General features: G+C 43.7%; 1 long non-coding RNA gene and 1 pseudogene across 2 annotated transcripts; both read right to left on the bottom strand.

Annotated features, from left to right (window-relative positions):
* Window positions 1-16,824: 16,824 nt before the first annotated feature.
* LOC140470087 (uncharacterized) lies at window positions 16,825-51,398 on the bottom strand. 2 transcript variants are annotated; one of them, XR_011956360.1, is made up of 6 exons: window positions 50,666-51,398; window positions 47,880-47,962; window positions 40,895-40,999; window positions 26,729-26,855; window positions 19,777-19,904; window positions 16,825-19,246 (listed from the first exon to the last, which is right to left on the bottom strand). It is a non-coding gene; the product is annotated as an uncharacterized lncRNA (long non-coding RNA). The 2 variants fall into 2 exon arrangements; XR_011956361.1 differs by lacking the exon at window positions 40,895-40,999.
* Window positions 51,399-60,604: 9,206 nt separating this feature from the next.
* On the bottom strand, window positions 60,605-63,806 carry LOC140470028 (cyclic AMP-responsive element-binding protein 1 pseudogene; annotated as a pseudogene).
* Between the last annotated feature and the right edge of the window lie 8,283 nt (window positions 63,807-72,089).

Here is a 72,089-nt window from a genome sequence, read left to right as displayed (position 1 = left end):
ATTTCCAATGAGCATTGGATGGAAAATCGATGCTTTTTGGTGTAGACCTGATTTTTTTTATTGTAGTATTGGCAGTAATAATCAATGGATTAAATTATGGTGTGCATCACACCTGACTGAATATTTTCAAGTTTTCTAACAGGTTTCTAGTCCAATCTTCAGTTTAAAAAGGGTAATTTTGGCTCAGCACATCAGTAACTGCAAACATTTTCAACACATCTCCAAAGTTATTAATATTATAATTTTAAAAAATCAAAAAATTACCTCTGTAAATGTCATTAACTCTATCTTTAGATTATACTCAAGTTCGTTCTCTACTTATTTTCTTCCTATTTCTGACACCAGTGGCTAAATATTGATTAGATTAAATGTCATATGAGTGAGATATTAGTTTTCTCTCAAAAATCTGTGCAGCACAGGAATGCTGAACATAATGCAAAAGAAACTCATCCCTTCTGCCGACCCTTGATCCATATCCATCCAAATTATCTAAATGAACATTAAATAGCCTTAATGTATCTGCCTCCACCACCAACCCTTGAAGTTCATTCCAGACACCTGCCACTCCCTGTGTAAAAAATAATTGCCCCTCACATGCCCCTTGAACTCCCCCCACCCCCCAAGCCTGAAATGCTTGCCTCATAGTTTTGACGGTTCAACTCTGGGAAGAAACTTCCTGACTGACAACTCTACCTATGTATCTCATGATTGTACAGACTTCAATCAATTCTTCCCCACAGCCACCGCCACTCCACAAAAAAGCAGCGTCTCCAAATCCAGGCAGCATCCTGGTAAATGCCCTCTGTACCCTCTCCAAATCCTCCATATTCTTCCTGTAATGTGGCGAACAGAAGTAAATACAATACTTTAAGTATGCTTTAACCAAAATCTTATGAAGTTGCAACATGATATCCTGACTCTTGTAACCAGTTCCCTGATGAATAAAGGCCAGCATGCCATTTGCCTTCCTTACCACCCGATCTACTTGCATGGACACTTTCAGGGAGCCATGGTCTTGAATGCCAAGATACCTTTGAACAACAAAGCTGTTCAGGGTCCTGCCATTGACTATCTACTTTTCCTTAACATTTGAGCTCCCAAAGTGAGACACCTCACACTTGTATGGATTAAGCTTTACCTTTAATTTCTCTGCCCATAGCTGCAGTTTATCTTTTTCTCCTGCTGCATTCTTCGACAACCTTCTGCATTTTAATGCAGGTGCGAATACTTTGTATCATCTGCAAGCTTATTAACTCACCCAATTAGATTTTAATTCATGTGTCTTCTATATATTTGTATCATAACCAGAAGGGTTCCAGTACAGATCCCTGTGGAAAAAAGACAGAAAATGAGGGAAATGCAGAATTCTTGAATAAATGAGGTTTTTTCAATTACAAAACAATTCTGATGAATATCTCTGAAGGTGTGATTTTTGTTTTAAATTAACCCAATATTTTAATTCTCAGTTTACTGATCTTAATGAATATCCCGTACAAACTGCTTTGAATATATTGAATCATTTTACGTGTTGAGTTCTGATATTAATTATTATTTAATTGTCATTTCAACTCTCACACCATCATGAGATTCACATTTTAGTTGAATCCATTATTTCTTAGTGCCAGTATCATAATGAAATATTAACATTCTTTTCAGGTCAACACACCTGTAATCAACCAAAGTTTTCTCACTCCACACTCATAGTAACGATCTCATTCTCTTATATTTGAATTCTCATATTAATGGAACAATTATTAATTAGCCTTATCAATTAAGAGATGGCTAATTATTTTTCACTTCAATATTTCAGTTTTTTCCGATAAACTGCCCAATTACATTGCAATAAGGATTTTCTTATCAACCTTAAATTTGGTTTCAGCCATTTTAAAACTAATTATTGCTAATGTCTAACTGGTAATCATTGTTTGAATGCAATATATCCAGCTGTCGATGTGGAACAATGGCTCAATACATCAACTGACAAACAATATTGCACTCTCCAATCTCTTAATCTGAGCAAAATAATTTTCAGTGTGGAAGCTTAGTTAGAGTGAATTGGCTGTGAGCAAAAATACATTCTGAAGAAGGGTCACTGGACCCAAAGTATTAACACTGAATGCTTCCCACAGATGCTGCCAGACCTGCTGAGTTGTTTTCCAGCAATTACTGATTTTGTTTCTGAGTTCCAGCATCCACAGTTTTTTGCGTTCTTGTACTGATTGTATTTCACTTCAATGCTAACATTTCTATATTTCTGATTATTACAAAAGAGCTAACTATTTTTCACATTAAACATTATTTAAATTTCACGTGTTTCTTGTGTACACAAACCTGAATTAACAAATGTTTGCTCTATTCTTTTACAATAAATCTTGAATTCTTAGAAATCACAATTTTGTGAAACTAAAGAAAGTTGTCTTTCGCTGAGTAGTCACATTGAATGGCCAATGCTTTATTTCCAATTCATGTGCGTTACAAAGGAGGTCAATGTTAATTTATGTATATGAATAACTGCTTCAAACATATTGACTTATTTGATTATCATGAGACTTATATTTATTTAAGATCATTGTCGCTTCGTTCCATCATTCTTTTTATCCATTACACAATGGAACTGTCTAATACAATCCCAGTCCAATTATCATGATAAATATCTGAGCAGTTTTCCCTGTGAGTAACCACAGTAAGTATGTGATTATAGTCCTGCCCTTCCTGCATGGGAACATTATGGAGGGCTCTGGTAATGTCTGTACTAATAGACCAGGAGGCAGGCGTTCAATTCCTACCTTAAACCGAGATGTGTCAAAGCACCTCAGAGTTGATTAGAAAATATCTAAGTGTCAATTGAATTACTTTTCAATCCAACATTTTCTCAACTTGTATCTGTTGTTGATTATAATGGTCACAATATCTTGAATTTATTTGCTTCAGGTCACTGATTAAAGTATGAATGTTATTAAGGTGAGGGGGAAAGTTTTAAAAGGGATCTGAGGGGGAACTCTTTTCACAACGTGTGTTTGGCATATTGAGATGAGATGTGAGAGGAAAGTCAGCAGCTGGTACAATTACAACATCTAAAAGACTTTCGGACAGTTACATGGATAGAAAACATCCAGAGGGATATGGGACAAACACAGGAAAATGGGACTAGTTTAGTTTCGGAAACCTGGCCAGAATGCCAAGTTGGGCTGAATGGCCTGATTTCATGCTGTATCAGTCTAACTTTCTACAATTCAAACTTGACTGTGATGGGTAAAGGAAAGCAAAAATGGGTGTTAATTCTACTTTGTGTCCATGAAAAAGTGACATGAATTTTAAATAATTTTGTCACATGAAATAGTTCACTCTTATTGTGACTAGAAATACAATGAATGCGAACATTAAAGTGAAATATAATTGAATTAATTCAACTGTGTTTCCATGGTTAAAATAAAAATTGATTTTCACAATGATTGTGAGTTTGTACACGGCAATATATTCACATCAGTTCACGTACTGAGCTATTATTGCACATTTATACCCCTTACTGAACTGAACAATAGTTACATATTAGCAACACATAGATTTTTGAAAATATATCAGTGCACTTCAAGGAAGGAGATATTTAATGTTGCTATATGACTGTGCAATGTGTAGACATGAACAGCAATCATTGCAGTGAAAAGTAATTACAGTTCTCTGAACTTATAAGGCTGAGATTACTGTGATTATTCAAATGAGCAAAAGTCAGTTTTCAAAGCATGCTGGATGCAAAATCATTGGTTCCACTGTGGGATACTTGACCTGAAATCAATAGTATTGTTACAATGGATTAAATGAAACAATTGATTAAATTAAAATATGGATCTGACTAGACATGTTAGAAAGACAAACAAATTATTCTGTAATTATTATAAGGATAATGAATTCATAATATATGTTGTAATCAGAACAAATAAGTTGACTCAACATTTTAAAAGCCCTTTGCTCTGATTCGACATCATTAAGATCGGTAAACTGAAGACTAAAATATAACAGCTGGATTGATGGATTGAGGACAATAAATGAGCCATTCAGTAATTATTGAAAAGAAATGACTTTTGCTCAAAATGCAGACAATACAGAAGGAATGGATTTCATTCAATTAGTTTACATGTAGAAACGTATGTTTTTAAATTATTTAATTTAATCCTGATCGATGTTCAAACATTTGTGTCTGAATTAGGAAGAAAATAAGGAGATAACGAAAGTTAATATCAGAGTGACCACAAGATACAGTCCATGACATTTGATAGAAAAAGGAATTTGCATAATTTTGTAATTATTGAACGTTGATAAACAATTAACTCCTCAGGTACTGAAGCAGTCCAACCCCAAGAACAACTATATCTGGACAATATCCAGGTTTGGGCTGACAAGGGGCAAGTAACATACATGCCACACAAATGCAGGCTGCGACCATCACGTATAAGAAATGACCTAACCACCATCACTTGACATTCAATGCTGTTACCATTACTGAACACCCACTATCAACATTATCCTGGGGATAATCATTGATCAGAAACTGAATTGGTCTCACCACACAAATACAGAGGCTACAGGAGTAATTCAACTCCTGGCTCCTGAAAGCCTGCCTTACAGCTACCAGGCACAAGTAGGAGTGTGATGGAATACTCCCCACTTGCCTGGATTAGTGCAGCCCTAACAACACTCAAGGAACCCATGGCCACTTCCATCTCGAAGGACAAAGGCAGCAGCTAGATGGAAATACAACGACCTTCAAGTTCCCCTCCAAGTTACTAACCCAACCTGACTTGGGAATACATTGCCATTCCTTCACTGTCGGTGGGTGAATGTCCTGGAAATCCCCACCCCAATGGCATCGTGGGTCAACCCACAGCAGGTAGACTGCAGCAGTTCAAGAAGACAGCTCTGCACCAATTTCTCAAGGGTAACTCGGGACGGGTAATAAATGCTGGGCCCAGCCAGTGACACCCACATCACATCAAATAAATATTAAAATAACGTCTGCAAGATCAAAACAGCTCCAACGCTGTCCTAGCTGCAATCTCTGCCTCTTCTTATTGACAAAGATAAAAGGTTACCTTGCTCAACTTTCTCATCAGTACAGTATTCCCCCCAGCCCTCTCTTATACCAACCAGCAGCATTTCCATCACCAGCAGCAACTCCACTTCAAATATTTTGTCAGTAACTTTTCATTAACTGGTTACTTCAATTACAATGCAATCTCTACAAACAGACCAAGTACCTTTTTGGCAACAACACATTTTCTAACAACTTTTCTTGATCTCTCTCTGCCATTCTTTTTGGTTATATGAGGTAGGGAGGGATAGGATCACCACAGTGATGTAAGATATATGTAACACAGTGAGACAGGAAAGCTAGTATGGCTCACGTTGACTCTTAGAGCCCACACAGTGGAACAACGCATTCACTGCATAATAAACACAACACAACATTTCAACCCGGTGTGACAGTAATAAAATGTGGATCGGTTAGACAGGCTGGATTTGTTACAGCCGGAGTTTGGGAGAGTGAGGGGTGACATGACTGAAGTGTCTAAGATCCTGAATGGTTTGTTAAGGAGGATGTGGAAAGGATGTTTCCTCTTGTGGGTCATACGTGAACTCAAGAGAACTGCTTTAAAATTAGATTCACCCTTTCAGGACAGAGATGAGGAGATTTATTTCCTCTCAGAGGGCTGTGCAACTTTGGAACTCTCTGCCCCAGAAGGTGAGCTCAATGAATATTTTTAAGACACAGGTTGATAGGTTCTTGTTAAGGGACGTTGGGGGAAGATGGAACACAAATCACTAACAGATCAGGCCTGGCCTTATTGAATGATGGAGTGGACTTGAGGGGCTGAAACTTCACCTTCTGCTTCTTTCTCACATGACACAGGACTAAGAGCTTTGTTGAAAATTCCTTCACTGGATGTAGGTGCCACTGGCTATGGGCAGCATTTATTACCCAGAGGGCAGGTAAGAGTCAACCACATTGCTGTGGGTCAGGGGTCACATGTAGACGAGATCAGGTAAGGATGTCAGCTTCCTTCCCTAAAGGACATCAGTGACCGAGATGGGTTTTTCCTGACAATCGAGAATAATTTCATCAATAGACTCATAATTCTAGATGATTACTGATTTCAAACTGCTGAAACTGACTGACCATGTGGCTGTCAGTGACTCCAACACAAGTGAATGGAAACATTGCTCAGAGTCTGGATCTGGAACATTCAATACAACCAGGAAATGGAAAGTGAATAATTAGCTGAAAACAAGGCCACTGTTCTGTTAGAGACAAAATCATTCAATGTTCAGTTACTGAACATTACTGACTCACAGAATATGCGAACCTGCAGAATCACAGTAATAGGGAAAAGTAAACAACATTCTTGGCAAAGACATAATGAACCAACTGCTTGTATAAAAACAGCTCAGAACAAAGGGGCTGAATCCTCCACAAAATGACAAATCAGATTTGTAGATAGAGATTGGAAATCTTTAGAAAAAACCCTTCCCTGCTGATGGTGTGTGCTAGAAACCATTCTCAGTGTGATCTGCCACTTATTTCCCCCCACAAAAGGAGGTGTGTTGCTCACTTACAGACTGACTTACAGACAAAGGAAACCTGATCAGGGACTCGCAGGTTAATTAAGCTATTAGTGACAGTCCACTGCACAGAACAAGAGCTCAGACCACAACAGATTCTAGTAAAACCAACAGTGCAATGAAAATGGTGAATTGGTCTTTATAATCATGCAGCCACTCTCAAACAAATAATCCCAGTCAACTTCTCAACATTAATAACTATTAATATCAATGAATATATATTTACTGCCATTCCTAATTTCCTCCAAAAAAGTATCTGATTATTCTCTTCAAAATATATTTTAAATGGTGTATTCCAAATCACAATTCATTTTCAATTATTCTTAGTATAAAACAACTTGCAAACTAAAATTCTTTTCATGTCAATAATGACACTGGAAACTTTGTTATGTAGTTTAACCATATTTCTAAATATTGTTTTGGTTCATTATTGCAGTGAAGCTAAAATTAAAGTCTATTTATTTTCTCTGATATCCTTCCATTAATTTGTTCCCTAATAACAATGCCCATGTTGTAATGGGTGACAAACATTAAATAAAATTGAATTTTCATTGCAAGAACTTGTACAAATAATCACATATTATTCAGTTCATTCATTGTCGTTGACTATCAGTTATTTTCATTGTATGATCACGTTAAATTCACTTAAATAATCATAGTAGAATTTTCACCTCTATAGATATGTAAAGTAAATGTCAAATTATTAATATTTCAAGTAAAACCAAATTTACATTTTGCTCTGTTTTATTCCAGGAATGACAGGATGTGTTACATTATTATGGGAAACAGGAACAAGTGAAGGTGGTGGCTCTCAGACGTGAGGCCTTAAAGCCAAAGGGCCAGGTGGTAGTTACAGTGGGGGGAGGTACCTAGTGCCCCGCTCTCCTCAGAAGGCAGTGAGGATGGTGACACTGACTGGAACGGGTTAGATGACAAAGCGCCCACGTATGGACAGAGGGACGGCAATGGGTGGGATGACCCACTGCCCTATAAGGCCCAGAAGGCCCTCTCTATGGCACCACTGGGCATCAAAGCTCAACTTAAACAGTAGGGAGCAACAAAGGGAACTGACAGAAACCAAACCTGAACCGTTCACCCACTGAATAACAGATGTTGGTGAATGAACACCCAGCCTGATAGAGAAATAGTAATAATGGGCCTTATTGGGACAATATGGATGAATTAGTAGAGGTACACAGTCTCACCGAAGATGATGTATGGACCCTCCCTCGGCCCAAGATGCCCTGAAGTGTACAGCAGAAACTGTACCTGCAATGAGAGGATGGGGTGCGAGACGGTTCCCCCCAGTGCACAGCTGATGAGTGCCTCCAGGCATTTACAGATATTACAGGGACACACTGGGGAGGGGACAGGCTGAATGGGCTAAAATAACCCTGGTGTCTCAGGGAACCAAGGGTAATATCGAGGATCATACAGAGAGGAAGCCTGAGGTGTGTAAGGACTATGGGGGATTACCACACCCCAAACTGTGATGATGATATCGGTTTGATGCATTTAAAAGATGACATGGGACCCTATTTAACTGTAATTATAAACATGGGACTCTCAGTGGGAGATAATTCTAACCACATTCTGAATTGGACCATGAGAGCTGAGGCAAACACAGAAACACAGGGGAATAGCTGCAGTACAGGGAGGGTAATCAGACCCACAATGTTACAAGGGAAGCAGGAAAGAGCACATCGACAAGGAATGTAGGCAGAGAGAGGGAGATAGGTGTTCACATTGTGAGTGGCCTGTGTTCATGTAGGTATATGCATAGTTCATGAATATTCATTGACGTGCTGTTAAGGGGCCAACACTTGCATGATTCTAACACCGGAGCATCTTTGTCAGTTACCGATAAGGATTTACCCCTCACCCCCTCAATTACTAAAATGAGAGCAGTCGGAGAGGGAACCTAGGAAGGTGGATGAAGCAAACCTGTCCCGATGTAGACCAGGAGTATGACAAAACGTATTCAGATATGGAGGTGTGACACTCAAGAAGGGACCATTCTGGGAGTTGTTCCTATTTTTTCTAAAATGGCAACTATTGACATCAACACCCGAATTTAAACATGAGGATGCTCCGGCCAGGACTGGGACAGAAAGAAAAGGAGAGGCAAATTCTCTGGAGTAGCTACATTGCAGGGAGACTGGGACAGTCAGAGAATCTGGTGGGTTATAGCTCGGACCCACTCAGCGGTCTGTGTAAATCAAACAAGATAGTGGGTTGTTATCTATCGACTCTGTAGAGATCGAGGGCCCTCTCATTCCCCACACAAATGGGATCTCATCAAAGCTGGGGCTGAAGAGGCAGTAATTGTGACAGTGATAGATTGACAGAAGCTGGAAATAGTCTGGGTCAATACCTGTGGACATTGAATGGCAGAAGAGAATGGTGTTTACTGACTGAGGAGAACAGTCCACCAGGATACTATTACCTCAGGGATCCCGCAATATTCCAGTATATCCCACCGATGTGTGTTTGATGGATTTCGTCACACTGATCTTACCAACACCTCATCACCTCAAGCGGTGAGAAAGAACATATCCAGATATTAGACAGAGTATTGGATCAGGTTAGCCAGGCCAGGCTTAAAATTAACACACAGAGAGTGAAACTGGGAAGGTAGGGAGAGACGGAACGGGGATATCACATTGGGGAGATCAAATCAGGAAGGGAGAGGGAACAGACCCAGCGGGAACAAAAACTATGATTATAAAACTATCCACCCGCACACCGTACAGGGATCAGGCAAACTTTAGGATTGTTTAATTATTGTGGGAATTTTGTGAGGAATTATCCAGAAATAGAGAACCATCATGAGCCCTGGCAGAAGCGCGGACATTAACCAGGGGTGAGGGAGGCAAAATGCACACAGTCAGCATGCCTTTGGTATAGTTCATGACTGGGCTCGGTGAAGGTATATCACCCTGTCTGTGGACCACATTGAGCATGAAGAACAGGTCAGAGAGTTATTGGAAGCAGCTAACTTTCCCAGTGAAGCAGCAATAATGAAGATTAGAGCTGACAGGAAAGTAGAAACCCCACACCAACAGGATAGTTGGTGAGCATGGGTGAGCATACTTACTGAAACAGTGCAGACATTTGAGGAGGATGCAGTGGCAGTAGCTACAGAAGCGAGAAAGGAAAGTTTAAAGACATTTCCAGAAACAGTCCCATAGCAGGAGAAACAGGAATGGGAAAAGGGTGGGGCAGTAATAGGACATAGGATGATCCAGCAGTGCCACTGTATAAGACAAACATTATTAAAAACATATCATGGGCTGGCCCATATTGAGCAGGATAAAATGCAATATCGAATGATCAACTACAGGGGTGTTCTGGAACAAGAAGGTTTTGTCGAAGGGGTGTAGTCTGTACACAGTGTGAGCCAGGGAAAACAATCAGGATAAAATGGAGGCAGCCGAAGGGACCCAGGGACTCAGGGAAACAATTACAGATGGATTTTACATACACCCCCATCCCAATCCCAGGGAAGGAAATCCTGCTGGGTCTTAATAAACAGGTTTACTCAGAGGGTGGAAGCATTCCCCTGCAGATTCTGACCAAGGGACACATGTTCCAGGAAACGAAGTTAAGCAGCTCTGTGGCCTGTTTGGTACTGAGCAGAAATCCCATCTCACATCCCACCCCCAGAGCTCAGGGACAGTAGAAGGAATGAAGCAGACACTGAAAGCTAGTCTGACTAAGGCCCTGACAGAGACAGGCAGGGATGGGTTAGTGTACTCCCCACAATCCTAATGAAACTGACGTCAACCCCAGCAAAGGGAACTGAGCAATCCCCCTTTGAAATAGTGACCGGATGGACTATGCAGCTGCCAGAGGGTATGGTAGTGGGAGGGCAGGAGATGTACAATGGCAAGGATAGGGTGAAACAATTTGTGAAAGAACTGACAAAGCGACTGCAAGAGCTGAGAGGGGAAGTTGCAGACGGACAGATAATCAGAGACTGAGAGTCCTGGGCACAACCCTGTTAAACTGCCTCCTGCTCCCATTGTCTCACTACTTCCCCTCCATATGAGCATAGGTAAGTGAATCCCCCATTCACTGAAAGAAGAACCCTTCTGCCTTAATCTCTTCCCATCAACACATAATCGTGGACAATACGATAATCCGTTTCTGTAATCCATCACACATTATCACAGGACATTGGCATTCATCAAGCTTTTTAAATTCATAATTACCTGCTTTAAACTATGTAATGACAATCACCCATGTGACTGATATGCCTTTGTCTAATTCTTATTAAATATACTGTCTCTGTGGGTAAGGCAGAGATTCATGAAGAAGAGTCTGTACAAGTAGACACTCGGCTACTTTAGAGATGCTTTGAAATTCTTGCCAGCTGTCCAATAATAAAGCCACTGCTGTTGTGCAGAAAACTTGTGTCGTCTGGATTTGTGGAACAAAACAGACATTAACAAGGAAGGATATGAGTGATCTTCAGGGTGTGGAGTACAGACTTACTGGAGTGGTTCACTGATGATGAAAATGCAGTCACTGGATTGATTTGAAGAGATTGCTATTTTCATGGAAGTAAATAAGTTAAATACATTTTTGATAAAGCTGTATAAGATTATAACACACCGAGATATAACAGACAAAAATATCTGTATTCGACAGATGATGGCACAAGAATTAAGATCAGATATGAGATTTTGAGACAGCAGGAGATGAGCAAGTGTTTCTGCTGACTGTATTGGCTGGAAATATGCAGAACATGCTGCCTATTATGGTGGTGCAGGGAGAGAAGATGAATGATTGATAAAAACAATTAGATCAGTTCTGAGGGAAATAAACTTGCAGAGTTTGGGGGATGGATGGAGAATGAGAATATTGGATTCTGCTACAGAGAGCCAGCTTGGATTTGATGGGCCTCTTTCTGTGCTACAATGCATTTTATTTGGACTTGCTTAACTTGCTCTGGTCACCGATTAAATTGTCATTGAGGTAAATCGGCTCAGTGTTCCTACTCAGACCAATACAGGATGTCCCTCCGCAGCAGGAGATAATGTTTACTGTTTTATACTTGGTTCTGGGGTGGGGGAGGGGAGGGGAGGGGGGGGTGTAACGGTGTGTATAACAGTCTGCCAGCATTTATCTGAAATGGCAAAACACCAGTGCAGGCACACTAGGGACCGACTCTGGAAACGTGGGGAATGCCAGAAGGGAATTCTTTACCCATCCCACCTAGAAATTGGCCAAACCCGTCAGACTGGGGAGAAGCTGTTCACCTGCTCTGTGTGAAGGGATTCACTCAGGCATCCATCCTGCTGAGACACCAATGAATTTACTCATAACCACAAGTTGAAGGATCTTTTTCTCTTGTTCACGCCAAGTAATGAACAATGGTTTTGGCAGCTCATAACGTTTTGCACATAGAGATCTTAGCTTTGGAAATGTTCACAACATTGTTGAACATGTACAGATTCACACTGGGTAGAGATTTTTATTTTCCTTTATTCATTCACAGGATGAGGGTGTCGCTGGCCCGGCAGCATTTACTGCCCATCACTAATTGCCCAGAGGGCAGGTAAGAGTCGACCACATTGCTGTGGGTCTGAGGTCACAATGTTGGCCAGACCAGGTAAGGATGGCAGCTTACTTCCTGAAAGGGCATTACTGAACCAGATGGGTTTTTCTGGCAATCGATTAATGGTCATTATTAAACTCTTAAATTCCAGAAATTTTATTAATTGAATTCAAATCCCCCGCATCTGCTGCAGCAGGCTTTGAACCCAGGTCTCCAGAACGTTATCTGGGGCTTTGGATTAACTGTCTCGTGACAATACCACTCGGCCAATCCTTCCCCACATCGCTGTCCACCTGCACAGAGTGAACAGTGATTTTCTGGTTCATCAGGACAGGGTAATCACACATACGTTTGCTGAATAATTGCAGGAGTTGGATGTTGATGGTCTATTGACATCCATCTCTGAACCATGTATTCTGGGGTTTGTTTCTATTGTCTTGTTATCTTTTGGGGATAAAAACAGTTTCAATTAACTTTCTATTAAATGCATGGCAATCAAGTCGATCCCATAACTCTCAGACAAATTAGTTTCTGTAGAAGGGCTCTCCATCTCCCCGATCTCCTCCATCCTCAACTCCAACAGTACAATAATCTCACAGAGTCTCTTTGTGACTATTAATGAGACAATGTGATCAGCTGCTTCTTTCCCTACTCCTATGTCAAATTGGTTCTTAATCTCCCCTTGTTGCAGTTATGATCCTGCATCATTGTACAGTGATGCTCGCAATTCATTTCTTGGCCAATCAGTGTTCATGATACTGCATGTAGCTTCTTACATATATGGCTTACAGTGCAAGAGTTTAGCCCTTTCCTTCCACCAACAGCAGTAGAATTGTACTCCAACAAAATTTACAGAATCACGGCCCAGCATATTCCCCAACTTGCCTCTTACCATCAAACCAGAGGATCAATCCTCATTCAACTGAGAGAATTCAGGAGGGCATGTCAGTAACAGCACCATGAATACCTAAAAATGAGGTGTTAACCTGATGAAGTTACCAGAGGACTACTTGTGTTCCAAGCAGCATAAGCAGAAAGTGATAGACAGGCAAAGCAATCCAGGAAACAACAGAACAGATCTAAGATCTGCAGTCCAGCCACATCCAGTTGTGAATGAAGTCAGAGCACACCTGGAGTTCTGAGGACAGTTCTCTTCAAGATATTAACCAACAAGAATGTCAGACTGGATTAATTACCATAAAACTCAAGTCCGTTTGATATTCATATATTTACAATCAGTGTTCAATTCACCAAATGTAGCTGAAGGTGAAGATAATCTTCAAGTGATTGTAACAGTGGAGACATCTGAATACTTGATCAGCAACTTAAAGCCTGTTGTGTTGAGATAGTAATAATTTTAAAGAGATTTTAAAAAGTACGGTGGCTGGAGTATAATGGGGAGCTGATAATGTTGTTTTAATCTGAAGTTAATTTAGGATTAATTAACAAATAAACACATGGTATGGAATCCCAGCCCCATGGAGTGCACATCCAGTTCCATGTGGGAAAACCAGGACACTTCTTGTCTGAGCGACAACCACAAGAACACGGAGGTGACATGGGAAATGTCAGGAACATTTGTTTGACTGCAGTTAAAGTACTGCACATACTTCTGATCCCCACATTCCAGGGTTGATGTGATCACACCAGAGAGGGTACAGAGGAGATTGATCAGAATACTTCTACAATTGGAAAATTTCTGCTCTGAGAAAAAATTGGAGAGGCTGGGGATGATTTCCGAGGAGGATGAGCTGAGATTTAATTAAAGTGATAAAATGCTGAGGAATCCAGATCGAGTGGATAGGAAGGAGCTATTCATTAACTGTGAGGTCAGAAACTGGAGGATTTAGATTGAAACTAATTCCCAGAAAGAAGGGAGGGAAGAATTCATTTCACTCGGAGATGGTGGGGAGCAGGAACGCATTGATGGGGTGGCAGAGGCAGTAACCAGCATCACATTAGAATAAAAGGACATGGATGTAACTGAGATGCTGGAACATGCAGGGCTGTGGATTAAAGTCTGCAGAATGGGATCATTGTGATTGATTTAACATTTCTCCAGAATATTAAACTCAAGTCCAATTTGAGAATTTATGAACATCATCCGACCTGAATTCCAAATGTCAGAATAAATTTATCAGAAAGTTACAGCACAGATCGAGGCCACTTGGCCTATCCTGCATGTGTTGGCTGTAATAGAATGACCCAGGCTTTACAGCGTTCTGTACTCACCAACGAGAGCAGCAATTTCAGACTGTGTACTCTGCCCTCGATGTTGTTATAATCTGTTTTTTAAATATATTTATTTGACAGCTTGTTTCCTTGTTTCTTTCCAAGCCCTAACTCCATTCGCTGTGGCCTTGAGGGACTACCATTTCTACTGTTTAATCTCTCCTGCCTTCCCCCATGTGACAGACTGTCTTTTTATCCTTGTCTCACCCCCACCTTGCTCACAACTCATTACATTTCTGATGGTTCCCAGACCTCTGTGACTTCACTGCGCCCCCTGGGTCAGTGGCACGAGTTTTGAATTCTCTTCCTCATGAGATAATTGGAAATCTTTCTGGCTGCAGTTTCCCCCAGATTTTATTTTGAAAAAAAAGAGGATTAGCGTCAGACATGTATTTGTGAGCCTTCATCCACAATCCTGAGCACTTAGACATAATATGTGACCCTCCCACAGATGTGCCGGTTTGATGGATTGGCCGTGCTAACGTGGCCTGTAGTGCGTAGGTTAGGTGGGTTGGGTTAGCCATGCTAAATGTGGGGTTATGGAGGTAGGGTGGGACAGCAGTTCATTGCAGACTCGATGGACTGGATAGTCTCTTTGTGCGCCTAAGGGATTCTGTAATTCTAACTAGTTGTGATTGTTGTAACATTTTCCTAAATCCAGGTTCATTCAACTCAGGTACACATGCTGCCTTTTGTGTTTCTGTGGATGCTCACTCAATCCTTTCCTTCTGTTTAACATCAATTTCACACTGTATGTGAGGGTGGGAAAGAATGTGTAAATATAAATACTCCAACCGAAACCCCTCACAAGTCAGGAACTGTTTCTGCTACTAGCATCACTCACAACAGGAAAATAAAGGTTCAGTCACAACTCTGACAGAAACACAGAGGTTATAATCACCAGGAAAGGCTTAACAGCTTAAAACTTTTAAGAAAAGAGAAGGCTGAGAGGCAACCTGGTACAAGTAGGAAGCTTTGTGTCTGTGTTTCAGAGATTAAAGTTGAAATCATTGGGTTGGAAGCATGTTTCATTGCCCCGGGTCATCAAAGGCGCTATCTAAATGTGCATCTTTCTTTCTGCCTATCTGTCTGAGTCAACAATCAGATGGATAGATCATTGTCTGAGTGTTTTCCCAAATCCCTGATTGTGGGGGGAGGCAGATTCAATCTCAGGTGCCAGCTGCCTCTAGTCCACCCACATGGGCATGTTGAAGAGCATGACAGGAGAATGGGTTTAAACTGAGAGTGAAATAGGAAGAAGGAAATAAACGGGATTTTTGGATCCCACGGGATAACGCTCCAGGATGAGTCCTTGTGGGCATTCCCGCAGTAACACGAGACAGCATCCCATGATGAGAGTTAAATCCGGGTGGCAGTAGAGGGAGCCACTGAACATGAGCAGGAGGTTTGTTCAGTCAGTAACAGTGTGTTAGACATGGAGGTGAAGTGAGCAGTGAGGGGAAATGTAACAACAAGCTGCCGATGGGTAACTTTCATTGGAACAGGAGGAGGCCATTCAGCCCTTCAACCCTGCTCTGCCATTCAATAGATCGTGGCTGATTTGTGGCCTAAGTTGCAATGTTCAAAACTCTCCAAACTCATCAATAAACTCCTCTGCAACAGGCAAGATCAATATTCAAACACGAAACATCTGCAAATGCTGGGAAATCAGGAACAAAAACAGAAATTGCTGGAAAAATTCAGCAGATCTGGTAGCATCTGTGGAGAGTGAACCTTTGGATCCAGTGACCGGTCAGGTGACCACCTGCAGCTGACCATTCTGCCTTTTCTGTAACACTCTCTGGAACAGGTTCTGGTGCGAGAGGAATGAGACTGTCAATAACAACTGAGAAAATAGGAAGATGTGGTCAATCAGAATAAAACACATTTTGGTCTTTCACTTTTAATTCAACTGCAAAAATTATTCATTATCATTTCAGAAATAAGATAATAGGCCAGAAATCAACTCTTCATGTCATTGGGTCTGGGAAACTGTATTAACTCTGACCTGGTCCAGTCTACATATGAAACTAGACACTGAATAACATGGTTGACTCTGAACCATCTCCTGGGCAGTTAGAATGGATGACAAATGCTGTCCCAGCAAGTGATGCCATGATCCCATGAACAAACAAAACAAATCCAATCGCTGTGGTTACTTGTGAACTCGCCGGTGTTATTAGAATCGGACGAATGGGAAGGTTTATGGGGTAAAGGGAGAATAATAGCATTCAGTGAGGTGATCCTTTGGAGAGCTGATGAGGCAATCAGCCTCCTTTTGCACAGTAACAATTCTGTGAATATTTCATTCTGAGCCCTCTAAGGAAATATCAGGGAAGGGTTTGTAAAGAGGTCAGATTGAATGAGTGTCTCGGTGAGCACAAGTGAGACACAGGTACAGAGAGGTTTTGGGATGGATTAAATTATATTTTATACATTTGCATAGTCATCAACATTACAGCAGTTAAAACTGGGAGTGTAATTAGAGCAGCAAATAAATATTAAACGTTTATGCAGCTAAAGGGGATGCTGGGTGAAGATACCGTAGTTAGTGCTTATTTTATTCCAAGCACACCAGCCAGAGAGCACATCCTTCCTGTATCTATCCTCTCGAGCTCTTTAAGATTTTTGTTCATTTGAAGTGTTTCATGTTTAGATACTCCAGAGAAGACAGCTTCAAACTCCTCAATCTCTCCTGTCAGGGCAATGCTGCTGTTAGAATTCAATTCACTGGTGCATGTTACTGACTGCTTCATGGACTGGAACTGACAATTGAGACTGAAAGGTTACTGTGTAAAATATCTTCAATGGTATTACCAGACGTGAGTGGTTTTAGGAAAATGACCTTGGCTTACGGGCATTGAGTGTCAGAGCACTTCCTGTTGTGGGGCATCCTGTTTAGATTCAATCTGTTGATAACTATTAGAACTGACTTGCACTGGCTCCGTCAAAGTGGTCAGAGCATTATGGCTGTCATCGAAGCTGGTAACAAACTTCTCATGGGTTAAAAATCATAAATGATAGAGTAGGTACGAGGTCTGATGGCACTGTTGGAGTATTGATGTTGTTGTTAATCACATTAACTCGGCTGGAGTTGACTGAATTTATATTGTCTCTTTCTGCATCTCAGGATGTCTCTCTGGGCAATAAGTCTCCACAAACAGCAACGTGACAATGAGCAGGGATCATCTGTTTTGATTTAAAATGTGATTATAGCACTGCTGCTTCACAGCACCAGGTACAAGGTTGGAGTCCAGCCTTGGTCAACAGTCTGTTTGGAGTTTGCACATTCCCCTAAGATTGTGTGGGCCCCCTCCAGGTGCTCTGGTTTCCTCGCACAGTTCAAATATTTGTGGGTTAGGTGGAGCAGTTGTGCGAAATTGTCCACAGTGTCCAGGATTGTGCAGACTCAGTGGATCAGCCATGGGAAATGCAGTGTCAAAAGGATGGAGTGCTCCAGGTGGGATGCTCTTTGGAGTTGGTGGGGTTTGATGGACCAATTCTCTCCTGCCACACTGTTGGGATTCTATTCTATGATTGAGGATAAAGCAGGGTGTCCTTGGAGAAGGAGCATGTGGTATGTATCAATGCTCTCGATGCCTTCAGACAGAGGTGGGCATCGCAGGGGATACAGTGCTTTATCTCCACTGCTGCCATCTCACCCCTAACTCTACTTTGATTTGGTCCCTTCCCACTCTGTCATTTGTAATAGCTTGCTTTGCCCGTAATGGGCTTTGTGTGTAAATATTCGATTGGTTACACGGGTGGTTTACTGCTGGTGATTATATATTAACAAAAACCCAAAATGGCGTAATGATGAACGTGGGAAGGTTGCTCAGTTGTGTGAGATAACACTTCTGGGTAGGAGAAATTGGGGGAAAAAGAACACTTCACAGCTCACAGAAGGAGAACTGAAAAACAGTTAAATCAAACCAAAGGTTCAGACAGGGAGGAAATATTTCCCTGGAGTTTGAGTAACTGGAAAGGGATGGTGTCTGGGAATACACAGGATTTTGTTTTACAGGGCGTTTGAAATTTTTAAAAACTGTTATATTCAGGTAGTTTCATTTCTTTTCTTTTAGTTTTATTTATTGTGGAATAAATAGCTACAATATTTTAAAACCAAATTCACAAACCTTGTGTTAAAGATAAATGTTAAATAAAATCCATCAAACCATCCCTCACTGAAAACTGATGTGGAAGTGCAATCTCCTGGAGAATTCCTGCCCCCTTCTTCCTACCCGGGCTCCATGACTATATACATACCTAGGAGATCGCAGCAGGAGACCATTCAGCCTTTCAATCCTGCTCCACCATTCAAGGGGAAACAGCTGACCATCCAGCTCAGTCTCCTGTTCCTGCTGTGTTCCAATCCCCTTTCATGACTTTACCTCGAAGAACTATATCTAAGTCCTCCTTTGGCTTCACTGCCTTTTGTTCCAGTGATGTTGCGGTGTTACTGTGTGGGTGTAGGTGGGGTAATGTGATGGTGCTGCCTCCTGGAGAATGCACTCAGCATCCCTCATCATCCTGCAGTAACATCAATTGGGTTTCAGCAACTAGGGATAGAAACCGTTTCCACGATATGGGCATCACTGGCTCAGCCAGCATTTATACCCCATCTCTCGTTACCGTTGAGAAGATGGTAGTGAGCTGCTGTCTTGAACCATTCACAGTCCATTTGGCACAGATAGACCGACAATGCTGGGAGGGAGAGTGTTACAGGATTTTGGCCGAGTGATTCTCCATCTTTGATTCTTCAAATTCTGATTAACTTTATCAGGATCGGCACCTGATGTTGATATTTCAGTCTGCAAATCTTCACCATCTAGCACCCTGTATAAAGGAACATGCACAGATGAGAAACTCAGAACAGACTATTCTAGTTTCTCTGGAATATCTTTTTCCCCTTTCTTCCCCCAAAGCTGTAACCCTCCAGCCCACTTACTCTCTCTCACCATTCTGACTCTCCTACCCCCTAATGTACACCCTCCACATTCTCATGGAGTTGTTGATAAACAGGTCTATGCCACCACATCCCGTCCCTGGTTAGACTCTGCACCCTTTCTGGGTTCACTTCCTTTCCCTTCAGTTGCTGCAAGTCAATAATGTAACAGCAGAATGAAACAAAAGGAAACAGACAGGGAGGTGGCAGATCCTGGACAGAAGAGGAACCTTCAGTCTGGGAGAATGGGTCACATCCTTCTTTGTTTCTCATTGGTCGATTCCAGTGTTATGACAAGTTGGGAATGTAACTTGGTCCCATGTGGGTGTGGTGACACTTTGACCCTCCAACAGATCAATACTACAAGCAAATACGTTCCTCCTCCAGACAATCACAGTGTGAAATACTTTCCACTACTTACCCCAAAGCACACGCTCCAAAACACACCCACATTCTGTATGTGTGCAGTGCCAGGTTCACCACAAACGTGCGCTCCCTGCCACGGAATTTGGGAGTTGCAGTCCTCATGCAGCCACTGGAGCCCTGTCTCTGGAACGTGAATGAAAAGTGTTGGATGGAGGATGTTGTGTATCGGATCCCCATTCAGACACACGGGACATGTGGGCTGTCACTGGGATTTACTGAGACATCCGCTTAGACAACCTGATTTCTGACGTAAGGAACATAGATTCAGCCAATTGGGGGATAGGGAGGTTAATAAGGCGCAGTAGGTTTGAAGCAGAGGTGGCTCAGTGGCTAGCACTTCTGCCTCACAGCGTCAGGGACCTTAGGCGATTGTGTGGAGTTTACACATTCTCCCCATGTTTGCATGGTTTCATGCAGTTCACCAGTTTCCTCACACAGTCCAAAGATGTGCAGGTTAGGTGGATTGCTCATGCTAAATTGTTGATAGCGTCCATGCACGTGCAGGTTAGACAATTAGCCATGGGAAATGCAACGTTACAGGGAACGAGTGGATCTGAATGGGATGTTCATTGTAGGGTTGGTGTGGACTCAATGGATGAATACCCTGTTTCTGCACTATAGGGACTCTATTCTATTCTCATGAGGAAGAATGTACTTGTCAAAATGTGTTGTGAATCTGTGGAATTCCCTATTCAAAATGCAGTGGATGCCAGGGCAATGAGCCAATTATAATGATGAGATACAGATTTTTAATTTGCAATGAGTTGAAACGTGAGAGAGAGCAGGCGGGAAAATCCAGCTGAGACCGAGGTGAGCTCAATCATCACTGTATTACATGGTGGGGCTGGTTCTCCTGTGCCCAGTGCTTATCTTCTTAAGGTAATAACTGGAAAGCTGAATCCAAAACTCACCACCTTCACCAAAGGAGATTTTCGGAAAATGACAGATAGTCAGGTGGATTAGCATTCCAAGCTTAGATCGTGAGGAAGTGTGTAGGAGATAATGATTTTGCAATTTTAAACTGATGGGAGAGAGTGATTTATGGTTTTAGATTGTGTCATACATTCGCAGCGTCCAGAATACTCTGTTGTGAATATCTATCCTGTACTTTATTACAAAGCCAAGGTCTCTGACAATGAAAACCAAAACACCCAGGAAACATCGCCTCCCCTCGTAATCGGATAAAAGAATTCTGAGAAGTCTGGTTGAACTTAGAACACAGATGGAAAGCTGAAAGATTAGATCCACTCCCAAGATCCAGTGCTTAAACAAAAGGAGACTACAATAGGATGAGGCAGGAGTTGGCTAATGTAGATTGAAAACAAAGACTTTATGGTGGGAAAGTTGACGGACAGTGCGGGAATATCAAAACAATTTTTTTGAAATGCTCAGCAAAAGTATATATCAGGGAAAAGGAAGGACTGTAGGAAAAGGAATAATCTGCCGGGGGTGTCTGAGGAAATAAGGGAGTCTATCAAACTGAAATAGAATGCACACAGATTGGCAAAGACCAAGGAGATTAGAAAAACTTTAAAGATCAATACAAAGCGAGATGGGATTGGGGGAGAAAAGTGATGAATAACTATCCCCAGGGCCAGAATATCAGTTCACACTGCTAGAGGGGAACATATTGCCTCTGTAATTGTTGAAGCACTTAACTGTTACCATAGAGATAATCCTGATTAAATTAAAAATCACAGCACACTCCAAAAGCTTGTACTTCCAAATAATCCTGTTGGACTATAACCTGGTGATGTGTGGTTTTTAACTTTGTCCACCCCACCCCCGGCTCCTCCACATCAGAATCCTGACAGACAGCCCCACTGAAACTGAAGCGCCTGTCAGATACTTGAGGGAGCCACGGGGGCGTGGGGGAGGGGTGTGTGGTTTAACCACAAAGTGCTGAACTGAACTAGACTTTCTAACTGCAGTTGCCATGGAGATAATACTGAGAGACAGTCTCTATTCAAAGTCCCAAACCACAAAGGTATAAAAATGGGAGCGGCACATCGGACAGGCGGGGAGTTACCTGATGCTGCCTGGAGGTGTTTTGCATGTACACTATCCAGGTAACTGCCGTGTCTCATCAATAAAGACTCAAAGAAGACCTCTCAGAGTTCTGTGCCTAGTTATTCCTATCCAGCAGGGTTCAGGAATATGAGCACACAGCAGTCAGTCTTCATAGTGGAGGATACGAAGAACATGCCAGTAATTGATAAGGAGACTAAGGAAGGTGAGAATCTAGATAATAACCATTATCACGAAAGAGTTAGAGCTGGACAAGTTAATGGAGCTAAAGGTAGACAAGTCTCATTGCCCTGATGGAATACATCCCAGGATACCAACAGAGTTAATCGGAGAAATAGCAAATGCACTTAGAGTCATAGCATCCTGCAGCAGAGACAGGCCCTTTGGCCCAAACTAGCCCATGCCGACCAGAATGTCCATCCACGCTGTCCATCCTGCACTTGGCCCATTTGGTTCTGACCCTTTCCTACCCATGTATTTGTCCAAATATCTTTTACCTGTTGTGAGTGTTCCTGCCTGAACCACTTCCACTGCCAGCTCATTCCATATATGTACCACCCTCTGTGTAAAACAGTTGCTCCTCAGCTTCCCTTTTATTCTTTCTCCTCTAATCTTAAACTGATCCAATCAAGCCGTCAAATCCTTGAGTTCTTGGGAAAAAGACTGAGTGCATTCACCTTATCCATGCCTCTCATGGTCTTATACACTTCTAGAAAAGAACCCCCTCAGTTTCCTCTGCTCTGAACATAAAATCCTCACTTGTCCAACCTCTCCCTATAATTCAGACCCCTGAGACCTGGCAACATCCTTGTAAATTGTTCTGCACTTTTTACAGTTTAATAACTGAAACCTACATTACATTCATCATATTTCCAGTGTTTCCCCACGGCACTGGAACCGACGTGACAATGCCAATGGATTACAATCCATGACCGAGAATGAACTCCTTTACAACAATCCCGTTGTTTCTGATTTACATCTTCCGCAGTTCTTTTGGTTTTAATTTACCGGGAGTTTGTAATTCAGGTCCCACAGCCTCTGTCCCAGTCTCTGCTGTCTCTCCCAACCCCAAACAGTGACAGTGCACCTGCACAGCTCATCGACAGGTGTTGTCTTGCTGGCCACACCCCTCATTCAATCCCATTGGCTGCAGGACCGCACAGACTCTCCTCCCATTGGTCTGGAGCTGCCGTCAATCAGCCGGGCCCCATTGTGATGAGAGTGGAGGGCTGATCACTCTCTCTGCCCTGGGATGAGCTTCATCATTCACAGTGAATGGGGCAGTATCACAGAGCACAGGGCCTGGGGGCTATTCAACCTGCTGCAAGCCTGTCCCAAGTCCCCTCCCACGTGCCCATAGCCCCCCAAATCTTTCCTTAAAAAGTAAAATTCTAAGTCTGTTTCAGAATACCTGCTGAATCTGTGTCGTTCAGACTGTTCCAGATGCTCAGAACTTACTGAGTAAAATAGTGTTCACATTTTCACCTTGTATTATTTGCCAATTACTTGAAAGTAGTTACTAAAAATTATGACAGTGTTAACAATTCCTCTCTCTCTCTCTGCAAATTCAAGACCTTGGAACCAAATCTGCACCAGGTCGAAATCACTGCTTCACCTTCTCAGCTCCAAGGATAATTATCTGTGCTTCAGCTAGCTCTCCGCAAAATAGAGGAATGCATCTTAATTTATTAAGATCAAAGAAACAGACCTTTGGTCCAATTCGTCTGTGCCAACAAGGAATCCTAAACTAATGGATTCCCATTTACCATCTATTGGCCTGCATCCATCAAAACCCTTCCTATTCATGGACCCAATTGGAAGCCTTTTAAATGTTGTGATTTTATCAGCCTCCACTACTTCATCTGGTAGCCCCTCCCATACACACACCACACTCAGCTTGAAAACGTTGCCACTTAGATCCCTTTTAAATCTTTGCCCTCTCAACTTAAACCCAGTGCTCTAGTTTTGGACCCACCTAACCTGAGGAAATAGTACCCCGGCTGCTCACCTTATTCACACCCCTCGTGATTTTATAAATCTCCATGAAGTCACCTCTCAGTCTTGGACTCACCAGAGAAAATAGCCCCAGCCTATTCAGCCTCTCCCTGTAGGCCAAATCCTCCAATTCTGGCAACGTTTTTGTAAATCTTGTCCAAACCTTTTCAAGTTTCACAACATCCTTCCCAGAACAGAGAAATTCAAACTGAAAACAGAATTCCAGACGTGGCTTAATCAATGTCCTGTCCAACCACAATATGACATCCCAGCTTCTGTATTCAATGCATTGACCAATAACGGAGAGCATTAATGGAGTCCCATTTGCCAGCGGTTCACCCTTATCCCTCTAAAACCTTCCTCTTCATGTACCCAAATCAAATGCCTTTTAAATGCTGCAATTGTGCTAGCCTTCACCCCTTCCTCTGGCAGTTCATTCCATACTTGCAATGCCCTCAACATGAATAAGATGCCCCTTAGATCCCTTTTAAATCTTTTCCCTCTCACCTTATGCCTGTACCCTCTCGTTCTGGACCAACCGAACTTGGCAAAATGTCCCTGACTGCTCACCTTATCCATACCTTTATGATTTTATAAGATCACCTCTCAGCCTCCAACTCTCCAGGGAATATACTCACAGCCTATTCAGCCTTTCCCAATAGCTCAAACCGTCCCAATCCTGGCAAAATCCTTGCAAACGTTTTCTGAAACCTTTCAAGTTTCTCAACATTATTTTAAGAACAGGGAGATTGGAACTGAAAACAGAATTCCAGAAGGGCCTTAATCAGTTCCCTGTCCAGCCACAATATGACGTCACAACAGCTGCATTCAATGCATTGACCAATAACAGGGAGCGTATCAAATGCTGCATTCACTCCCCCGCCTACCTGTGACTGTACTTTCAAGGAACTAGGAACCTGCACTCCAAGGTCCCTTTGTTCAGCAATGTTCCCCAGGACTTTACCATTAAGTGTATAAGTCCTGCCCTGATTTGCCTTTCCAAAATACAACAGCTCACATTTATCTAAATTGAACTCCATCTGCCATTCCTTGCTCCAGTGGCCCATCTGATCAAGATCCTGTTGTATTCTGAACTAACCTTCTTCACTCTCCACTACATCTCCAATTTTGGTGTCTTCTGTAAACCTACTGATCATATCTCATATATTCACACCCAAGTCATTTATTTCAGGGCCCAATATCCATCCTTGCAGCACATTGCTGCTCACAGGCCTCCAGTCCGCAAAGCAACCCTCCATCATCATCCTCTGTCTCCTACCTTCAAGGTAGTTTTGTAATGGCTTGCTCTCCCTGCATTCCATGTTATCTAACCCTGCGAACCAGTCTGCTTTGTGGAACCTTGTTGAATGTCCATATTAACAACGTTCACCGCCTGGTTTAATCAATTTTCTTTGTCACTTCAAAACACTCACTCAAGTTAGTGAGACCCAATTGTGCATGTACAAAGCCACATTGACTCTCCCTGATCATTCCTTACTTTTCCAAATAGATGGTTATCCTGTCCCTCAGAATCCCTTCCAACAACTTGCCTGCCACCGACTTCAGGCTCACTGTTGTCTTGTTCCATGGCCTCTCCTTACCACTTTTAAAAAAAATAATGGCACCTCACCTGTCGCTATCAACGATACAAATACCTCAGGAGAGGCCCAACAATCACTTCCCTAGATTTCCAGAAAGTTCGAGGATACATCTGATCATTTTCCAGGGCTTTATCCACATTGATGCGATTTAGGACATCCAGTCCCACCTCCTCTGTAACACGGACACTTTTCAAGTTATCACTGTTTATTTCTCCAAACACTCCAGCTTCCATACACTTCTCCAGTAAAAATGACGTGAAATATTTCCATATCTTTTGCACCCCCTGTGGTTCCATAGACAGCCTTGTTGACCTTTAAGGGGTCCTATTCTCTGGTCCAGTTAATCTTTTGTCTGTGATATATTTGTTTAATCTCTTTGGATCCTACTCCAGGACATCCCAGAAAGGCCGACTTCAAGGACTGTAATTTTCCTCTGACTTGATCAACAATGCGCTCCAACACATACCCTCCACTTCCCGCACCTCCGCCTTTACCCCACCCCTCCAGCCACAATAAAGAATATAACCCTGCGTTCTTCACCTTCCACTCCACTCATCTCCAGACACAGCGCATTAACTTCTGTTATTTCTGCTACCTAAAGTCAGACCCCACCACCAGAGACATATTTCCCTCCCCACCTCTATCTGTGTTCCGCAGAGACCATTCCCACTGCGCCTTCCTTGTTCGGGCCACACCCTCCCACCAACCCACGCTCCACACCCTTGACCCTCCCTTGCCGCCATGGGAAATGCGGACACACCTCCCCAAAAGGAGCTTTTCACATCAGGCAGAGATTTGCCTGCACATCCCAAAACCTCATACTGCATCTAGACACTATGGGCAATATAACATGGTTGATCCAACTAACCTACACATCTTTGGACTGTGGGAGCAAACTGGAACACCCGAAGGAAACTCTTACAGACACTGGGGAGAAAGTGCCAACTCCAGCACAGACAGTTGCCCGAGACTGGAATCAAACCCAGGTCCCTGGTGCTGAGGAAGCAGCGCTAACCACTGAGCCACAATACTGTGGGATCTTTGGTGCTGATGCGCTGCTCCACTGATACCTCAGTCACTCACCCTGCCTCATTTCCTAACAGGCAGCGATGACGGAGTGAACTTATCGCTCGACAGTTAATCCATAGAGCCAGATAACGTTCTGGGGACCCGGGTTTGAATCCCATCACGGCAGATTTTGGAACGTGAATTCAATAAATATCTGGAAAAAAATCTAGTGACGACAAGAAGTCCATTGTCAATTGTTGGAAAAACCAATGTGGTTCACTCATGACCTTTAGGGAAGGAAAATGCCATCCTTACCTGGTCTGGTCTGCATGGGACTCCAGACCTAGAGCAACGTGTACCAGCCTCTTAACTGCCCTCTGGGTAAACTGCCCTCTGGGTAAACGCAGCAATAAATGCTGGTCGAGCCAGTGACAGCCTCATCCTGTGAATGAATAAAGAAAACAGGTCATGTTTTGTTCCTTCTCTAGCAGGTACATCCTACAAACTGACTCTGAAATGTTCTCGTACACACTGAACAAATACCTTTCCATCCAAGCCCTTAATACTACAGCACTCCGAGGCCATGTTGGTAAAGTTAAAACCACTTATCATTGTATCCATATTATTCTTACAGATAACTGAGGTGTCCTGGTAAAATTGTGTCTCAATTCCCCGCTGACCATTGGGAGAGAGTCTATAATACAATCCCAGTAAGATGGTAATCCCTTTCTTATTTCTCAGGACCAACCAAATAACTTGCCTGGATGTACTCCCAGGAATATCCTCCCGAAGCCCAGCCATTATGTTATCCCTAATCAAAAACACCTCTCTCCCTGCTCTGTTGCCCCCTTTCTTTCGCATCTGTACCCTGGAACATTAAGCTGTTCATCCTATCCATCCCTGAGTGATGCCTCTGTAATTGCTGTAATATCCCAGTGCCATGTTCAAAACCATACCCTGAGCCCACCTGCCTGACCTGTCAGGTCTCTTGCACTGAAATAAATGCAGTGCAACTGGTCCGTCCCACCTCATTCTGTGACTTGCTCTTGCCTGCCTTGACAGTCTGACTGGTGAACAGTACCAGCCTCAGACTCACCTCTTTTCTCACTATCTCTTTAGGATTACCCCGACTCCCTCACTGGTTTAATGCCTCCCGAGTGGCACGAGCAAATCTCCCTGCTCTTCAGGGCCCCATGCTTTCCCCTTCCTATGCCATTGGTACCAATGTACAATGACCTCCCACTGGTTATTTTCCCTTATGAGAATATTCTGCTCCCTCAGAGACATCCTTGACACTGGCACCAGGGCAGCACCACCCCATTCTGATGTCTCACTGTCAGCTGCAGAAACGGCAGACTGTGCCCCTGACTAGAGAGTCCCCTATCACCATCGATCCTGTGGAACTGGATATACCTCACATTATGTTAGAAGCCAGTCTCAGAACCAGTAACTTGACTGTCAGTGCGACTTTCCCCTGAAAGTCTATTACCACCTACATTTTCCAAAACAGAATACTTGTCTGAGATGGGGATAGCCACGGGAGACTCCTGCAGTACCTGCCTAGCACTACTCGCTTTCCTGGCGGTAACCCATCTACCTGACTGTATCTGCAGTATTCTGCATTCCTGACACTGCCACCTATCACACTCCCCGGCTCCTGTCAATTCCTCACTGCCTTTAATCACTCCTCCGCAAATTCTTGTGATCCAACAGGATTTGCAATCACACTTCCTGCAGACAATCATCAAGATTATTGAAACTCTCCCTAATCTCCCACATCCAACAGGAACAGCACGCCACTCTACAACAGGCCAGTTCTGCGCCTTCACAATCTACAGACCAAGACAAAGGCACAGTCTGACTGCTCGAAAAATACTGCCCGAGAATATCTTAATGCTTACGTTTTATATCTTAAACATTGAATCAAGAGACCCTAAGATATTAAAAAGAAATCTTCACCGGACTCACGATTGTAGATTAAATAAAATAAAACCGACAAAGATTGATATTTGAAGAGACTGAAACTCACTGAGCTGATCCCCGGCTCTGAGTATTTCCAAGGGTGAGGTCTCTCTGAGGCCAGCTGTGAAATGTCACTGTTTCTCATCTCTGCCCACTCCATTTCCAGAGAAGGTTTTAACTTCACAGCAAGTCAGCTCAGAGAGGTCACTGCTTGGTTTTATTCACTGGGGGTTGCCTTTGCTGCCCAGACCAGTATTTATTGGCCACCTTTCCTTGTTTTGGAGAAAGTGGTGGTTAACCGCCTCCCTGAAATGCTGCAGTCCATGTACACCACAGTGATGTTTGGACAACAATCCCCCTCTGGCCCCACAACCCTCCCTGTCTCTGTAATCCCCCTCCGGCTTCAGAAATTACATGCCCGAGGCATAAGATTTTTATTTAGATTAATTTTTGTTGAATAAACTGGCCCAAAAAAGTGAAATATTTCACTCCCAAACAAATTTCTTTTGATTGACCTTTTGGAGAGGCTGACACATGGACGTTACAGTATTTTAACTCTAATTGTACACGCAGAATGAAGGAAATTTCTTTTAAACATTGCTAAAAAGGGAGGCAATGGCTTAATGGTATTCCTGCCAGATGAGTGATATGTACAGTGTTCCGAGGATTAGGGATAGAATCCCAACATGGCTGATGGCAGCATCGGAATTCAATACAATTTAGAATGAAAAGGCGAATGATGACCATGAAACTATTGTTGATTGTTAGTAACCCATCTGGTTCACTAATGTCCTGTAGGGAAGGAAACGGTCATCCTCACCTGGTCTGGCCTACATGTGATTCCAGACCCACAGCAATGTGGTTAACTCTTAACTGCCCTCAGGAAAAATACTTTAAAAACTGTTAACAAATACTCCGCAGGTATCACTTAAAAACTGGCTGTTCCCATTGGGACTGTGAATTTCTGAAAGGCCTGAACTAAAACGGAGTTTCAGCTTCACCTTCTCTCTGTCTCACCTCACTCTGTTTGCACCCAACTCCAGAACACTCTCATTGAGCCAAGCAGCCCTCACAGCGTAGCCGTCATTTTCATTGTCTGCTCACACCTACACTGCCCTCAGCCTACTGTACTGTCCCAATGCATCTCAATGGGAGCTCAGGGACAGCACCTCATCTTCCAATTCAGCCCTTTGTAACCCCAGAGTCAACATGGACCTCAGTAGTTTCTGAATGAACAGACAGTTGTCAGAAGCTGGAACATTCCACCTGAAAAGGTACTGGAATTTGAGTCCAAAAGGAATTTTAATGGGAAGTTTACAGCTTAACATCATGGAGTGGGTGATTGGGTCTAAATCTGAGAGTTCTTACAAAGAGACGAGGTGTAATCTGGATAAATCTGTGCTCCCTCTCAGGCCAATACCTCCTTCCTCTGCTGCAGGGCCCAGAACAGAGCACATACCCAAAGGGTGACCCAACCATGAATTTGTACATCTTTCTGCTTAACAAAAATATTGGGGATATTTTCCCACAAACAGATCAGACAGACTTTCTCCTTCCACAGTTAAATGCCAATTATATTCAGATCCTGATGACTCCATTGACTGTAAAAACTTGCTTTTGAGATCCCAGCCTCAATTATTCCGATTTAATATCCTATGAAATGAATTCACAAAACAAAACTCACACAGTCAGTACAGGAAGTATATAAAGACATACTTTTTTCTTGGTATGTGCTTGATGTGTAAATGCCTCTCTTCAAATCGCACCCCCCCTCTCCCCCCCCATCCTAGGAAGGGGACATGCACATGCGCCTCACTGTACCTTACCCATAATAAAGATGGCGGCCATATCCCAGAACCTGTCACCGCCTGAGGGCCGCAGCCATTTTCCCATCTGCTGCAAACGCGGGACTAAGAGTTTCTAATTCAGACTTATGAACCGCACAGAGGGTAATTAAAATTTCCCAGTCTAAAGTGCCTCATTACCTCCCTGACTCCGAGGCCACTCTCCCCTTCCCTGTTTGCATCTCCCACATTCACAAACTGCCGAGTCACGTGGCACTGCACAGGCAGAGTTACTGGTGACGTGTCATCCCACTGGCCACGCCCCTTATTCACTCCCATTGTTTGGATGACCAGCTGGTTCCACTTGGTCCACCAGTCCCATCATTTTTTCCTATTGGTCCGAAGCTTCCACCAATCAGCTGGACCCCATTGTGAGGTCAGTGGTGGGATCCTCCCCCTGTCTGAATCAAACAGCTGCCTGTCACTTTAACACATGAGCCTGTTCCCTGGCCAACATCTCTGTCTCATGCTTACTGCAGTGTTCCAGTGAGGCCAGAACATACCAAATGGCCCCATTATTTCAAGGACTGCAATTTCCCCTCCCATGTGGTCAATACCACCCACGAGATCTCCTCCACTTCCTGCACCTCTGCCTTTGAAACCCACACATCCAACTGCAACAAAGATAGAACACTCCCCTAAGTCCTTACCTTCCACCCAGATACAACACATCATCCTCTGCCATTTCCACCACCTACAATCAGACCACACCACCAGATTCTGAAGGGGTTTGACAGAATAAATACTGATGTGTCAGAGAGTAAATACTGAGAGGGGAGTTTGAAACCAGATTCTGAGTCAGTCACAGAATCAAGGATTCTGTTTCGGATTCGTCACGTTTAAGGCAACACAGACACGGGTAAGGGGTTTCAGTAGCAATGGAGCTGGGGTGAGGAGGAGACAAACAATGTTTAAGAGATTGGAATTCCTGGTGTTTGGGATTGTGGATGTCTGCATAGTTCCCAGTGAGAGGGAGAGGCTCAGCAGTAAGGGAAAGGAATTTGTCAGGCAACGGGTTTAACCACTACAATGTTTCATTGGAGGAAACTGCACCTAATCGAGTAGTGGGAATGTGGTAAGCAGTTTAATAACTGAGTAACAGTGGAGTAATGGAGAGGGATGATGGGGAGGGAGAGCTGGGCATCGTCAGTGTACATGTGAAACCCAACATGGTGCTTTTGCACAATGTCACCTCCTGGTAGTATGTACGTGAGACACAGAAGGGACCAAGGACACCAAATGCAAGGAATTCAGAAAGGAGTTGGAGAGTGGAGATGGAGCAGGATTTTGGGAGAGAAGGACATAACCAGAAAAGACAGAACAAGGAACAATATCTGTGAATCGGTGAGGGGGACTGATGAGGAGGAGGAGAAAAGAGAGTTGGAAAGTCTATAGTTTAGTGAGATTAGGGTAAAGGGTCAAGGTGAGCTTTGATAAGGCTTGACAAGAGACTGGAGGAAGATGTAGGTTTAGGACAAAAACCAGGAACACCACGTGAGGCAGTTTGGCTCCGTGGGCGAGTGGGATGGAGGGAAGCAGCAGATCGGATTATCTCAGTCTTAGTGACAGAGAAACTCCATGCGCGCCAAACTCTTGTTGTTGGAGAGAAGGATGGAGGAGACAGGATGATGGACAGTGTTTCACAAAAAAACAAAACCTGGGTAAGTGATATTTAAAGCGAGTGAACAAACCTAATTTATTTAAATTTTATCCAAAATATTAAAACAAACGACTGAAGTCCTGGTTCGAATCCCATCTTGGCAGGTGGTGGAATCTGAATTCAAGAAAAAATAACTGGAATTAGGAATCTCCTGATCTCCATGGAACCATTGTCAATGGTGGAAAAAGCCCTGCCAACCTGACAGTGGCCCAGCCAGCTACTCACTGTATTAATCACTGCAAAGTTTCAACAAAGGAATGAAACTGGATGGACCACTCGGCATCTAAGAAGGCACCATTTAATACAACCACAGAATCAGCCCTCTCGATGGTGCAACGTCCTCCTCACTAACATCTGGATTTTGGGACCAAAATGTGCAGAGCTGTCTCACAGACCAATCAAGGAACAGCCTGACATAGTCATACACACAAAATCAACCCTTACAGACAATGACCAGACACCACCATCCCCATCGCAAGATATTGAGATTGTGGTGATGGAAAAGCACAACAGGTCAGACAGCATCCGAGGAGCAGGAGAATCGACGTTTCAAGCCTAAGCCAGTCATCAGCCTGACCTGCTGTGCTTTTCCAGCACCAGACTCTTGACTCTGATCTCCACCATCTGCAGTCTTCACTTTCTCCTGAAATCTCTGGATATGTCCTGTCCCACCGGCAGGACAGACCAGGCAGATGTGGTGGCACAGTGGTCTACAGACAGGGAGGATTTGCCCTGGGAGTACACAGCATTGACTCCGGAGACCAGGAAGTCTCATGGCTCCTGCTAATTACCATGTACCATCCTCCATCGGCTGATGAATCAGTGCTCCTTCATGTTGAACAACATTTGGAGGAAGCATTGAGGCAATAAAATGGTGTCAAATGTACTCTGGGTACAGGATTTCTATATCCACAATCAAGACTAGCTCTGCAACAGAATTACTGACTGAGCTGACCAGGTCCTAAAGGATATAGCTGCTCAACGGAATCTGCAGCGGGTGGGGAGGGAACCAACAAGAGAGAAAAACATACTTGATCTCATTGTTATGAATTGACCAGCGGCAGATCCATCTGGCCATGACAGTATCAGTACGAGCGACCATCACACATTCCTTTTGGAGACAAAGTCTTGCCTTAAAGTTGAGAAAAACCTCCATTGTGTTGAGTGGCACTATCACCGTTCTAAATGGGACAGATTTGAAGAGATGGAGGATCTCAAACTGGGTATCTATGAGGCACTGTGGGACATCAACAGCAGCAGAACTGTACTCCAGCACAATCTGTAATCTCATGGGTTTGTAAATCCTGCTCTCACCCATCACAATGGACAGGAAAGGAGGGCATGCCATGAGCAGCACCAGGCAGACCTAAAAATGAAGTGCCAACCTGGTGAAGCGACCAAACAGAACTACCTGCATATCAAACAGCATCAGCAGTAATCAAAGGAGCTGAGTGATCCGACATCCAATGGAACAGATCGGAGCTCTGCAGTTCTGCCACACCCAGTTGTGAACGGTGATGGATAATTAAACAACTCACTGGAGGAAGCATCACAGATATCCCCACCCTTACTGATGGAGGGGCCTCACACACCCATGCACCAGATAAGATGACAGCATTTGCAGCAATCTGCAGCCAGAAGTGCAAAGTGGGATGATCCATCTCAGTCTTCTCCAGTGGTTTCCAACATCACAGATGTGAGTTTAAGCCAGTTCAATTCAGTTTGAATAACATCAAGAAATGGTTAAGTAGTGCAAAGGCTATGGGCCCGACCAATATTCTGGCAATAATACTGATGGTTTGTGCTCCAGAACTTGCCACCCACCAAGCCAAGTACCGCTCCAGCACTGGCATCTACCGACAATGTGGAACATTGCCCAGGAATGTTCAACAGAAAAACACAGGGCAATCCAACCCAGGCAATTTCCATCTATCAGTCCACACTCGATCAGCAGTAAAGTGATGGAAGATGTCATCAACAGGGCTACCAAGCAGCAGCTGCTCAGCAACAGTCAGCTCAGTGACACTCATTTTAGGCTCCACCAGGGCCACTCAGCTCCCGATTGTGTTACCGCCCTGATTCACAACCTGACAACTAACTGAATCCCAGAGGTGAGGTGAGGGTGACAGCCCAGTCCCACTACAAGACTACTATTTCTAGCTGATTCTACCCTCATCTCAGCTCATATACTCTCATCTACCTTGTGTTATCTCCAGACTTCATTATCCAAAAACACTCCTGGCCAGCTTCCCACATTCAACCTCCCTGTAATCTCAAGAAAAACTAAATCTCTGCTGCCCAAGTACTCCCTCTACCAAAACTTGTTGATCCACCAAAAGGCTCCTATTCATAATCAACAACATAGAGCCACAGAGATGTACAGCTTGGAAACAGACCCTTCAATCCAACCCGTCCATGCCGACCAGATATTCCAACCCAATCTAGTCTCACCTGCCAGCATCCGGCCCACATCCCTCAATTTAAAATTCTCACCCTTGATTTAATTCCTGGTTGTGATCATCCCTAGCTCGCTGCATCACACACCCCTTGAGACCTCGACAACCCATTCTTTTCGAGACTCCCAATGACCTGTTAATTCATTACTTCACCTGTGTGGCTGCTTTTACAGTTGTCAAAGCAACAAGGTCTGAAATTTGCAGCTAAAACCTAACAGGTCTGCTTTCCCCCTTTAAGACATTCCTCAAAACCTGCTTATTTGGCAATGGTTTTGGTCACCTGACCTAATATCATCCTTCTCTGGCCTTATGTCTAAAGTTCCCAATAATATTTTTATGAAATTATAAGCAGCATAATAACACTACAAACTGTTCTTGATTCGGACATTATATTCAGATCTTTACTGTTGCTGTAATAAATACTCTGTAATGTCTCTTAACCAACCACATTGTGGGAGCACCTTCACCACACAAACTGCAGCTGTACAAGAAAGTCAAACGTCACCCTCTCCACAGGCAACAGGGATTTGACATTAATCACTGGTAATTGTGGAAGGAGAAACACAGTTGATGTTTCAGGGAGTGCAAAACGGATTACAGGGAATGAAAATGGTGCAGAATTTGATAGTTCGACATGGAAGGAAAATGCACTTGCTAATTAGAAAAAAGAATTCTTGACTGTCAAAGATTTTCCAGAAAAAAATTAATAAGCAGCACATGGTCAGGGGCTGGGCGGCAGTGAAAAATTAACTTACAGAAATGTCTGTAAAAATAATAGTCAAATACTAAACAGACCAATGGGTCTGTTCGAGACTGAGGAAGCAAGATATTGACAAAGTGGTCATGAGGGAGCCCAGAGATGAAGCAGAACAGTGTAAGCTGTTATGATCCCACAGTCAGAGAGATGTATAGCACCGACACAGACCCTTCGGTCTAACTCATCCATGCCAACCAGGTATCCAAACCTAATCTATTCCCATTTGCCAGCACTTGGCCCATATCCCTGTAAATGCTTCCTAATCAGATCATGTGTCTATTTAGATGCCTTTAACATGTTTTAATTGTACTAGCCTCCACCACTTCCTCTGGCAGCTCATTCCACCTACTGCATGAAAGAGTTGTCCTTTAGGCCCCTTTGAAATTTTATCTGTTCACCCTAAAGCAATGTCCTCTACTTCTGGACACCACCACTCCAGGGAAAACATCTTGTTCATTTACTCTATTCATGCCCCTCATGATTGTATAAACCTCCATAACATCACCACTCAGCCTATGGCACTCCAGGGACAACAGACCCAGCCTTTTATGCCTCACCCTGTAGCTCAAATCCTGCAACCCTAACAACATCCTTGTAAGTCTTTTCTGAAACCTTTCAAGTTTCACAGCACCCTTCTGATAGGAGGCAGGCCAGAACTGCACACACTATTCCAAAAGTGGCCTAACGAATGTCCTGTACAGCAACATGACCTCCCACATCCAATACTCAATGCTCAAACCAATAAAGGAAAATATACTGAACACCTTCTTCATCATCCTACCTGCCTGCAACTTGACTTGCAAGGACTATGAACCTGCAGTCCAAGATCTCTTTGTTCTACAAACATCTCCAGGGCCTTGTCATTCAGTGTATAAGTCCTGCCCTGATTTGCTTTTCCAAAATGCAGCACCTCATATTTATCTAAATTAAACCCCATCTGATCAATATCTTATTGTAATCTGAGGGAACCTTCTTCATTATCCACAATACCTCCAATTTTGTATGACCTGCAAACTCATTTACGATACCAAATGAATGACGAAACAAATCCAGAAATAAACATCCATTTCTCGGAGTTTGAATGTGCTCTGTGTAAATCCTGCCCAATGACTCTGTACCAGAGAAAGGCTGCACATGCACCTGGCTGCACCTTGCCCCCTACAAAGCTGGTGGCTCCGCACGTGTCCAGTGAATTTTTGCCCCAAATAAAGATGGCGGCGCGCACTCATGCCTGCAGCCACACTGAGGCAATTCCTTGTTTACTGAAAACACGAGACTGGGACATTCAAATTTGTGTTTTCCGACGTGCATATTTTGTTTGTAAAACCTCTCCGCTCATACAGAATCTCTCTCACCTCCTGCTGTTCCACAGACAGCCTTGATTTTTGCGGGTACCTATTCTCTGCCTGGTTACTCGTTATCCTTAGTGTATTTGTACAATCACTTTGGATTCTCCTTAAACCTAATTCCTAAAGCTATCTCATGTCCCCTTTTTGCCCTCCCGGTTTACCCAGAGTATACTCCTACTGCCCTTTTCTCCTCTAGGGATTCACACTAGCTCTCTGTACATGCCATGTGCCTCCTTCATTTTCTTGACCAGGCCCTCAATTTCTTTCGACAGGCAGCATTCTCTACACCTACCATCCTTGGCCTTAACAGGAACATACTGTCTGTGTACTCTCATTGTCGCAGGCCTATGGAGGCAATGGCAGATGAGGACAGAGAAGCAATCATTCTCAGTAAAGAGGTAATATTGGGAAAGATAACAGCCTAAAGGTAGATGGGTCTCCTGGCCCTGATGGATTGCATCCCAGGGACTAAAGGAGATGGCAGGTGGGGGGGGGGGGGGGGGGGGAGAAAGAGAGGAGTGTGTGAATAACAAATAGACTTGTGATAATTCACTAAAATTTGTTGGATTCTGGGACGGGTTTGACAGACTGGAAGCTGCAAATGTGGTGCCACTATTTTTGAAAAAGGACCCGTTAGCTTAACTTCTGTAGTGGAGAAAATGCTTGAATCTCTCAAGGAATTAGTGTTGAGAAATCTGGGTAGAAATTGTCTCATTTAGCAGACACAGCATGGATTCAGGAAAGACAGGTCATGTTTAAGAATTTACTGGAATTATTTGAGGATACAACGAGTGCGTTGGATAAGGCAGACTCCTGGGATGTGGTGTACCTGGATTTCCAGAAGGTATTCGATAAGTTGCCACACAAAAGGCTGCTGAATAAGGTAAAGATGCACAGCATTATGGGTAATGTGTTATCATTGATACAGGATCGGTTAACCAACAAAAAATAAAGAATGGGGATAAATGGGTGTTTGGATTAGTGTTGGCACTACAACTATTTGCAATTTACACAAATGTTTTGGAGTTGAGGACCAAGTGTACAGTGTCAGAGTTCATATTTGATACAAAGATGAGGTAGAGCAATGACTGCAGAGGCCACTGTAAGTCTGCACAGGGATACAGATAGGTTAAGTGAGTGGGTAAGGATCTGGCAGATGGAGTTCAATGTTGGGATATGTGAGGTCATACATTTTGGTTGGACTAACAACAAACTGGATGATGAAATGGTGAAAACATGCAGCAGGCTGTCCTTGTGCATGAATCACAGGAAGTTGGTTTGCAGGTGCAGCAGGTAATTATGGCAGTGAAGGGAATATTGTCCTTCATTGCTAGAGGGATGGTTATGCTGCAGCTGTACAGGGTGCTGGTGAGGCCACACCTGGAGTACTGTGTACAGGTTTGGTCCCCTTACATTAGCAAGGATGGACTGACACTGGAGGGAGTACAGAGGAGGGTCACTAGTTTGAGTCAGGAGTTGAGGGTTGGTGTATGTGGAGAGATTGAGAAAACTGGTTCTAGAGTCATTGTAATCTAGAAGAATGGGAGGTTGGAGACGAAAAAAATAAAATTATGAAGGGGGTAAGATAGATAGAAGCTGGAAGGTTATTTCCACTGGGGACGGTTGAAACTAGAGCATAACCTCAAAATAAGGGGGAGCAGATTTGGACTGAGTTCAGGAGGAGCTTCTTCAGCGAAAGGGTTGTGAATCTGTAGAATTCCCTGCCGAGTGCAGCATTTGATGTTATCAACTTGAATGCCTTTAAGGCAAAATGTAAATTTGTGAACAGGAAAAGAATTAAGGGTTATGGTGAGAGATCGGGAATGTGGAGCTGAGGCCATGAAAAGATCAGCCCTGATCTTGTGGATGGCAGAACAGGCTTGAGGGGCCAGATGGCCTACTCCTGCTCTTATTCCTTATGTTTTTATGTTCCCACTTTCCAGCCATCCCTTTCCCTGGGAATAACCTCCCACAAACAAAGATTGAAAGTGCTTCCCTTGTGCTGTCAAAATTGGCCTTTGTCTAATTTAGAAACTTAACTTATAGATATGGTCTATTATTTTCTGTAACTATTTTAAAACTAATAGAATTATCAGAGAATCCCAACAATGGGGAATGAGACAATTCAGCCCATCACATCGACACTGACCCTCAGAGCCGCCTAACCTCCCCCGTAACGTTGCATTTCCCAGGGCCACCCAACCTTCACATCCCTGAACACTGTGGGCAATTCAGCCTGGACAATCCACCCAACCGACACATCCCTGAACACTGTGGGCAATTCAGCCTGGATAATCCACCCAACCTGCACATCCCTGAACACTGTGGGCAATTCAGCCTGGATAATCCACCCAACCTGCACATCCCTGAACACTATGGGCAATTCAGCCTGGATAATCCACCCAACCTGTACATCCCTGAACACTGTGGGCAATTCAGCCTGGATAATCCACCCAACCTGTACATCCCTGAACACTGTGGGCAATTCAGCCTGGATAATCCACCCAACCTGTACATCCCTGAACACTGTGGGCAATTCAGCCTGGATAATCCACCCAACCGACACATCCCTGAACACTGTGGGCAATTCAACCTGGATAATCCACCCAACCTACACATCCCTGAACACTGTGGGTAATTCAGCCTGGATAATCCACCCAACCTACACATCCCTGAACACTGTGGGTAATTCAGCCTGGATAATCCAGGAGGTAAAAACAATGACTGCAGATGCTGGAAACCAGATTCTGGATTAGTGGTGCTGGAAGAGCACAGCAGTTCAGGCAGCATCCAAGTAGCTTCAAAATCAACGTTTCGAGAAGGGCTTTTGCCCGAAACGTTGATTTCGAAGCTACTTGGATGCTGCCTGAACTGCTGTGCTCTTCCAGCACCACTAATCCAGAGCCTGGATAATCCACCCAACCTGCACATCCCTGAACACTGTGGGCAATTCAGCCTGGATAATCCACCCAACCTGCACATCCCTGAACACTGTGGCAATTCAGCCTGGATAATCCACCCAACCTGCACATCCCTGAACACTATGGGCAATTCAGCCTGGATAATCCACCCAACCTGCACATCCCTGAACACTGTGGCAATTCAGCCTGGATAATCCACCCAACCTGCACATCCCTGAACACTATGGGCAATTCAGCCTGGATAATCCACCCAACCGACACATCCCTGAACACTGTGGCAATTCAGCCTGGATAATCCACCCAACCTCCACATCCCTGAACACTGTGGGCAATTCAGCCTGGATAATCGAAATTACCCAGCATATCTTTGCACTGTGGGAGGAAACCAGGGCACCCAGATGAAACCCACGCGACAACCCTAATAAGGAGATCATCCCTTCCTTATTTCCGAGTTCCACCCAAATAACTTCACTGTACGGACTCCCAGGAATGTCTTCCTTAAGCACAACCATAATGCTGTCCCTAATCAAAAATGCCACCCCCCCTCCCCTTGTCCTCCTTTCTATCCTTCCTATAGCATCTATACCCGGAAACATTAAGCTGCCAGTCCTTTCCATCCCTGAGCCACGTTTCTATAATACCCATGATATCCCAGTGCCATGTTCAAAACCATACCCTCAGCTCATTTGCCTTCCCTGTCAGGCCTCTTGCATTGAAATAAATGCAGTGTAACTGCTAAATCCCACCTTGTTCTGTGCCTTGCCCTTGCCTGAAATGACTATTTGCCTTCTGAACTGTACCAGCCTCAGAGATACCTCTTTTCTCAGTATCTATTTGCAATTACACACACTCCTCGCTGGTTTACTGCCTCCTGAGTAGCATTAACAAGTCTCCCTGCCTCGATATTAGACACCTTCCAGATCAGGTACAATCCATCCTTCTTATGCAGGTCAACTCTACTCCAGAGTTGATAACAATGATCCAAAAATGTGAATCCTTTTCCCCTGCACCAGCTCCTTAGCCACTCATTGAGCACCTCTTCCTCCTCTGTAATATGGACTTTTTTTTCAAGATGTCACCATTTATTTCCCCACATTCTATATCTCCCATGTACTTCTTCACAGTAAACACTAATGCAAAATACTTGTCTCCCTATCTCGCCCCACACAATGGCTGCCTTGCTGATCTTTGAGGGTCTCTATTTTCTCTCTAGTTAGCCTTTGTTCTTTAGGTATTTATAAAAGCCCTTTGGATTATCCTTAACCCTATTTTCCAAAGCTATCTCATGTCTCCTTTTTGCCTCCTGATTTCCCTCTTAATTATATTCCTACTGCCTTTATACTTAAAGGATTTTTGGATTGGAATAAATGCAAAATAATAAATCTTGATAAAACAAACGAAGGCGGGACTTACACTCATTAAACGTAAGGCGTTGAGTAGTGATATGGAACAAAGAGACCAAGGGCTTCACGTCTTTGAAGTTTGTGTTACATGTAGACAGGGTGGTTAAGAAGGTGTTCAATCAGACTTACCTTCATTGTTCAGACCTTTGAGTATAGGAGTTGGGACGTAATGTTGAGGTTGTACAGGATGTTGGGGAGGCCTCTTCTGGAATTCTAAACCCAGCTCTGGTTGTGCTGTTATAGGAAGGATATCATTAAATCGGAGCAGGTTCAGAAGAGATTTACTGGAATGTTAATGGGAATGGAGGGATTGTGTTATCAGGAGAGGCTGGGACTGTTTTCACTGGAGTGTAGGAGGTTGAGGGGTGACCTTATTACAAGGTTTATGAAGTCGTGAAGAGTGTAGATAAAGGTGAATGGCCGGGAGAGAGGGGAATTCAAAATTCGGGTGCATTCATTTTGAGAAGAGATGAGAAAGATTTGAGAAAAGACATTAGGGTTTTTTTTTAAAAAAAATTACACGTGTGGAATGAACTTCCAGAGGAATACAATTACAATATTTAAAATACATTCAGAGAGATAAGTACGTAAATAGGAAATATTTGGATGGATGTGGACCAAGCGGAGGCAGGTACAATTAGTTCAGTTTGGAATTATGGTCGGCATGGACTGGTTGGACCACAGGGCCCGTTTCCTTGCTGTATAACATTAGGACTCTAATTCTCACTATCTCCAAATTCCTCCATCCTCACAACTCTCCTGATCACTGTCACCTCATCCAGCCTCACAACTCTTCGTTATTTATATAATTCCTCTCCAGCCACAGAAAGCTCCCTGTCTCTAATCTCCTCCAGTTTCTCAAATCTCTGCTACATGTGCCTTTCTTTAAATCCAGCCTTAAGGATACCCTCATTCACTCCGATTGGTTGGAAGACAAACTGGTACTGCCTGGTCCTCCAGTCCCACCCTCTGCCTCCTATTGGCCTACACTGACATCAGGCCCATTGTGAGGTGAGTGGTGGTATCCTCCCTCTCTACCCTGGGATGAGCTCCATCATTCACAGTGAATGGGGCAGTATCACAGAGCACAGGGGCTGGGGGCTATTCAGCCCATTGGGGCTATACTCTTTCCCTCTGGAGATGCTGCAAATCTGTCCCAACTCCCCTCCCATTTACCCATAGCCCCCCAAATCTTTGCTTAAAAAGTAAAATTCCGAATCTGTTTATGAATAACTGCTGAATCTGTGTCCAGCTGCTATTCAGACTGTTCCGGATGCTCAGAATTTACTGAATAAAATAATGTTCACATATTCACCCTGCATAGTTGCCAATTACTTGAAAATAGTTACCAAAATTGTGACGTTGTTAACAATTCCTCTCTCTCTCTCTGCAAATTAAATACCTTGGAAACAAATCTGCACCTGGTCAAAATCATTGCTTAACCTTCTCGGCTCCAAGGACAATTATCTGTGCTTCTGCTAGCTCTCCACAAAAGATGAACACATCTTATTTTCATTTATTAGTGTCAGAGACGTACAGCACAGAAACAGACCTTTGTTCCAATTGGACCATGCCAACGAGGAATCCTAAACTAATGGAGTCCCGTTTGCCAGCTATTGGTCCGTATCATTCGAAACCCTTCCTATTCATGTAACCAATCGGATGCCTTTCAAATGTTGTAATTCTATCAGCCTCCACTACTTCATCTGGCAGCTCATTCCACACAGCTCAGCTTGAACACGTAGCCCCTTAGATCCCTTTTAAATTTTTGCCCTCTCAACCTTAAGCCCATGTGCTCTTGTTTTGGACCTGGGGGGAAAAGACTCCAGCTGTTCACCATATCCATGCCCCTCGTGATTTTATAAATCCCTAAAATCAACTCTTAGCCTTTGACTCTCCAGGGAAATTAACCCCAGCCGATTCAGCCTCTCCCTTTAGCTCAAATCCTCCCACCCTGGAAAATCGTAAATCTTGTCTGAACTCTTTCAAGATTCACAACATCCTTCCCAGAACAGGGAATTTTGAACTTAAAACAGAATTCCTGAATGGCTTAATCAATGTCCTGTCCAGCCACAATATGATGTCCCAGCTTCTGTATTCAAATAATTGACCAATAAGTATACCAAACGCCACCTTCACTAGCCTTCCTACCTGCAACACCACTTTCACGGAACAATGAAACTGCACACCATGGTTTCTTTGTTCAACAACACTCCCAAGGACCTTACCATTAAGTGTATAAGTCCTGCCCTGATTTGCCTTTCCAAAATCCAACAGCTCACATTTATCTAAATTGAACTCCATCTGCCATTCCTTGCTCCAATGGCCCATCTGATCAAGATCCTGTCGTATTCTGAACTAACCTTCTTCATAGCCTACTACACCTCCAATTTTGCTGTCATCTGTAAACATACTGACCATACCTCATATATTCACATCCAAGTCATTTATTGAAGGGCCCAATATCCATTCCTGCAGCACATTGCTGCTCACAGGCCTCCAGTCCACAAAGCAACCCTCCATCACCACCCTCTGCCGCCTACCTTCAGGCCAGTTTTGTATCCAAATGTCGGGTTCTCCCAACATTCAATGTTATCTAACCTTGCTAACCAGTCTGCTTTGTGAACATCGTTCAGTGTCCATATAGGCAACGTCCACAGTCTGCCTTCAAAAAAACTCAATCAAGTTAGAGAGACAGAATTTTCCACACACAAAGCCATGTTGACTATCACTAATCAATCCTCGTCTTTCCAAATACATGTAAATCCTATCCCTCAGAATCCCTTCCAACAACTTGCCTGCCATTGACGTTAGGGTGACTGTCCTCTTGCTCCCTGGCCTTTCCTTACCACTTTTTAAATAATGACACATGTCTTCCAGCACCTCATCTGTCACAAACGATGGTATAAATATCTCAGGGAGGGGCACTGCCATCACTTTCCTAGCTTTCCACAAATTTCTGGGATACACCTTGCTAAGATTTAAGACATGCAGTACCACCTCCTCTGTAATATGGACACTTTTCAAGTTATCACTATTATTTCTCCAAACTCTGTAGAACAGAATAGCATAGTATCTCTCCCACTTCCTGTTGTTCCATAGATGACCTTCTCGGTCTTTAAGGTGTCCTATAATCTGTCTGGTTATTCTTTTATCCTTGATGTATTTGTAGAATCTCTTTGGATTCTCCTTAAACCATTTCCGAGAGATATGTCATGTCCCCTTTTTACTCTCCTGATTACCCTCGAGCATATTCCTGTAAAAACGTGATCCTGTACTCTCGATTCCTCTGCTTCCGCCATATCTGCTCCCAGGAGAAGCAATTCCACTCCAGGACATCCCAGAAAGGTTTCCTATTTCAAGGACCACATCTCCCATCCACGTGATCAACAATGCCCTTCAATGCAGATCCTCCACTTCCTGCACCTTCGCCTTTACACCACCCCTCCAACCACAAGAAGAATATAATCCACCGGTCCTCACTTGCCACCCCACTTATCACCAGATACAGCGCATTAACCTCTGCCATTTCTGCTACCTACAGTCATACCCTACCACCAGGAATATATTTCCCTCCCCAGCCCTTTCTATGTTCTGCAGAGACCATGGGAATTTTGGTGCCGATGTGCTGTCCTACGGATACCTCACTCACTCATCCTGCCAAATGGCCTAGTGATATTTTCGCTAAACGGATAATCCAGATACCCAGATAATGTTCTGGAGCCCTGGGTGGGAATCCTGCCAGGGCAGGTGGTGGAATGTGAATTCGATAAAAATTTGGAATTAGGAATCTGTGAATGACTATGAATCCATTGTCGATTGTTGCGAAAAAAAACCCCCCATCAGATTCACTAATATCATTCAGGGAAGGAATCTGCCATCATTACCAGGTCTGGACTACATGTGACTCCAGACCCACAGCAATGTGACTGCCCTTTGGGCCCAGCCAGTGACACCCTCATCCTGTGAATGAATAAAAAAGGTCAAGTCTTGTATACAACCATACTATTCTTACAGATAAGTGATGTCTTCGTAAATTTGCTTCTTAATTCCCTGCTGACTATTGGGAATGGGGCGAGGAGGGGTCAATAGTACAATCCCAATAAGGAGATCATCCCTTTCTTATTTCTCAGTTCTGCCTGGATGTACTCCCAGGAATACCCTCTTGAAGCCCAGCTGTGATGTCATCCCTAATCAAAAATACCTCTTCCCCTGCTCTGTTGCCCCCTTTCTATCCTTGCTATAGCATCTATACACTGGAACATTAAGCTGCTGGTCCTATCCATCCCTGAGTCATGCCTCTATAATTGGCATAATATCCCAGTGCCATGTTCAAAACTATGCCCTGAGCTCATCTGCCTGACCTATCGGGCCTCCTGCACTGAAATAAGTGCAGTGTAACTGCTCAGTCCTACCTCGTTCTCTGCCATGCCTTTGCCTGCCTTGACTGTTTGACGTCTGAACTGTACCAGCGTCAGACTGAGCTCTTCCCTCACTTTCTCTCTGGGTTTACCCACATTCCTTCACTGGTTTAATGCCTCCTGAATAGCACTAGCAACTGTTCCCTTCCAGTGCCAGTACAATCCATCCTTCTGATGGAGGTCAATTCTACCCCACAAGAGATTCGAATGATCCAACAATGTGAACTCTTCTATTCCGATGTTATTGATACCAATAAACAACAGCCTCCCCTCAAAATGGTTATTTTCCCCTTTAGGAATATTCTGCTCCCTCTCTGAGACATCCTTATACAAAAATTACACATTAGAATAATAAACCTTACACTCATCAGGTCATCATAAAAGGATTACATGACACATTGAAGGTTTGGGGAGACCTTTTGAGAGAATGCGATGATTCAAAGGAGAATTTTTAAGCAGCAAATGGGATTGATCTGGAACACAATACTCACATACACAATGTGAATATCCAGGTCCTGATATACTGAGTAATGCAATTAGAGTTTGGCAGACATATACTGAGATTTCTATCTGAATGTCCACCTATAATAAATATCCTGTAATTCAAGTTTATAAAATCTGTCACTCTCAGTTCAAGTTAGAAACTCACATCATCCCCTCCTCGTGGCCCAGGATTACTGTACATATTACCCTTGAGGACAACAGCAGTCAACTCAGAGGGAAATCTGTGGGTTTCTAGGAGATTCCAACTGGAGATCTCATGTGACTGAACACAGCAGTTCTTTGACACATTGGAGAAAATGATCCAAGGGTCAGTGAGTTATGGGGAACAAGAATGACTTTCTTTTCTATCATTCCGTGCTGCCGCTCTGCCTCATCAATAAGACATGGGTGTGAAAGGCTAATGCCTAACGATGGGCAAGTTGTCTCCATCCTGACCAATGGGTAGGAAGATCCTCTCAATCACTCCAAAGCGTATCCCTAAAAAGATAGCAACTCTGCCTGCTTCCCACTGCCCAGTGCTCCCAATAAATGCTTGGAAGAATGAGAAGGGGGGATATCTCCGAGAAAAGGCATAACTGTAAAGGTCTAAGAGGATTATGAAAAGAGAGAGATGCACAGGAGAAGGGGGCAACAAGTTGCCAGATTGGGTGTAACTTGGGAAAATGGGAAGTTACTCATTTTGGAGGAGATAATAAAGAACAAAGTACTATTTAAATGGTGGAAACTGTAGAAAGCTGCACCACAAAGGGACCAGGGGTAATTGTTCAGGAAACACAGAAAGCTACCACACAGTTACACCAGGAAATCAGGAAGGGGAATCGAATGTTTTGTTTCAAAAGTTTTCAGTATTAGAGTTTGGAGTCTCTACCTGAGAGTAACGTGTGGCAGTGCTGGTGAGACCACCATATCTGCAGTAATGAGAGCAGTTTTGGTCCCTTTAGATAAGGAAATGTGTCACTTTATTGGAGGCATTTCAGGGAAGATTCAATGAGATGATCCCTGGTTTGGAGGGATTATCTTTTAAATAAAGGCTGAGAAGGTTGGGACTCTACTCACTGGATTTTGGAGAAAGAGAGGTGATCTCATTGAGACAGATGGGATTCTTAAGGGGTTTGACAGGACAAATACTGAGAGGATGTGTCTGAGGGTAAATACTGAGAGGGGGGTCTGAAACGAGATTCTGAGTCACGGAATCAAGGGTTCTGTTTTGGATTCAAGTTTAAGACAACAGAGACGCGGGTAAGGGGTTTCAGTAGCAATAGAGCTGGGGTGAGGTGGAGAAAAGCAACGTTTAAGAGATTGGATTTCCTGGTGTTGTGATTGTGTGGATGTCTGATCAGAAGGTCACCTTGGGGTCAGATATAACAGCAATATTGTGAAGAGTGTCGTTCTGCCTCAGAGAGTTCCCAGTGGGAGGGAGGGGCTAAGCAGAAAGGTAAAGGTAAGGCAATGGGTTTAACCATGACAATGTTTCATTGGAGGAAACTGCAGCTAATCGAGTAGTGGGAATGTGATAAGCAGTTTGATAACTGAGTAACAGTGCAGTAATGGAGAGGGATGATGGGGAGGGCGAGCTGGGCATCGTCCGTGTACATGTCAAACCTAACACAGTGTTTTTGGATGATATCACCTCCTGGCACTATGTACGTGAGATACAGGAGAGACCAAAGATAGATCGTTGAGGGACACCAAATGCAAGGAATTCAGAAAGGAAAGGGAGAGTGGAGATGGAGCAGGATTTTCCAACAACGGTGAGGTCAAATATTAGTTTTTCACAGAATGGGAGAGAAGGACATAACCAAAAAAGACCAACAGACAGAACAAGGAACAATATCTATGAATTGGCGAGGGGGGGTGATGAGGCGGCAGAGGAGGAAAGAGAGTTGGAAAGTGAGTTTAACGAAATTAGGGTAAAGGGTCAAGGTGAGCTCTGATAAGGCTTGACAAGAGACTGGAGAAAGATGTAGGTTTAGGACAAAAACCAGGAACACGACGTGAGGCAGTTTGGCTCAGTGGGCTAGTGGGAGGGAGAGAAACAGCAGATCGGATTATCTCAGTCTTAGTGATAGAGAAACTCCATGTGCTCCTCACTTGTTGTTGGAGGGGAGGATGGAGGAGACAGGATGATGGACAGTGTTTTACAAAGAAACAAAACCAGGGTTAGTGAAATTTAAAATAAGTGAACAAACCTGATGTATTTAGCTTTTATCCAGAATATTAAAACAAACGACTGAAGTCCTGATTCGAATCCCATCTTGGCAGACGGTGGAATCTGAATTCAAGAAAAAAAAAGAACGTATTAGGAATTTCATGATCTCCATGAAACCATTGTCAATGGCGAAAAAAAATCCTGCCAACCTGATAGCGGCCCAGCCAGCTACTCACTGTATTAATCACTGCAAAGTCTCAACACAGGAATGAAACTGGATGGACCAGTTGGCAACTAACAAGGCACCAGAAATTACAACCACAGAATCAGCCCTCTTGATGGTGCAACGTCCTCCTCACTAACATATGGTTTTTGGGACCAAAATGTGCAGAGCTGTCTCACAGACGGGTCAAGGAACAGCCTGACATAGTCATACACACAAAATCAACCCTTACAGACAATGACCAGACACCACCATCACCATCCCTAGATATCGAGAGTGTGGTGCTGGAAAAGCACAACAGGTCAGGCAGCATCCGAGGAGCAGGAGAATTGACGTTTCAAGACTAAGCCCTTCATCAGCCTGACCTGCTGTGCTTTTCCAGCACCAGACTCTTGACTCTGATCTCCACCATCTGCAGTCTTCACTTTCTCCTGAAATCTCTGGATATGTCCTGTCCCACCGGCAGGACAGACCAGGCAGATGTGGTGGCTCAGTGGTGTACAGACAGGGAGGATTTGCCCTGGGAGTACACAGCATTGGCTCCGGAGACCAGTAGGTCTCATGGCTCCTTCTGATTACCACGTACCGTCCTCCCTTGGCTGATGGATCAGTTCTCCTTCATTTTGAACAACACTTGGAGGAAGCACTGAGGAAGTAAAATGGTGTCAAATGTACTCTGGGTACAGGATTTCAATGTCCATGATCGAGACTTGCTCTGCAACAGAATTACTGACTGAGCTGACCAGGTCCTAAAGGATATAGCTGCCCAACTGAGTCTGCAGCGGGTGGTGAGGGAACCAACAAGAGTGTAAAACATACTTGATCTCATTGTTATGAATTGACCAGCGGCAGATCCATCTGGCCATGACAGTATCGGTACGAGCGAACATCACACATTCCTTTTGGAGACAAAGTCTTGCCTTAAAGTTAAGAAAAACCTCCATTGTATTGAGTGGCACTATCACCGTTCTAAATGGGACAGACTTCGAAGAGATGTAGGATCTCAAACTGGGTATCTCTGAGGCACTATGGGACATCAACAGCAGCAGAACTGTACTCCAGCACAATCTGTAATCTCATGGGTTTGTACATCCCGCTCTCACCCATCACAATGGACAGGAAAGGAGGGCATGCCATGAGCAGCACCAGGCAGACTTAAAAACGAAGTGCCAACCTGGTGAAGCTATAAAACAGAACTACCTGCATATCAAACAGCATCAGCAGCAAGCAACAGAGCTAAGTGATCCTACATCCAATGGAACAGATTGGAGCTCTGCAGTTCTGCCACACCCAGTAGTGAACGGTGATGGACAATTAGACAACTCACTGGAGGAAGCATCACAGAAATCCCCAACCTTACTGATGGAGGAGCATCACACACCATGCACCAGATAAGACAACAGCATTTGCAGCAATCTGCAGCCAGAAGTGCAAAGTGGGATGACCCATCTCAGCCTTCTCCAGTGGTTTCCAACATCACAGATGTGAGTTTGGAGCCAGTTCGATTCAGTTTGAATAATATCAAGAAATGGTTAAGTAGTGCAAAGGCTACATGCCCTGCAAATATTCTGGCAATAATACTGATATCTTGTGCTCCAGAACTTTCCACCCACCAAGCCAAGGACCGCTCCAGTACTGGCATCTACCGACAATGTGGAACATTGCCCAGGGATGTTCAACACAAAAACACAGGGCAATCCAACCCAGCCAATTTCCATCTATCAGTCCACACTCGACCAGCAGTAAAGTGATGGAAGATGTCATTGACAGGGCTACCAAGCAGTAGCTGCTCAGCAACAGCCAGCTGAGTGACACTCATTTTAGGCACCACCAGGGCCACTCAGCTCCCGATTGTGTTACTGCCCTGATTCACAACCTGACAACCAGGTGAATCACAGAGGTGAGGTGAGGTGAGGTGAGTGTGACAACTCAGTCCCACTCCAAGACCACTAATTCTAGCTGATTCCACCCTCATCTCAGCTCATGTACTGAAACTCTCATCCGTTGTGTGTTATCTCCAGACTTCATTTTCCAAACACACTCAGGGTCAGCTTCCCACATTCAACCTCCCTGTAATCTCAAGAAAGTCGAAATCTCTGCTTGTTGATTCATCAAAAGGCTCCTAATTAGAATCAACAGCATACAGCCATAGAGATGTACAGCAAGGAAACAGACCCTTCGGTCCAACCTGTCCATGCCGACCAGATACACCAACCCAATGTAGTCTTACCTGCCAGCACCTGGCCAATATCCTTCAATTTAAAATTTTCACACTTGATTTAATTCCTGGCTGTGATAATCCCTAGCTCCCGGCACCACACACACTTTGAGACCTCGACAACCCATTTTCTTCGAGACTCCCAACCATTTGTTAATTCATTAGTTCACCTGTGTGGCTGTTTCTACACTTGCTGAAGCAGCATGGTCTGAAATTCGCAGCCAAAACCTCACAGGTTTGCTTTCCATCTTTAAGACATCCCTCAAAACCTGCTTTTTGGTAACGCTTTTGGTCACCTGACCTAATATCTCCATCTCTGGCCTTATGGCTAAAGTTCTCAATAGTATTTTTGTGAAATTATAAGCATGATAATAGAAATACAAACAGTTGTTGATTTGGACATTATTTTCAAATCATCATCACTGTTGCTGAATGAATACTCTGTAATGTCTCTTATCCAACCACATTGTAGGAGCACCTTCACCACACAAACTGCTGCTGTACAAGGAAGTCAAACATCACCCTCTCCACAGGCAACAGGACTTTGACATTAATCACTGGTATCTGTGGAAGGAGAAACACAGTTAATGATTCAGGGAGTACAAAACGGATTACAGGGAATGAAAATGGTGCAGAATTTGATAGTTCGAAATGGAAGGAAAATACACTTGCTTGTTGGAAAAAAGAATTCTTGACTCAAAAATATTCAAGAAAAAAGTAATCTGATAATAGAGCAGTACATGGTCAGGGGCTGGACCGCAGAGAAAAACCCTTTGTCTATAAATTACTTTCGAGACTGACGAGGCTATATATTGACAAAGTGGTCATGAGGGAGCCCAGAGGTGAATCACAGCAGTATTGGATGCGATGATCCCAATGACTCTGCCCCCTACAAAGATGGCGGCTCCGCACGTGTCCAGTGAGTCATTGTCCCGAATAAAGATGGCGGCGCTCACTCAGACCTGTAGCCGCGCTGAGGCAATTCCCCATTTACTGCAAACACGGGACTGAGGCGTTCAAATTTATGTTTTCCGACGTGCACAATTTGTAAAACGTCTCCGCTCATAGCAACACAGTTTTTCTCCCGTTTCCCTGTTTATTTCTTTCCTTACCGTGTCCTTTCTCTCCATAACTTCCCGAATATTCATTACAGCGACTCTGCACCGCGCGCGAGGGTGATCACATGGTTTAGTTTAGCTCCGCCCTTCATTAACTTTGATTGAATGGAGGACCAACCTCCCCTAGGTCCTCCAGCCCCGCCCACCGTCCTTTCATTGGTCCGGTGTAGACATCAATCACCCGAGGGCCCTTTGTTAGATAGAGCATGCGCAGTGTATCCTACTTTTGCTGATGTGTTGGGTAAAGTGATGGGAGAGTTTACTGAGGGTAGGAATTCCTTTAGTGTGAGCTCTGCAGTAGATTTCCTTTATTCATGGAGGGACTTACCTTCCTACTCATGACTGTATAGCTGTGATTGATGAGTCAATGCCATCTGAATCAGTACATAAACACCCCATTTTCACAACATCTGAGACCTTTAGCACATTGTATCGCACTCTTCTGTGGAGACATGAAAAACCTGAAACGGAGCCTCAAGGAATCGGAGCAGGAGTAGGCAATTTATCTCTTTCAGCTTGTTGCCCCATTCTATCAGATCATGGCTAGGCCAACCCAGGCATCAACACCTCTTTTATGCTTGATCCGCATAGCCCTCAACTGCTCAATATTTCAAAAATCTATCTGCCCTCTTTTAAAATAATTTGAGATAGAATCATAGATTCCCTACTGTGTGGAAACAGGCCCTTCAGCCCAACAAGCCAGAACAACCCTCCGAAGAGTAACCCAACCATTCCCCTCCCACATTTAACTTTCACAAAAGTTCGGGCGAGAAAATTCTAGCCATTCAGTGAGAGAAAAAAACACTTACTTTTTCTAAAATCAATGATCCCTTCTGTGAAGTCCCCTGGTTTGAGACTTTACTGGTGCTAGAAGATCTAGTCAACATCCAGCCTGTCAAACTCCTCAGAATCTTGCTTCCATAAGATCACACCTGCTTATCTATTCTTGGTAGGTCAACCCTTTCATCGTCGAAGTAGCTAAGTGAATCTTTTTTGAATAGTCTCTGATGTTGGTTTATCCTTTATTAAATATGGGAGCTAACATTGTATACAGCACTGCAATTGAGGACTCAGCAACAACCAGTGTGGTTAACCAATCCTCAATCCATTCTAATACATTACCCTGATACCATGAGCTCCTAAATTGTGCAATTAACTTTTATGTAACACCTTATCATTTGCATTTTACAAATCCAAATACAGAACATCATTGGATTGCCCTTTATCAGCCCTGCTTGTTATCTCCTCAATGAATTGTCATAAGTTTGTCAAATATAGTTTCTCTTTCACAAAACCCAGTCTACCATGTTTATTGATAAGCTTTTCGAATTGTCCTGCAATTTCTTAATTTAATATTCGACTCTGTAGATTCTTTCAGTAGATTTGCTAAGCATGATTCCCCTCTCTTAAATCCATGTGGACTCTGTCCAATCCTGTCACTGTTCAGTAAGAAACTTGACTGTACTCCAATATAGTTAGTAAATGGATCTGTATTTATTTTTTAAAAATGATTACTTATAAATGCTGGACCCATGCAATATCAATGAATTAGTGACTCTGAATTTGGGTTATAATTTTTTTTTTGTTAATTCCTTTTCGTACTGTGTTATGCAGACAGCACCAAATGAGCACTCTTAATTGAGTAACTTTGAAAATAATATATTTTAAAAATGACATCCCAAAATGCTGCCTCATTATTGTGCAAGGAGGATTTTGCATTCAATAGTTTGCAGATAAAATTGAACAGATTTTTGCTGCAATTTGACCAGACTGCAGGTTACACTAAAGTGGCAACTCTGTTGTCAAATTCTTACTTGATGCTGCCCAAGGCGATACTGATGGGACTTCACTTTGCCATTCTGGGTCACCAGCTTTATTTCCAAGTTTAATCGTAAAATCATTCTAGAGCTTGTAATTTTAGACAACTTCTCTTTCATGTACATATGTAAATATCATATTGAAATGTTGCACTAAATGGTACCAAATCTGAAATTAGTCTCTAATCTGATAGGAACATGGTCTGACCCTTCTACATATGTATTGGCATAAGTCTATGCCAGTTATTTTTCTGAAGCCTGTGATGCCTGATGAAGGGCTTATGCCTGAAACATCAACTCTCCTGCTTCTCGGATGCTGCTTGACTTGCTGTGCTTTTCTAGCATGACACTTTTCGACTCTGATGTCCAGCTTCTTTGGTCGTCACTTTCTCCTTTGAGTAGATTAAACCAAGAATAATTTTTGTTGATCAAAGTGCGATAGGAACCAATTCATGAAATTCAGATATCTCACATTTACCTGAACTATGTGAAGGCTAAGACATTACTAAATTATTGTCAGTAATTGAAACTGTGCTGACAAACTTGTGCAGTATCAGTGCCTTACCTTTAGAGTGTTCCCAGATATCGCACAGCTGCAGTATTTTATTTTGCACTCAGCTGTATGTTGTCCTCACTTGTTTCTTTGTGAAAGATTACAAAATTAACTTGGATGAACGAACTTATGATTTCTTTAACCAATGTTGGGAGAAAAGAAAATGTCAGTATTTCAAGTGCTGATAAAGGAAAACAAACTGATAATCAGTAGAAAGGGTTTAAGATGGATATGGAACAAATGCTGGCAAATGGGACTAGATTAATTTTGGATATCTGGTCAGCATGGGCAAGTTGGACTGAAGGGTTTGATTTCGTGTTGTACAATTGTGACTTCATTCTCTCAATTATTCAAGAAGTTGAATAGTTCGAGGAGGAAAAGGAGAATTTATGCAGAGAATGCACTTGCAATGATGATTGAGGTATATCAAACTCACATTATTTCATGACCTTTTCCTCTAGGTTCTTCAATGAACAAACTTGTTTTGTTATCTGAATAACTATGTATCATGTGATTTGTTTCGCACCAAATATTTCATTAGGATCTAGTGAACTATTAAGAAGTGTTCATGTTTAAAATTTAGACAGCATGATTGTTAAGCAAGAACAGGATTTACTCCCACTGAATCATTGCTCTATAAAAGGTAACAAGCTTTTTATCTGTTCTGGGCACTGAATATATGGAAGACAATTCTGAATGAAAGAATCCTCGTTGGTAATGTTCTCACAATGTGGAGTAATTGCTTCTGGTCGCTCTTCAGGCTATAGAGGCTAGGAAAGAAATGAGTTGGCCAAAGTTAGCAACATCATTTGGATGGACTCTGCTCATTGGGGAAACTTGCAGGATCTGTAGAAGAAACACGTGTTTCAGAGTGTATGCAATAAACCTGAACATAGTTATTTTTTCACAGAGCTTGTGACCCGACTGGAGCAGCAATGAAGCTCGTATAGTTTTTTTTTAAATTTCCGAGCTTTCCAAATTATTGTTGGTAAATGCAGGTGACTTTATCAAAGCATATTTCACACGCCCCAGCTAGGAATTTGGTCCCAATTCTGTCAGTCCATCCATTCCTCTGGATAAGAGGTATTTTAAATGTGAGCACTCCATTTAACTATTTGAATTGAATACTTCAGTGGTTACATCCTCTTAGATTCTTAATTTCAAATTACTCAAATGTTATTTTTTGTCCCTCCTGAATTTGCCAAGCACTGGGCAGTTCTGGAATATTCCAAATATTTACAATAGATGCATTCACACTATTGAAGGCAACCTGGCAGATTTGAATACCATTCAGGTAGTCAACAACAATACATAAGTAACTTTATGAATTGCTTACTGTACGCCAACAACGCAAGCCAAGTATTAGTGAAACCACAGATTGTCTCCCATGGATTCCCAAATCTAAACAGTGCATTCCAAATATGCTCACTATCACCATCTGGGAGCAGTCTCCCAAAGTGCTCCCAGAATTTAGAAAGCACATACACTGCCCTCCAAAGCTAAATCTGCTGTCACAGGCTTCACTCTTATTGCATACAATGACATTTATTGTCCAGTTCTTTAACGTGAGAAATGATTTTACTAACAATTTATAAAATACTTTAAATCCTGAAGAAATGTGATGTCAGCCCTTTGTAGAAGTGAATGGAAAGTGTAATGTTTGCTTGACCTTTGGCTCTATGTATCAGACTGAACAGAACCTTTAACAAAATGTGGGATGTTTCCCACACACTTTGTTTTAAAAAGCAAAAATTATGCTCTGAGATTTAAATGTTCAGTTTTAATAAAAGTTCTTCCAAAAATTGAGAGTTTGACTTCAGCTCCTTTAAAGAGACATGCTCTCGGCCTTCAATTTTGTGACATGTGATCATTCTTTGGTAAAGATGGCTGTGTGTAACACTGCAGGATGTTGTACTGAAGTGCCTAATTGGGTGGAGGAGCTTTATTACTGGGGTAACTTGGCTAATTTTGAGATGGAATGTCACAGAGTTAAATCTTGTTTTTTAAATTGAGGCGTGCGTCTGTAACTCAAGTGTGGACACCACGCTCATGTTTACAATGAACCTTTCACTTTTGCAGATTAGTATTTTCCGATCTGTTTTGTAAATAAAGTTCACTATAGAAAGCACAGAGTTTGAGAACCGCAGGTCCAGCAGCATCTCTGAGGGGAAAAGAAACATTGTAAGTTCAAAGTCTCATGACCTTTTGTCCGTTCAGACAAAGAGTCAGTGAACTTGAAATGTAACATGTTTTTCTCTTCACTGATGCCCTCAGAACTGCTGCGTTTCTCCAGCACTTGGTTTCTGGGGTTCAGATCTCCAGCATCTGCAGTGTATTGTTTTGTTATAGATCCTATGATTTGACTTGGGGAGTGAGAGGCAGCAACTGTGATCAATGAGGATAAAACTCCCCAACTATGGAAAAAAACAGTTCTTTATACTTTGCAAAACACAACTGTAAATAAGAAATGCAGTTAAGCTAAATGCAAGAAGGCATACCACCTGCCTTGTCTCAAACTTGCTACTCATCTCTGAGAACGAATCTGTCAGAATTGTGTTTGCTCACTTCCTTTGAGATCACAGTTTTGAGTCACAGTTGCAGTTCCTGGGCCGGGCTTAGTTACCACATTGCAGTGGGGTGTGGAGCTTTGTGTCAGCCTGAAGTTTTTATTAAGAGCATCATTGCAGGTTGAAGTTGACGGTTTTGACTAATATTGCGTCATCAAACTTGGAGGAAATCCTTCTGAATGTATTGATTAACTGGACTGAGCCTGTTTACATGCAGTCCTGTTAGTAGTGCTGTCATATTCTAAGTTAAGAATCACACAACACCAGGTTATAGTCCAACAGATTTAATTGGAAGCACACTTGCTATCGGAGCGCCACTCTTTCATCAGGTGATTGTGGAGGGCACAATTCTAAGGCAGAATTTATAGCAAAAAAAATTTATAGTGTGATGTAACTGAAATTCTCCATTGAAAAATACCTTGATTGTCTGTTGAGTCTTTCATCTGTTCGAATACCATGATCGTTTCACTTCTTTCATGTGTAAATCACAAAACCGTTTTTTAAAAGTTGCATATGGGCGGCACGGTGGCACAGTGGTTAGCACTGCTGCCTCACAGCGCCGGAGACCCGGGTTCAATTCCCGCCTCAGGCGACTGACTGTGTGGAGTTTGCACGTTCTCCCCGTGTCTGCGTGGGTTTCCTCCGGGTGCTCCGGTTTCCTCCCACAGTCCAAAGATGTGCAGGTCAGGTGAATTGGCCATGCTAAATTGCCCGTAGTGTTAGGTAAGGGGTAGATGTAGATGTAGATGTAGGGGTATGGGTGGGTTACGCTTCGGCGGGGCGGTGTGGACTTGTTGGGCCGAAGGGCCTGTTTCCACACTGTAAGTAATCTAAGTAATCTAATCTAATCTAATTCCAGACAGGGGCCACCAAATCACTCATTGTATTAATCACTGCACAGTCTAACAAAGGAATGAAACATTACATCTACCAAAAACATTACATCTACCAAAAACATTACATCTACCAATGCACTGGAAAATACAACAACACAATCAGCCCTCTTGACCCTGCAACTTCTATCTCACTGTGGGCCAACAGCAGCAGCAGAACTGTACTCCAGCCCAATCTGAAATCTCATGGCCTGGTATGTCCCCCACTCAACCATTAACATCAAGTCAGGGGATCAACCCTAGTTCAATGGAGAGTTCCGCAGGGCATGCCAGGAGCAATACCAGGCATACCTAAAAATGTGGTGCCAACCTGGTGAAGCTACCCAACCTACATGCCAAACAGTGCAAGCAATACCAAATAGAACTATGTGATCCAACAACCAATTGTTCAGATCTGAGCTCTGCAGTTCTGCCACACCCAGTCAGGAATGGTGATGGACAATTAAACAACTCACTGCAGGAAGCATCACAGATATCCCCACCCTTACTGATGGAGCAGTCTCACACATCCATGCAACAGACAAGACAACAGCATTTGCAGCAATCTTCAGCCAGCAGTGTCAAGTGGATGAGCCTTCTACATTGGTCCCTGACATCACAGACGTGAATCAACTTGGTTGAAAACTTATTTCAAATCAGATCAAGAAATGGAGAAGCAGTATAAAGGCTGTCGGCCCTGCCAGCATTGTGGCAATAATACTGATGGCTGTGCTGCAGAAATTGCTGCCCACCAAGACAAGTCCAGCACTGGCACCTACTGACATTGTGGAATATTTCCCAGGGATGTTCAACACAAAAATGCAGGACAGAGCCAACCCAGCCAATTTCCCTCCATCAGTCGACATTCGCTTAGCAGTGAAGTGATGGAAGGTGTCATCAACAGTGCTGTCAAGCAGCTGCTCAGCAATAACCTTCTGTGACACCCAGTTTGGGTTCTGCCAGGGCCACTCAGATCCTGGTCTTGTTACAGACTTGATTCACAAACTGACAAACAGCTGAATTCCAGACCACTGTTTCGACTTCAGTGATATCACCTGACCTCACCACAGTCTCAGCTCATTTACTGAAACACTGATTCATTCATTTTGTTAACTCTAGATTTCATTACCTAAACCCACTCCTTGCCAGTATCCCACAATCACCTCCCTATAATCTCCAGAATATTGAAAACTCTACCGCCCAAGTACTCACTTGTACCAGAACTTGCTGATCCATCAAAAGGCTCCCATTTATAAGCAACAGCAGTCTACTTTCACACCCTTGGTTTAATTCCTGGCTGTAATCATTCCTATCTTCCTGCACCACACACCCTTTCAAATCTCAATAACTCATTTTAGTTCAGACTCCCAATGACGTGTTTATTTTTGAGTTCAGCTGTGAGACTGTATAGATTCTATAGATTCCAAGGCAACACCGTCTGGAATTCCCACCCTAACCCTCTAAGATCTGCTTTCTTTCTTTAAGTCGTTCCTGAAAAAATGTTTATTTCGCAAAAGTTTTGGTCACCGGACATAATATTCTCCATCTGTGGCCTTATGTCAAAAATTCAATATTTTTGTGAAATTAAAACGTGTTGATTTGTACAGATATCTTTAACTCTGCACTATCTCTGAGTAAATAATCTGTAATGTGTCCTACCCAACCACGTTGTGGGAGCACCTTCACCATACCAACTGCAGCAGTACAAGGAAGTCAAACATCACCTTCTCAACAGGAAACAGAGCTTTGGCCTTGATCACTGGTATCTGTGGAAGGAGAAATACACATCATGTTTCAGGGAGCGCAATATGATTTACAGGGAATGAAAATGGTGCAGAATTTGACTGTCAGAAATGGAAGGAAAATCCACTCATTTATTGGAAATAAGAACTCTTGACTGTCAAAGATATTGTGGAAAAAATAACCTGATAATGGAGCATATGGTCAGGAGCCAGGCAGCAGGGGACAATCCATTTACAAAGAGGTCTGTGATCGTAACAGTAAAATACTACACAGAACAAAAATACACACGAGAGACTGAGGAAGCTAGATAACAAACAAATGGACATCAAGGAGCCCAGAGATGAATCAGAGCAATGTTCACTTTTATGATCCCACAGTCAGAGGTGTCTAGCACAGAAACAGACTCTTCGGTCCAACCTATCCATGCCAACCAGATATTCTAACCTAATCTATTCTCATTTGCCAGCACTTGGCCAACATCCCTGTGAAACCTTCCTATTCAAATGCCTTTGAAATGTGACAATTTTAGTTGTCCTTCAGGCTCCTTTTGAATTCCCCCCTCACCTCACCCTAAACCTATATCCTCTAGTTCTGGGCTCCACCAACCCTTGTCTATTTATGCTATCCATGTCCCTCACGACTTTATAAACCTCTATAACATCACACCTCAGCCTATGACACTCCAGGGAAAATGACCCCAGTCTATTATGCCTCTCCTTGCAGCTCAAATCCTCCAACCCTGGTAACATCCTTGAAAATCAATTCTCAAACCTTTCAAGTTTCGGTGCCTCCTTCTGAAAGGAGGGAGACCAGAACTGCACAAAATATTCCAAAAGTGACCTAACCAATGTCCTGTCCATCTCCTCTACTCAATGCTCTGACCAATAAAGGGAAACATACCAAATGCCTTCTTCACTGTCCTATCTACCTGCGACGCTTTCAAGGAACTATGAACCTGCATTCCAAGGTCTCTTTGTTCAGCAAGATTCTCCAAGATCTTACAATTTAGTGTGTGAGTCCTGCTCTGATTTGCTTTTCTAAAATGCAGCACCTCACATTTATCTAAATTAAACCCTATCTGCCACTCCCCAGCCCATTGATCCATCCGATCAATATCCCATTGTACCCTGAGACAACCTTTATCACTGTCCACAATACCAATAATTTTGGTTTCACCTGCAAACTTACTAACTGTACCACCTCTATTCACATCCAAATCATTTAAATGAATGACAAAACAAATCGAGAAAAAAAAAAATCCATTTCTCTGGGTGTGAATATGCTCTGTGTAAATCCTGCCCTATGACTGTCTACCAGAGAAGGCTGCACATGCCTCCCACTGAACTTTGCCCCCTACAAAGCTGGCGGCTGCACGTGCCCAGTGAATTGTTGCCCCGAATAAAGATGGTGTTGCTTACTCTAGTCAATCGCGAGAGGAGGCATTTTCCCGTGTACTACAAAAACGGGACTCTAAGTTTCAAATTTGTATTTTCCGATGTGCACCAAATGACTATGAACCCTCTCAACCCATACCAACACCATTTCCCTCCCGCTTGCTGCTGTTTATTTCTATCTTTACCAACAGCTCTCTGTCCACACATCCCGAACCGACCGCGAGGATGATCACGTGGTATAGTCTACTCCCGCCCCTCATTCATCCTGATTGATCGGAGGACCAACTGCCTCGCCAGGTCCTCCAGCGCCGTCCCTGCCTTTCCATTGGTCCGCCTCTGACATCAATCACCCGGGACCCATTGTTGGCTGGAGCACACGGATTGCGTCGTGGCTTTTGTTGCTGTTCATGAGTTACAAGAGTTAAAAATGACACAACAGCATCTCAAAACCACCTGATGAAGCAGAAAAACTAGTGCTTCCAAATAACCGTGTTGACCAATAATCTGGTGTTCTGTGAATTTTACTTTTGTCCATCCCAATCCAACACCAACACCTCCAAGTCACGAATGAGGGAGGGATGTATAACAGAAGAACTAGGAACAGTAGAAGGCCATCCTGCCCTTCGAGCCTGCTCTTCGAGCCTGCTCTGCCATTCAATAAGATCACGGCTGATCATTTCGTGGACACAGAACCATTTACCCACGTTCTCACCGTGTCCATTAATTAATTAAGTTTCAATAAATCTAACCTAGCTTTAAAAACATTTACTGAACTAGCACCAACTACTTCCCTGGGCAATGAATTCCATCGAGGTCAAGAAGTTCCTGCTCAATTCAGTCTTAAATTTGCTGCCTCTAATCTTGCGGTGATGCTGTCTTGTCCTTGCTTCACCTGCCAGTGGAAACATCTCTCTATTTCTATTTTATCCATTCCATTCATTATTTTATATCTTTTATATCTTTCCATTCTTCTGAATTCCAATCAATATAATCCCAATCTACTCAGTCTCTCTTAAGCCAAACCCCTCAACTCCGGGATCAACCTCGTTAACCTCCTCTGCACCCCCTCTCGTGCCAGTACATCCTTTCTCAAGTAAGAAGACAAAAACTACATGCAGTACTCCAGGGGTGGCCTCACCAGCACTCAAATACAGCTGGAACATAACCTCTGCCTTTAAACACATTCCTTTCAGCAACGAAGGACAAAATTCCATTTGCTTTCTGAACTGATTGTTGTACCTGGTGACCAACCTTCATGCAGAAGGATGCTCAGGTCACTCTGCAGAGCAAATGATGCAACTTTTTAACATTCAAGTGATTTTATTTTTAAATGTTACTACAACCAAAGAGTATAAACTTTATACTTACAAACATTCTATTTAATTTGACAGACCATTACCCACTCACTCAATGTATCTATGTTGCTCTGCAAAGTTTCACAGTCCTCCGCTCACTTTGTCCTGCTAATCATCTTAGTATCACATGCAAACTTTGACACCCTACATGTAGTTCCAACTCCAAATCATCTGTATCAGTTGTAAATAATTGCAGTCCCAACACTGATCCCTGAGGCACACGACTTGTCAATGATTGTCAGCAAGAATAATACTCATTTGTCCCCAACAGTTTGCTTCCTATTAGTTTACCAATCTTCTATCCATGCTAATACTCTACCGCTAACGCCATGCACCCTTATATTGTGCAACAGCCTCTTGCACAGCACCTTGTTGATGGTCTTTTGGAAATCCAGGTACACTACATCCACTGGGTCTCTGTTGTCCACCTTGCTTGAAATGTCTTCATAGAATTCCAAAAGATTGGTCAAGCATGACCTGCCCTTCATGAACCCATACTGCATCTGTACAATGGACAATTTCTATCGAGATTCCCTGTTATTTCTTCCTTGATAATAGACCCAAGCATCTTTCCCACTACAGAGAATAAACTAACTGGTATATAATTCCCCACTTTTTGTCCACCTCCTTTTTAAAACAGTGGTATCACTTTTGCTGTTTTCCAATCTGCTGGGACTGCCACAGAGTCCAGTGAATTTTAGAAAATTACTGCCAGTGCATTTGCTATTTTTCCTGGCATCTCTTTTCGTACCCTGGGAGGCATTCCATCAAGGTCAGAAGACTTTTCTATCATTAGCTCAATTACCTCCAAACAGTCTAAAGCTAGCTGTTCCGTAATAATGATAGTTTCCAAATCCTCACCTACCTTTGTCTCTTTGCTAGTTACCGGAAAGATATTAGTATCCTCCACTGTGATATCCCATAACTAAATGCTTCTCATTTTCCAAAGGACCAACATTTACTTTAGCCATTCTTTTCTCATTATATATATTTATATAAACATTTGCTCTCTGTCTTTATAGTCTGTGCTAGTTTATTTTTCTCATATTCTATATTACTTTTCTTTATAGCTCTTTTGTGGCTTTCAGTTGACCTTTAACGTTTTCCCAGTTCTAGTTTCACGCTGTTTTTGACCACTTTGTACACGTTCTCTTTCAATTTGATTTTCCAGAATAGCAACTGAATTCTCCAAGCATCTCACACACTCTTTCTTCTTGCGACGGCACTCTCGAGCTGCTTCCCTGTTTTTCATGAGGCAGATTTCACATTTATGAGTGGTTTCTTCAGCATTCTGGGACTGGCTTTGCAGGACTGGTGAAGATGCTATAACCATTCCCTGGCCAGCAGTGGAGTTAGGAGTTGTACGGATCTTATAGGTTTGGACATCTTCAGCAGCACCTCGTACAAGCACTTGGCTGCCTGGCACAGAAGGGCTTATGCCCGAAACGTCGATTCTCCTATTCCTTGGATGCTGCCTGATTCCTGAAGAAGGGCTTATGCCCGAAACGTCGATTCTCCTGTTCCTTGGATGCTAACTGACCTGCTGCGCTTTTCCAGCAACACATTTTCAACAAAGATTTGCTGTCCATCAGGGCTCTGTGCATACTGTACAATGGCTGCTCAAACCTTGGCTGTAGCTGCGTTGGTCATTGTTAGTGTCTGGAGTCCTTGCACTCCATCTGAACCATTGTTGGCCAGCTGAATTGCTCCCCCGCTGTGTGATAGCAATGTATTGTCTGCTGATAGTCTGATAGATGGGTGTCTGCATCGTCATTGTAGTAACAGTTGAGACAGACTCTTCTTCTGATTTTTCCTCATCAATTTCTTGGCACACCAGGGGATCAGAAGAAAGTTCATTCAGGATTTTCCTGAATGAAGGCCATCTCGATAGGGTCTCTCTACATTTCTGAGAGTCAGTCATGCTATCCACAGATTCCTTGGAGTCCTCACATTCAGATATAGTAGAGATCTGGACAGTCTGAACTGGAGGGGACTGTATGACTGAGGACTGAGCTGCTTGGATAACTCCTTGCACTTGAAGAGTCTGCCCATTCGGCAAATGCACTGAAGTTACTGCTGGACTTGTCGTTGATTGGATCCCAGGCATGGTTACCTGCGTGGTCATGTTATATATTAATTATCCAGATGAAGGGACTGGGGGCATTCTAGCGAAGTTTGCAAATGATACAAAGTTAGGTGGACAGGCAGGTAGTACTGAGGAAGTGGGGAGGCTGCAGAATGATCTAGACAGTTTGGGAGAGTGGTCCAGGAAATGGCTGATGAAATTCAACGTGAACAAATGCGAGGTCTTGCACTTTGGAAAAAAGAATACAAGCATGGACTACCTTGTAAATGGTGAGAAAATTCATAAAGCCAAAGTACAAAGGGATCTGGGAGTGCTAGTCGAGGATTCTCTAAAGGTAAACATGCAGGTTGAGTCCATGATTAAGAAAGCAAATGCAATGTTGTCATTTATCTCAAGAGGGTTGGAATATAAAAGCAGCGATGCGCTACTGAGATTTTACAAAGCTCTGGTTAGGCCCCATTTGGCGTACTGTGTCCAGTTTTGGTCCCCATACCTCAGGAAGGACATACTGGCACTGGAGCGTGTCCAGCGGAGATTCACATGGATGATCCCTGGAATAGGAGGTCTAACATACGAGGATAGGCTGAGGATCCTGGGATTGTATTCATTGGAGTTTAGAAGGTTAAGGGGAGATCTAATAGAAACTTACAAGATAATACATGTTTTGGAAAGGGTGGATGCTAGGAAATTGTTTCCGTTAGGTGAGGAGATTAGGACGTGTGGGCACAGCCTTAGAATTAGAGGAAGTAAATTCAGAACAGTAATGCGGAGACATTTCTTCAGCCAGAGAGTTGTGGGCCTGTGGAATTCATTGCCATGGAGTGCAGTGGAGGCTGGGACGCTAAATGTCTTCATGGCAGAGATTGATATATTCTTGATGTCACAAGGAATTAAGGGCTACGGGGAGAATGCGGGTGAGTGGAGTTGAAATGCCCATCAGCCATGATTAAATAGCGGAGTGGACTCGATGGGCCAAATGGCCTTACTTCCACTCCTATGTCTTTTGTTCTTAGGGTCTAATTTGATCACTTTCCTTAGATACCCATTGCCGAGAATACCTTTTCAGACAGTCCTTCCTTTTCACTGGAATATATCTTTGCTGAGCACTTTGTAAAATGTCTTTGAAAATCTTCCACTGCTGATCATCTTCCCACCATAAAATTTTTGTTTACAGTCTACGTTATCCAGATTCTCTCTCATTCTATTGTAGTTCCCAGTGTTCAAGCACAGGACCCAGTTATTAGATTTTATCTTCACACTCTCTAATTCAACCATACGGTGATCGCTTCTTTCCAGGGGATCCCTAACTCTGAAGTCATTAATTATTCTTGCCTCATTGCACAGGGCCAGATCTTGGATAGCTTGCTCCCTTGTCAGTTCCATTTCATACTGTTCAAAAAACTATCATGAATACACTTAGTGAACTCCTCAAGGCTACCTTGACTGAGCTGGTTTGACCAATCTACATATAGATTAAAATCATCGACGATAATAGCTGTACCATTTGTACAGGCATTAGTTATTTATTTGTTTATTGCCCATGCCAATGTGATGTAGTTATTTGGTGGCCTATACATTGCGCCTATCAGTGATTTTCTTGTTAGAATTTTGACTGCATCATTCCTGTTTCACCTAATGTATGGCAATAACAACAACTACTTGCATTGTATGGAACTTTCACAATGGCAAATCTCCCAAGGTGCTTCATGGATGATCAAAACATTGATTAAAGAGAATGATTTTAAGATACATCTTAAAAGGAAGATAGAGAAGGTTAGGGAGGCTATTCCGCAGACTTCTGCCCTTGACAGCTCCAGCTGTGGAATGATACAGGTGGGGTGGGTTGGAAAGAGAACATGCAAAGGGGAAATGGAAAAGTGCAAGCAGTGCATAAAGTCTTAAGGATAGAGGAGGTTCCAGACCGAGCCTGTCATGGAGTTTGAAGCACTGCAACAGGTTCATGCATGTCATGACTATAGTGCTAAAAGAGATTTCTGCTGTCTTAAACAGAGTGACGGATCTTGTATTGTGGGCTGATGAAATGACAGTGTTCTCTACCAAACATGTACGAGGTAGAGTCAGCACAATAATGAGATGCTGCAGCCGGAGGGGAACAGGTAACTCCATCCAAAACCCTACTCTTTCTCACCCATTTTTAACTCCAAAACCGAGTGAGTTCTAGAAAAGCACCTTTATATCCCACCACAACACTTTACCCCACAATCGTGGTATATGTGCACAAGGAGGAATGGAACAGACTGTATTGGGACCCTGAAACACTTGGTAAAGACTAAAATCATCTGACTATTGAGAGCACCACCACATTGTATGGGTTTTCTATTGTTTTTACTCGGTTCCTGACTTCCCTTATTTTCCCTCATGAACCTGTTCAAAGTTGTTTTTACACACACCTGCACTACCTGTGAATTGAACGCCGGTCTCTCGGTCCAAGATTCGGGATATTTTCCCTGCATCACAAGGCATCGACTCCAACTTCCCTTGTCCCTTAATGTTTCTGTTGCTTAACTGCTGAGTCGCACCTGAATCACCTCTGCTTTTGGAAGGAAGGGGCGGAACTGAAGGACCGAGCAGCGGCCGGTCCTCCAACCAGAGTGAGTGAGGAGCGGGCCAATGCATTCTGTGGAGTGAACGCTTCAGGATTGGTCAGAAAGCAAACTGCTTTGCAGGATTGATCATTGCCACGGCATAGCGGAGCATTAAACACCTCTCATAAACCAATGTGAGATTTTAAAGAAATAGTTCAGATGTAAATCTGACAATGAACATATTTCCAATCGATTTATACAACTTGACTAACAAACTTATTTTCAAACTCCCAGAACGATTGGTAATTTACATACCTGGCTGGTCTGGTTAAATTGGACCAAACAATCTATTTGCATATTAACCATCTCAATGACTGTAACTCGACAGAGCAATTGTTAATGTCGAATATTTCCCCCGTGATTCTGTGCAGATATGAATATTCTCTATAAACTCACTGACAACCTCCGACGCACGCGCAGTTTGGTTTCTATGAAGAGCATGCACAGTGTCACATTAACCAAGACACGGCGAGTCATGGAGCAGCTTTCTCCGGGTGTGGCTACGATCGGCTTCAGAGAGCGGTGTGTGGGAGACTTGCTGGGAGAAAGGAGCGGAGAGAATTCAAAAGACACGGATATCGGTGAAAAAAATCCGAAAAAGACCCTCCAGACCCGGATAAGGAGATGATGGTCTCTGTCGGGAAAGCGGCCCAGGGTCAAGGCCGCCATTTGTTTGAGGGAAGAGGGAGCGCGGGCCTCAGAGCCGCCATCTTGAGAAGGTCAATGCGCAGGAGGGCGGGGCTATCGGGTCCAGGACAATCGGAGGAAAGACCCACCTTAGATCATTTCACTAAAGACATGAATGCACCCGGTGGATTTTTCTTAACATCAGCAATTGTTTAATATGCACAGGTTTTTAATTACATCTTTTTTGAAGCATTTAATTCTCATTTTCTCATTTGCAATGGTGGGATTTGTACCTGTGTCCAGTGAACATTTGCTGAGTTTCTGGATAAATTGTCTCACTTAATGCCACTCGACCATCACTTCGCCTGCTCACAGGTTGCCCATCCCAGTGCAACATGAATCAAAACCCTTTCTTCCTGCACAATTGTTTGATCTTGCACTCTGGTGATATCACTTAGTATCTCTCCATGTGGTATCCCTCACTGTGTGGGTCTAATTGCTGCCTCTGTCAATGTCCCTCGCTCTTGTAGCTCCTCCAGATCCTGAGCAAACAGAATTCTCCACTCCAGATAGACGATGGAGACTGGGATGTTCCAGATTTCTGTGGGACTCAGTGCCATTTGACATGAGTAGCCCTCACTGCAACAGTCTAATTTCCCATTCTGCTAATCTGTCTGTAGGTACTCAGGAAGGTCCTGACTAATAGACTTCCCAGCTGCTGGGTGTCTCATCCATCCCTCATTGAAGATGATTTGTCAGCCAGAGAGACACAGGGCAGGGAGATCTGGAGCCTTCAATAAATCCTGCAGTGAGGTAAGATCACTCACAGTGCACAGAGCAGAGAGCAATGAGAGGGCTCCAAACATCAGCTAACAGGACATGATATAGCTATAGTGCTGGAGGGGGAGCACAGTACAGACACACCCCAGATTCAGTCACTGCCTTTACTGCAAGTTTTCTTGTACTAAGATAACATCGGGAGTGTCATAGTTATCAATCCAAGCCTGTGCTGTCTTAGTGAGCATCAGTACAAAAGAGGGGAAAGCAGGCCTTCCACGAGTGGGTGGGAATGCTCTCTGGGAATGTTCCATTCTGTATTCCCTCTCCCACACTGTATCTATGGCTTGTCTTGTGGATCAGTGTCTTCAATCATTCTAATGCCAAAAACAGTTCCTATCTCTGTACTTTCCTCCCCTCTTACCAATCACTTCACACATTTGAAACCTGCTCCAGTCCAGACGACCATACATATCACTCTAACTTACTTCAGGCTCGACAACATGCCTTGTCACGATAGTCCACTCCCCCAATAACCCAAGACTTAGGGTCTGTTTCTGTGCTGCATGACTCTCTGGCCGAAGTCATCAATGCTGACCAGGTTTCCTGAACTGAATGAGTTGCATTTCCCTGCGTTTGGCCCATGGCCCTTCAAACCTTCTCCCCTCCATGTTCCTGCCCAAATGTCTTTTCCATGTTGTAATTGTTCTTGTTTCTCCCATGCGCCACTGGCAGTCCATTCCGTATATGAACCGTCCTCTGTGGAAAATGTTGCCCCTCAGCTCTCTAAGTAAATCTTTGCTCTCAGTCACTCCTCAGGCCTTACCCATTCTGCTGTGGGACACAACCCCTCCCCACATAGACTCCCCTCGGACATTACCCACCCTGCTGTGGGACACAACCCCTCCTCAGTACAGATTCCCCTCGAGCCTTACCCATCCTGCTGTGGGACCGAACCCCTCCCCGGCACAGACTCCTCTCGGGCCTTAACCGTCTGGCTGGGGGATACAACCCCTCCCCGGTACAGTCTACCCTTGAGCCTTACCTGTCCTGCTTTGGGTCGCATACCGTCCCTGGTACAGAGTACCCTCGGGCCTCACCCTTCCTGCTGTGAGGCACAACCCCTCCCCGGTACAGTCTCTTGACTGGCCTTAACCATCCTGCTGTGGGGTACAACCCCTCCCTGGTGCAATCTGCCCTCGGGCCTTACCCATCCTGCTTGGGATACAACCCCTCCACGGTACAACTCACCTCAGGCCTTACCAATCCTGCTGTGGGACACAGACCCTTACCCATCCTTCTGTGGGACACAACCCCTCCCCGATACAGACTTCCCTCGGGCCTTACCCATCCTGCTGAGGGACACAACCCCTCCCTGGTACAGACTCACCTCGGGCCTTACCCATCCTGCCATGGAACACAACCCCTCCCCAGTACAGACCCCCCTCGGGTCTTACCCATCCTGCTGAGGGACACAACCCCTCCCCGGTACAGACTCCCCTCGGGCCTTACCCATCCTGCCATGGAACACAACCCCTCCCCAGTACAGACCTCCCTTGGGTCTTACCCATCCTGCTGCGGGACACAGCCGCTCCCCGGTACAGACTCCCCTCAAGCCTTACCGACCCTGCTGTGAGACACAACCCCTCTACGGGTTGGACTCCCCTCAGGTCTTACCCATTCTGCTGTGGGACACAACCCCTCCCTGTTGCAATCTCCCCTGGGGCCTTACCCATCCTGCTGTGGAACACAACCCGTCCCCAGTACAGACTCCCCTCGGGCCTTACCCATCCTGCTGTGGGGGACACGCTCCCCTGTACAGATTCCCGTCCGGCCTCACCCACCCTAACGTGGGATACAATGCCTCCCCGGTACAGATTTCCCTCGGACATTACCCATCCCGGTTCCAGACTTGTCCAAGGCTTTACCCATCCTGCTGTGGGACATGACCATTTCCCGGTACAGAGTCCGCTTGGGCCTTACCCATCCTGCTGTGGGACACAACCCCTGTCCGGTACAGAGTCCCCTTGGGCCTTACCCATCCTGCTGTGGGACACAACCCCTGTCCGGTACAGAGTCCGCTCGGGCCTTGCCCATCCTGCTGAGGGACACAACCCCTGTCCGGTACAGAGTCCGCTCGGGCCTTGCCCATCCTGCTGAGGGACACAACCCCTGTCCGGTACAGAGTCCCCTTGGACCATACCCATCCTGCTGTGGGACACAACCCCTGTCCGGTACAGAGTCCCCTTGGGCCTTACCCATCCTGCTGAGGGACACAACCCCTGTCCGGTACAGAGTCCCCTTGGACCATACCCATCCTGCTGAGGGACACAACCCCTGTCCGGTACAGAGTCCCCTTGGACCATACCCATCCTGCTGAGGGACACAACCCCTGTCCGGTACAGAGTCCCCTTGGACCATACCCATCCTGCTGAGGGACACAACCCCTGTCCGGTAATGAGTCCCCTCGGGCCTTACCCATCCTGCTGTGGGACAGGTTGACAATTGTATTGAATAGAATTCCTCCAGTGTGGAATCAGGCCCTTGGTCCAGCAAGTCCACACCGACCCACGATACATACACTGCTCAAAATAGCTTCAAAGTACATAGAAAATGTGATCACTGAATTGGTTAAAATCTCCGCAGTTACATTGGGCAATTTAAAAGTCTCGCTGTATTGGTGATATGTTCCTTTTCTTCAAACAGGTAACATTTTTATTAAAGCAACAGATGTTCATTGTGAGAGTGTCTCTGTTAAACTAGAATCTGTTCTGTTCTCTGTGTAACAGGCTGTTGTTGTGTGCGATGGACTGTCACTAACAGTGTAATTGACCTGTGAATCCTTGATCAGGTTTCCTTTGTCTGTAAATCTAGTGATCAGTGAACTACACATCCACTCTTCTTCGCGAAAACAAAGAATCATTTCTCAATGAAAAAATGGCACATCACAAGGCTATTTCATGGATTTTTGGCACACCCCACCGACCAGTGTATCTGGTAAGTCTGTTTCCAGAATAATTCTGAACTCGATCTGTAACTCTGACAGTATCTGTATTGCTTGTCAGTTGGTGGAGAATTCAGCCTCTTTATTCTGAGCTGTTGTGATGCAGGCGGTGGCTTCATTCTGTCTCTGCCAAGCTTGTTTTCTCCTTCTGCTGTGATTCTGGGAGATTCCTTTCTGCAGGTTAGAATATTCAGTGACTGAACATTGAATGATTTTGACTCTAACAGAGCAGTGGCCTTGTTTTCAGCTAATTATTCACTTTCCATTTCCTGGTTGTGTTGAATGCTCAGAGCCTGTTTCTGTAACAATGTTTCCATTCACTTGTGTTGGAGTCACTGACAGCCACGTGGTCAGTCAGTTTCAGGCTGATGGATCAGTTTCTCTGTCCTATTAGATGGTGGTCACTTGCTCAGTTTCCGATGGTTCACCTCAGTGTCAGTCCATCAGCTGCTGAAACCCTCCATCCAGCATTTGTTCCCTCTGACCATGACTACCCAACACAGTCCCAGCTTGTCTCCCACATTCTACCTCCATATATTCATGATCACCTCAGATTCTACTGTCTGTGTCCTTACAGCGAGTCACGTAGGTCATCCACCTCCATTTCACGCTGCTCTACATTACATTCACTCCAAATGTAATTTCAGAATTCCATTCATTGTGTTTAAATACACCCCTGATCTTGTCCAGTCCAAATATCCAGGTTCCATCAGGTAGGTGGGTGTCCGCGTGGTCGGGTTGGAGCAACAGCAGGACACACTGAGGATCATACAGGGGATAAAGATGGGGTTGGATGCGGATGTTTAAGAAGAGAGAGCTGGTGTATTGTTGGGAATAGCTTCTCAGGGGAGTAGCACAGCGGTAGCCAGGTCTATAACACCACAACTCAATGGCCTGAGTTATCGGGAGAGGTTGGACAAGCTGGGACATTTTTCTTCAGAGCATAGGAGACATAAGGGAGATCTTATAGAAATGTATATGATCATGAGAAGCATGGATAGGGTGAATGCATTCAGTCTTTTTCCCAGGGTTGAAGAATTGAAGACTAGAGCGCATCAGCTTAAGGTTAGAGGGGAAAGAATAAAAGGGAACGTTAGCAGCAACTTTCTTACACAGATGCTGATTCTCATACGGAATGAGCTGTCAGTGGAGGTGGCTGAGGCAGGTACATTAACAACATTTAAGAGGCATTTGGACAGATACATGGGTAGGAAAGGATTAGAAGGATATGGGGCATGGGCAGGGAAATGGGGTTGCCATGGATGGACATTATGGTTGCCAGGGATCAGT

The sequence above is a fragment of the Chiloscyllium punctatum genome, chromosome 50, assembly GCF_047496795.1.
Source record: "Chiloscyllium punctatum isolate Juve2018m chromosome 50, sChiPun1.3, whole genome shotgun sequence".
NCBI classification, from domain to species: domain Eukaryota; kingdom Metazoa; phylum Chordata; class Chondrichthyes; order Orectolobiformes; family Hemiscylliidae; genus Chiloscyllium; species Chiloscyllium punctatum.
The sequence above is the reverse complement of the archived record's forward strand: the minus strand, read 5'-3'. Positions and strand labels throughout refer to the sequence as shown.